At 49.6% G+C, this 70,691-nt stretch overlaps 5 protein-coding genes and 4 pseudogenes across 5 annotated transcripts; all 9 read left to right on the top strand.

The window, feature by feature from the left end:
- The first annotated feature begins 685 nt into the window (after nucleotides 1–685).
- Nucleotides 686–1,606, top strand: LOC131084573 (mas-related G-protein coupled receptor member H-like). The gene has a single exon (XM_058026145.1). It carries the CDS (start codon nucleotides 686–688, stop codon nucleotides 1,604–1,606), a length of 921 nt encoding a protein of 306 aa, XP_057882128.1.
- A 9,426-nt stretch (nucleotides 1,607–11,032) lies between these two features.
- Nucleotides 11,033–11,954, top strand: LOC131084931 (mas-related G-protein coupled receptor member H-like; annotated as a pseudogene).
- Nucleotides 11,955–15,667: 3,713 nt separating this feature from the next.
- Nucleotides 15,668–20,700, top strand: LOC131084930 (proto-oncogene Mas-like; annotated as a pseudogene).
- Nucleotides 20,701–24,149: 3,449 nt separating this feature from the next.
- On the top strand, nucleotides 24,150–25,143 carry LOC131084929 (uncharacterized). The gene is made up of 2 exons (XM_058026688.1): nucleotides 24,150–24,571; nucleotides 24,759–25,143. The coding sequence occupies exons 1-2, from the start codon at nucleotides 24,150–24,152 to the stop codon at nucleotides 25,141–25,143; spliced, it is 807 nt and encodes a 268-aa protein (XP_057882671.1).
- A 10,945-nt stretch (nucleotides 25,144–36,088) lies between these two features.
- On the top strand, nucleotides 36,089–36,992 carry LOC131084928 (mas-related G-protein coupled receptor member H-like). The gene is given in 2 exon segments (XM_058026686.1): nucleotides 36,089–36,649; nucleotides 36,651–36,992. Coding segments are annotated over 2 exon segments (903 nt in total).
- Nucleotides 36,993–42,260: 5,268 nt separating this feature from the next.
- On the top strand, nucleotides 42,261–43,180 carry LOC131084927 (mas-related G-protein coupled receptor member H-like; annotated as a pseudogene).
- Nucleotides 43,181–48,252: 5,072 nt separating this feature from the next.
- On the top strand, nucleotides 48,253–49,198 carry LOC131084572 (mas-related G-protein coupled receptor member H-like). The gene is given in 2 exon segments (XM_058026143.1): nucleotides 48,253–48,288; nucleotides 48,290–49,198. Coding segments are annotated over 2 exon segments (945 nt in total).
- A 3,948-nt stretch (nucleotides 49,199–53,146) lies between these two features.
- LOC131084571 (mas-related G-protein coupled receptor member H-like) lies at nucleotides 53,147–54,063 on the top strand. Its single transcript, XM_058026142.1, is given in 2 exon segments — nucleotides 53,147–53,255; nucleotides 53,258–54,063. Coding segments are annotated over 2 exon segments (915 nt in total).
- Nucleotides 54,064–59,543: 5,480 nt separating this feature from the next.
- On the top strand, nucleotides 59,544–64,065 carry LOC131084924 (mas-related G-protein coupled receptor member H-like; annotated as a pseudogene).
- The last annotated feature ends 6,626 nt before the right edge of the window (nucleotides 64,066–70,691 follow it).

Genomic DNA, 70,691 nt, shown 5'->3' with positions numbered 1-70,691 from the left:
GAAGAAATAGTGGAGCCATTTGCAAAGTCCTTCATGTGGACTTTTGACAAAAGCCAATTTCTTTGTGGCGAAGAAAAAAAAAATCAAGATAAATAACTCCGAGGGAGTGGAGCTCTGATGTAGCTGAAGTTGTAAAACAACTTCCACCTGCCCTATGACCCCATTGAGTCTTGGGGAGCAGCATGAGGACAGGGCACAGAGAGGAGCCAGCAGGACAGGAATGGGGAGCTCCTGGTGATCTGGGCACTTTCTCCTTCATGTCCCTGACCTGGCAGGAGCCGCTTTAGGACATGGATCCCAAAGGAGCAAGAGGGACCAGGAAGCACCGCTGATCTGCACAGACCCCTTTGCCTGCTGCTGCCCCACAGGGAACAGGTCAGTGGAATGTTTGCCTTCCTCCCTGCCCCACCTTCCTCTCCTGCAGCAGCTGCTCTGTTCCTGACACCCTCTCCTGGTGACTGCAGGGCCCTCCCCAGCTCCCCCCTCCTCTGTCCTGTACTTCCCTACTGCATCCCCTACAGAACAACCCGACACTCCAACCTCACTCCTCCCCACTGAATCCTTCTCACTGCAGGGAGCTGCTGAGGAGCCATATGGTCCATCCCTGGATTCTCCAAGCACTGACTGCCCATCCACTCTGACCACAGCCAGGGGCCACATCCCACTGCATGCCCAGCGTCCATCCATGGAGGTGAGCACCGTGTCCCCATCTGCTGCCTCACCCACTGAAGGAGATGATCTGTGTGAGACAGATGTCACCAGCGTGGCCATACACAGTGTGACACTGCTCATCTGCCTCTGTGGGCTGGCTGGGAATGGGGCTGTCATCGGCCTTCTCCGACTGAAATTTCATAAATCTCGCTTCTTTGTCCTGGCTGTCATTGACTTCCTCTTCCTCCTCTTTGCGCTCCCCTCCGCCCTCCTCCTCCTGGTGGAGGACGTGTCCTGCTCTCCTATCTTGCCCCGGCTGTACCTGAATTACCTTTTACAGCTCTCAGTGGTGTCCTGCTACTGGGTGCTATTCAGACTGATGCACAGCAGCAAAGTGTGGTATATGGACAAGCTCTGCTGCCTCTGCTGCCGCTGTGGCCTTCCCAAGCGCCTGGTGTGGGTCTTGGACAGTGTCCAGTACTGGGCCTTCTTTGCTCTCTTTGCTGTCATTCCTACAGTGAGATTCCTGTGCCCATCACACCAGCAGGAGCACTGCCGGGCAGCTCTCATCTCCGTGCACACCTTCACCCTGCTCCTCGTTGTTGCCACCCTGCTCATTTCCAGCACAGTTGATTTCATTAAGGCCAAGTGGGGCTCCCAGCAGCAGCAGCCCGAGAGGCGCGACATCGTTATCGTCATGATTGTGCTCCTCACTCTCCTCCTCAGCCTCTGCAATTTCCTTCAGCAGCTCGGTTACATTGCTGTGTCCTCACAAGTTGTTTTCCTACTCACCTGCATCCACAGCAGCATCAAACCCTTCATCTATTTCTTGGTGGGGAGGTGCTGCAGGCCCCGCTCCGTGGGGTCCCTCTGGCTCTCCCTCCAGAGAGTCTTTGAGGAGTCAAACGGAAAAACAGCCCACAGCGATGACCCTGCCATGGACACGGGGATCTGAGCCTGCTGATCCCTTCCACTGCACTACTGAAGGACCTCAGGAGAGCGGCTGAAGCTTTCCTTTAACCTCCTGATTAATCAATATCCACCGGACCACTCTCCCTTTATTGTTGTATTCCTGCAGGAGAAGGGAGCAGGGGCATTGCCTTGGGTGATTTTTGTGGGATGCTCTGCAGGGAGCACATTGCAGCATGGCTTTCCTCCTCCCTCCTGGATCCACATGGCTCCATGTGCAGCTGGGCTCAGTGCTGTTCCACAGCTCTATTCCCCATGCAATGACCCTCATGGCCTCGGCCCCAGGGAATGAACTCCATCTCCTTTGCCTCAGCAGATGAGTATCCATGGTTTTTCCAGGGAGCTATTGCCTGCAAAGAATGGGACACCTTAATCCCTAGGGACACACCCATCATGGAGTGGCAGTGATTTCCCAAATCCCTGCAGGGCTGGTGCCTCTGGATGGCAGGAGAGGTGTTGGGATCACAGGGAGCATCCTTCCCCTTCTGTCCAGCAGAGCCAGCCCTGCATTTCCAGCTGATGGGAAGGGACACCAGGTAGGGCTGCAGAGCTGGGGAGGGACAGCAACATTCCCTTATCCTTTCAGTGGGAATTTGTCACATTCTTCAATTCCAGAATTAAATCCCTGTGAGTAAAGTGCAGGGTCAATAGTGAACTCCAGTGATCCTTTGTGCCTCCTGTACCAGAAAGTAAACTGAATATGAAGAATATGAAAATTCCCATCACCGGATGATTGGACCATTGAATTGCACAGAGATTATGGGTTTATGCTGTTCTTCTGCAGAATGGGGCCTTCCATCCTCTGGTTCCCCAGCATCAGTGTCCAGGGAAGCCCTTGAGTGCCTCCATCCTGAACCTGGCCACCCTCAGGAAGAGCTGCACAGCCACTCTGCACAGCAGCTCCAGACACAGCCCAGCCTCTCCAGATCTTTGTCATTCTGTAACTACCCATAAATGAGAGTTGGATTTCTGGTTTCAGTTTGATTCCAGTGTGGTACAACTGACTGTAGGACACGGGGTTGTAGTTGTTATTATTGTTGAAGTTATTAAGCCTTGTGCTTGCCAGAAGGCCCTGAGGGAAAGGCAGAGCTGCAGGCTGGGCGGGTGGGAGGTGCCTGAGGGCTGAGAGGCAGTCAGGAGTGAGGGGAGAGTCAGATGGGAGTGAGATTGTGATTGGCTGGGGGAACACATGAACAGCATATGAGCAGGAAGCTGATTGGCTGGGGGAACATGCAGGCAGAGTATGAGCGGGAAGCTGATTGGATGGCAGGACATGTTCATAGCAGCAATGCAGCTGAGCCAGTCAATGGGTGCCCTCCTTCTGTTAAGTTCTTTTAGGCCTCAGTTTGGTTTCCATTATGTCAGGTTGAGATTAAAGGTATAAACAGCAGTCGATTTTTACAATGAAGCAATCTCCTTTGGATGTATAAGGGAGTCCGTGTCGCTTTGTTCCAAGTGCTACAAATGGCAGACCTGAATCGGGACCTACAAAGGCGGCACAGAATGTGCTGGCCAGTCCAGCAGCAGCTTCCACTAGGTCAAGGAGCCATCCGAGAAAATCTGGGAAAAGTATCCAGTGAAGGATCCGAGAGAAGTTCGGGAAGGAACTCAGGAATTTAAAATTGCGCCAACCTCTCCTAGGGGGTGAGTAGGCCTGTGGGAGAATGTATTGGAGTGGAATATCCCTGGAACAAAGTAGGAGCTTGGGCTAGGTAAAGCGGCTCCTACATCAGCAATCGATTAATATGGCTGATGTGAAACTAAGGACCTTGCTGGACTGGGTGTCTAATCAAGTTAAAGATTTTCCCTTTAGCGGGATTAGCAACCTGGCAAGCAATACAGCAGAGACTTTTTGATATCGCCAGGTACAGCAGTGCCAAAGCTTGCGGGCACCTCGCTACATGGGGGACAATCATGGCGGCCATTAAATGAAGTCACGCGAATGTCGGCCATTTTGCAGCTTTGGACATTAATTCCCCCAAACCCTCAGTGCCACTAGAACCCGTATATGACCCCAAGAATAATCCAAACCCTGCAGAATTGCCTTACCCTGAGATCAACCCAGGCCCTGGGGGATTGCCTTACCCTGATAAAAGTTCCTGCATGGTGGGACCCCTGTGCGCGGAACTCTCATCTCACAAGTGGGCAGTGGCTCACTTCCTGCCCTAGGTGGCCATGCAGCAGTCCAGCCCTGGCAAAAATGGAAGGAAGCTGCTTTGAGGAGGGTGATTTGGTGGTCCTTACAGCCTGCCCAGTAATAGATGAGCTGAAGCATCGGCCGGCACATCAGGAGCTAGACTATAAAGTAATTACAGAACTGAGGGCGCTAGTAAAAGAAAGCGGCATATCCTCCCATCACGCCCTAAGCCACCTACGATCTTTCAGGACCACGTACATCCTCACTCCCCATGAAAAGCATAATGGACAAGCATCATGAAAATGATCCTAACAGTGACTCAGTTTGCAGTCTGGCTCAGATTAGCAAGAGCTGTGTACAGCGCAGGCAGAAGCGCTGCAGGACAGAAATGCACCAGACCCTGTTGTGCAGCTGACCGGAGAGGGTCCCTCTGCAGTCTGTGCAGTGCAGGCAGGCCACTCGTGTGATGCATGTGATATCATTGCTTGCCTAGCCCTGCAGGCCCTGCGGCGACTCCCAGGGATGGGTATAGATTCTAACCTGTCTTTTGCTAAGACTTTACAGGCTCCAGCAGAGTTATTAATGCAGTTCCTGGACAGACTACAAGACGCGCTCTCCTGGTGGGTCAACAGTGATGAGGCCAGAGTTATCCTGTTGCAGCTGCTTGATTTTACAAATGCAAACAAAGATTGTAGAAATGCATTGCTCGCTGTTCATAACCCACATAGCAGATATGGTCAGAGCATACCAAAATGTGGGAACTGCTGCTGATAACACTAATTCTGTAGCAACGGCTTTAACTGCACATTTCGCATTCTGGACACGCGGGCAGGGGGCTGTTTTAAATGTGGTTCGATGGGTCATTTTAAAAAGGATTGCCCTCAACAAGGGGGTGGGATAAAAATACCATCTAAAGATTGTCCAGGTGTGGAAGGAGAAAGCATTGGGCTGTTGACTGCCACTCCCAGTACCCTGTGAATTGGAATGCTACACAGCCAGGAAACTTTCAACTGGGGGCCGGACCACGTGCCCCTGAGAATCAAAAACAATTCAAGAGAAGACTTTTAGCAAGTGAGCTCCTGCCTACAACTGCAGGCACTCCCAGGCTGGATCTTGCCTTCACGAGAATCCATAACTCTAATGACATCTTTGGTACATTTAGCTCCTACATTTAGGTCTGGGGACCCCTTGGTAATAACACTCATGCTTTGTTAATAGGACATTCCTCTGCCACCAGGTTGGGACTTTTTGTACTGCCTGAAATTATTAATTCAGATTATGAGGGCAAACTACAGATTATACTACGGGCCCCCACGCCACCCTGCTTTATACCTGCAGGTCAACGTATATCACACCTTATTCCCTTCCCCAACAAAACCCCTAGTGGCAAGGGCAAAAGTGCCACAGATAACTTCGACACCACAGGTCAGCCACAGATTTTCTGGACAAGCTCTATTACAACAGCTCAGCCAATTTTAATTAGCCCAATGTTAGATGGCAAAAGATTTAAAGGGGTTGTTGATAGGGGAGCTGATGTCTGTATCATTAAAACTAATGAATGGCCTAGTAATTGGCCCACAATCAGCTGTGCATCATCCCTGATTGGGGTGGGAGGGATGCAGTGCCCTAGACAGAGCACTCACCTTTGCCTTGTCCTTGGCTCTGATGGGCAAACTGCCTGGACTGCCCCATTCATTGCCTCTATACCATACATGTAATGGGGAAGAGATGTTCTGGGACAATTTGGAACAACCATACAAATAGACTCAACCTCACAGCAGGGCCTTTTCATAGGGCCCATTGATCAGCCGTTCCAAAATCAAGTACTGGACACATGTAAATTCACATGGCGGACTGAAGACCCTGTGTGGGTCAAACAATGGTCCCTAGGAAAGGAACAGATACTAAATTTAAAACAGCTTATGGAAGAACGCTTGTCCTTAGGCCATATCAATCCATCTTCTAGCCCCTGGCACACCCCTATGTTCTGTACACGTAAGCAAAATGGCAAGCCACAATTATTACAGGATCTATGGACAATAAATGCAATTGTTGAACCTATGGGGGCTCTGCAGCCTGGGCTTCCATCACCCACAATGATTCTCCTCAATTGGCCCTTACTAATTTTAGAGCTAAAAATCTGTTTCTTTACCATCCCTCTACATCCTGATGATGCACCTCAGTTTGCCTTTTCCATGCCTGCCTTAAACCACCCAGAACCAATGAAGAGATTTCACTGGACTGTACTGCCACAAGGCAGGTGTTGCCAAAGGGTAGTCGATCTTGCCCTACAGCCTGTTTGTCTTAAATTTCCTACTGCAACCATATATCATTATATGGATGACATTTTACTCGCAGCTCATGATCAATCCATTTTATGTTCTATTCAGGTAGCTGTCATGCAGGAAATTCAAAATGCAGGACTCATCGTGAGTCCCCATGGCATTATCTAGGATGGAGAATTACGCAACAGACCATCAGCCCTCATTCTTTAAGGCTTTGTGTTAAAGACACACTAACTTGAAATTAATTACAGAAACTGCTAGGTTCCTTAAATTGGTTGTGTCCTGGTTTTGGTTTGTCTACAGAGCTTTTACACCCTTTATTTGGCTTACTCAGAAGAAACCCCCAACTGTACTCACTTTGACAATTGACCCCAGAAGCTAAAACTGCCCTTGCACACTGTGCTCAAGCAATAGAAAACTGACGGAATTGGAGATGGGATCCTGACAAATCTGTGTACCTGCTATAACTCCTAGCAAATTTCAACCTTCAGCTGTTTTGTTTCAATGGTTTGTTAATGATAAAGACCCTTTGCAAGTGTTAGAATGGTTATGCTTGCCTTACACAGCAACAAAGACTGTGTGCACTGTTAATGATATGTTCTCAGTTAAGAAAGGTAGAGAGCAGGAACTAACTCTCCATGGCCAGGATCCACATCCCATCTACATACCTGCAAGGAAAGACAATGTGGCATGGCTGCTATCAGAGGACACCAGTTTTCAAACCATGCTTGCAAAATTTTTTTTGCAATTACCTATCCATTATCCCTCACATCATTTATGGACAGATATGGGAAACCTCCCCCTGTATGGAAAGCTGTCACCACAGCACTGACCCCTGTCAACGGACCAACTGTTTTTACAGAGGCATCCAGCAAAACACACAGAGCTGCAGTGATTTGGCATGGAGGTGACTCTGCCCAGTGGCATAAAAGGGTATTAATGTTAAAGGATGCCTCTCTGCAGATTTTAGAATTGGCTGCTATCAGATATACCTTTCACTTATTTTCACAGAACAACAAAACATCAGAACTAATTCTTCATATGCCGCCAATGTTGCATTCCATATAGAATCTTCTATTTAACACATGTAAATAACATCTTTTGTTGACAGAGTTAAGAACATGGTGAACTTTGATTAACAGCTGGCAGCATGATTTTTATGTGTTGCATTTTCATTCCCACTCAGGTTTATCTGGGCCTCTTGCAGAGGGTAACAACTATACCACACCATGATCCTTGTGCGTCCCTTCCAACTCTGGATATTTTATGTTCTATTTTAAGATGCCTCTCTTTCATGATGATTCCACTGGATGGTGACTCCCCTGTGTTGTCCCTGTTCCCTGGCTCTGGTACATCCTCAAAAGCCCTCTGGAAGGCAACACTAACACCTTCCCACCGGGCTGGCTCCAGCAGGCAGGGCTGGCTCCCTCCGTGCCAGGGGACAAAGTGCTCATGGGGACACCTCTGCTGCTTCTCCTGCCCTCACACAGCTGCAGGGGTGACAAACAGACACACCAGAGCAACGCTGCTGTGCCCCAAACGTGGCTTTTCCCATCTTTTCCCACCCACAGCTTCCATGTAGAGCAGCATAGGGAGGGGTGAGGGACAGGACAGATGGCAAGGAGGATGTGGGAGCCTGGTCCTGTGTGCCTGGCACAAAAGCCAGGGAGATACCTCCTTCCTGGCTGTGGACTGGACACAGCTGGAGCAGGAAAACAATTGGAGTAGGAGAGGATTGCCCATAGAGATACCAGAGAGCAAATGCCTTTGGAATGGATCTGAGCTGGACTCTCAGGTGTCAGTTGATATCACTGAGCTGCTGGATTCCTTCAGCAGGACACTCCTTTCAACATTCCCTCCCTTTTCCCACACTATTTATAGCTCTTAATTCCCTACAGACCTCAATTCTACCCCCAAAATCAATAACCAGGTTCCACCCAATGAGGGGGCCCTGATGAAGGTGGAAGAGAAGAGTCTGACCTGGTTTCCTCTGGCAGCCTGGAGAACTTGCCCGCAGTGCCCTGCCCTCAGCTGCCAGGCTCCAGCTGCTGTCCCTGGGCCGGGATCTGCAGGAGGTTCCCTGGAATGGTCCCTTGGGAAAGGGGAGCGCAGCCCGCGGGCTGAGCCCGAGCAGCGTCCGGCGCGGGCTCTGTCCCAGCTCCTGCCACAGCCCCTGCTCTCCGTGCTGCCTCGTGTTCTCCAGGGCTCTCACACACAGGCAGCAGCCTCAGAGCCTGCCACGGGCTCAGGGCTCTGCTCCTCAGCTGCTCTTCACTCTGCCCGGGAAATGAGCAATGGGAGAGAGCCTCAGCAACCACACCTGTGCCCAAAGCACTTGGGCTCCATCTCCGCTTGTATTATATTTTATAGCAACCTCAATCCTGAAATTTTATCTTTTGAACAGCCTGAACTTACCCTCTCTCGTTCTTGAGGTGGATCCTAAGGACTCCGCACTACAAATTTCCTGTTAAACTTCGGTTTCTGATTCAAATCTAGTTTTCCCCCTTGTATACTGCAATTTCAGAGGTTTTTCACCTTCACCATACAGTTTCCTAGAAGATTAATGCAATAATAAACTCTCTGTGCAAGCTGGAGCACTGGCACACAGCATGGGGATGATTTAGGATGTCAGCAATGGCATTTCTCCTGAGAAGAGGCAAATCCACGCTGCTGTCTTGGCTTTAATCCTTAGAAAGTTGCAGGTTTCATTTGAGTCCTCTTCCACAATCTCTTGGCAATCAGACAGCAGACTACAGTGAATTCAAGGAATTCCTAAAAAGCTGAGGTGAGATGATTCCTACCCAGGCTCACATGTGCCTCAGGGATCTGGGATGCTCCTCCTGGAAACTGCTGGCCCTGGGACCAGAACTGTCACCTCTGTTCCCTGCTGACACCGTGTTGGTGTCCCCAGCTATGGAATCTCACATCCCCTCACCAGCCCAATCCTTTCAAGGGCAAACACTTCATGATCCACGAGCTGATGGGGCTTCAGGACAGTTGGAGAGGGACTTTGGACAAGGGCATGGAGTGACAGGACAAGGGGGAATGGCTTCCCACTGACTGAGGGTGGGGTCCGATTGGATATTGGGAAGAAATCCTTCCCTGTGAGGGTGCTGAGGCCCTGGCACAGGCTGCCCAGAGGGATGGGGTCAGGTAAAAACAAACACAAGTGCACCCAAGTCTGAGGCTTGAGGAGGATAAGCCCCAATGAAGGGCTGGAAAGGGAATCACAGCAGCCCAAACCTGGTCTCTAATAGCTTTCATTGCATCATCAAGGGGATTGGCAGTAATCAGGGTGGGCTCTAAGTGCCAATGACCTGGCTGCAAGCAACTGAGTGCTGTCCTTCCCTTGGACTCTGTGAGCCTGGGGGACAATAACAAAAATGTGAATTCTTTTCTCAATTGTGCTCCTTTGGGCCCAGGGCAGGCTTTAGCAATGATTCTGGAGCTATTTCCAGAATGGGAGTTGTTTCTGACAAGCAAACAGATAATTCAACATCACTGCCAGCATTCCAGTGCCACCAGTAACACTCTGGAGCTGGAGGGATAATGATTCCTATGGGAAGAGAAACAAGAAATGGTAGGAAATCTTGGGAGGGAGAAGGCAGTTGGAGAAAGGGACGTCCTGCAGGGAAGGAGTGTTTCTAATCAGAAGAAAATGAGGAGCCATTTGCAAAATTCTTCACGTGGACTTTTGACAAAAGCCAATTACTTTGTAGCAAAGAAATAAAAATTCAAGATAAATAACTCCAAGGGAGTGGAGCTCTGACTTACCCAATGTTGTAAAACAAGTTCCACCTGCCCTGTGACCCCACCGAGCCTTGGGGAGCAGCACCACGAGAGGGAACAGGGAGAAACCAGGAGGGCGGGAATGGGGAGCTCCTGGTGACCTGGGCACTTTCTCCTTCATGTCCCTGACCTGGCAGGAGCCGCTTTAGGACATGGATCCCAAAGGAGCAAGAGGGACCAGGAAGCGCCGCTGATCTGCACAGAGCCCTTTGCCTGCTGCTGCCCCACAGGGAACAGGTCAGTGGAATGTTTGCCTTCCTCCCTACCCCACCTTCCTCTCCTGCAGCAGCTGCTCTGTTCCTGACACCCTCTCCTGGTGACCGCAGTGCCCTCCACAGCTCCTCTCTCTTCTCCTGTGCATCCCATCTGTATCCTAATACTGAAATGGGCCAGAACAAACTTTCTGACACAACGCAAAGCATGAGGAAGCAGGAATTCTCGACCTGCATAGGACACAGAGGGATCTGTTCTTGTGTTGTGTATATGGTGGGACTTTACAACTTGGTATTTATCCATTAGAACCACATGTAGGCATTAAAAAGTATTTCTTTTCTAATACAAAACCACCATTTTCTAGAACTCATTTCCATGCATCCAACTCATCCTGGAAGTCCTTTTATAATCCTGGAGGTATTTTAAGAGGGGTGTCTCTAGGGGTCATATTCAATGAATGCTGCCATATTAAAGGTGCCCTTGCCTTGAACTTTGGCCAAGCAGTGTTGTTTCTTGTTCCAGAATTGGCCCAATTACCACTGCAGGCCTCCTTATCTGCTTCTACACTGGCAGGTCCAGCCACATTTATCATCTCGTGTGCCAGTCTTTACATCCTTTTATTATTTGGCCACTTTACTTTTGGACAACTTCAGAAGAACTGAAAATGTTTATTCTTTACGTTATTTATCAGCCTCCTGCTAACCAGCCCAACCCTCCCACCTCCCTCTCCCACTCCACAATTCCCACTGCCCTCCTACCCTGAACATCTCACTCCTCCCCACTGAATCCTTCCCACTGCAGGGAGCTGCTGAGGAGCCACACGGTCCATCCCTGGATTCTCCAAGCACTGATTGCCCATCCATTCCGACCACAGCCAGGAGCCACATCCCACTGCCTGCCCAGCATCCATCCATGGATGGATGCACCGTGTCCCCATCTCCTGCCTCACCCACTGAAGGACACAGTGTGTGACACAGATGTCCCCAGCATGGCCATACACATTGTGACACTGCTCATCTGCCTCTGTGGGCTGGCTGGGAACGGGGCTGTGCTCTGGGTCCTCGGGTTCCGCATCCAGAGGGACACCATGAAACCCATCACTGCCTACATCCTTCACCTGGCCATCATCAACTTCCTCTTCCTCATCTTCATGGTCCCCTCCACTCTGCTCTTCCTGCAGGAGCATTTCTCCTGCTCCTCCATCATGCCCCCAGCATCCATACGCTTCCTTTTCCTCCTCTTCCCGATGTTCCACAGCGTAGGGCTGTACCGGCTGATGGCCATCAGCATCGAGAGGGGCAGGTCCATGCTCTGCCCACCTGGGCTCCTCTTCCACCTTCCCCAGTGCCTCTGATGGGTGGTGGTCAGTGCCGTGCTCTGGGCCCTTTCCATCACTGCCATCGCTGCCATTTCTGCGGTGAATTCCCTGTGCCAGTCACAGGAACACAAGCTCTGCTGCCGCGGGGCTCTCATCTCCTTGTACATTCCTCAACTTCCTCATCTTTACTCCATCCATGGTCATTTCCAGCACAATCCTCTTCATTCACTTCAAGGGCAGCTCCCAGCAGCAGCAATCCAAGAGGCTTGACATCATTGTCTTCCTGGCTGTGCTCCTCACTCTCCCCCTCAGTCTCTGGAATTTCCTGCAGCAGCTCGGCTACACCACTGTGTCCCCCCGGGTTGTTCTCCTGTTTGCCTGCATGCACAGCAGCATCAACCCCTTCATCTACATCTCAGTAACAAAGTGCTGGAGGCGCTGCTCCATGGGGTCCCTCAGGGAGTGCCTCCAGAAGGTGTTGGAGGAGCCAGAAGGGAGCACTGCCCCCAGTAATGATGCCACCATGGACAGGGGGTCTGAGCCTGTTGAACCCCTCAAGTGCCCCCATGCAGGACCATGGGGCAGTGACTGAAGTTTTCCTTGAGCCTGCAGATTATTAAACATCCATGCTATTACCCTCCTGCTCTATATTCCTGCAGGAAAAGGGAGCAGGGACATTTGACAAGGGCCATGTGTTAGGCATGCTCTGCACAGAGCACATTGGAGCATGATTGGAGCTTTGACCCTCCCTCACAGGTCCTGGAGCACTGTTCCCCAAAAGGATCCTTCCCAACACGGCTGTGACCCCAGAATTCCCCCTGGCACCTGGTTCCTTCATCCCACTGAGGTCTGATATCAATAAACAGCACCGTGAACCCTGAGCTGCCTTTGCCCCCTCTGCCAGCGCTTCCCGGCTTCCTCTGGCTGCTGCTGCCAGCCGGGAATGTGGCTGGAGGGAGGGGACAGAGAGCTAGTTAGGTAGGAATTCTGTGACTGTTTTGAAATTTAATAACAAATATGTTTATTTAGTCAAGGCATAATTGACTGTGGTTTTTTACCTGCTTTTGATTTAGATCTGTATTGGCTGAGTGTCAGTAGAAAACTCAATGGACCCATAGCCCTTCAAGATTTGAGTCAAGAGTTGGGGAACAAAATTAAATAAAGTATTTTTAATGATTTTCATATAAATAGAAATTAATTGGACATCATAGAATAAGAATGGTATCTTGAGAGAATTAGGATCTCAGAGGACAATACGTACCAGAAGACTTAGTTAATAAATTGCAAGAGATAAATTGCAATGGCAATAAGAGAGCTATTTCCTAGGCTTGTACACCTCAGAAAACTTAATTTGTAGGAAATGTCTAACCAGTACATAAAATTAATTAAAACATTGTTTAGCAGGAAAAACTCGCAGGTTATCTATTAAACTAAGAGAGAGGACATATTCTGGTAGGAATAAAAACAAACAAAACACCATTACCTTGACATAAAAAAACTGGGCGCAATATTGGGAGTATCTAGAAAAAAATCTTTCATATTACAGTATATAAAAATGCCGATAAAAATACTGTTTCTTTCAATCTGTCTATGGCAAATATATTTCCAATAGGTTCACAATTTTGACTCAAAATTTTTATTAGTCTAACACATTTTAGCTGTGATACTTAAACGTCTTGGTGTCAGAGGGGACACAGCCATGGCTTGTGCTCCCTGCAGCAACCATGATCCCCAGTGCCCAGAGCTGGGCTGGCACAGACAGGATGGCCAAGGGGCTCAGCATCCCCCACCCTGAGTGCTCTGTGAGTGTCACAGCAGAGATCTCCACTGAGATCATGAATTTTTAATTTTGTGAGCCAGGTGCAAAGGTCTTTCTGCCTTCAGAAATTCTTCCTCTCCACTGCCTTCAGCTGCTCCCTCAGCAGGCTCAGGTGGTGCAGCAGCAAGGAGAGGAGGAGGCCGTGATCCTTAGCACATCCACCCCCTTCCAGGAGCAGGGTGACACCTGTGTTTGTCACCATGGGCTCCACGGGGCATCACCCCCCTCCCTGGGGCTTCCCTGAGGCCACCAGCCCCACCACACCCCACACCTTCTCTCCAGCCCCACCACACCCCACACCTTCCCACCACATCTTCCCAGCAGCTCCATCATGTCCCACCCCTCCCACACCACCCTCCCATCCCACTCCCCATGCAGCCCACCCACCTCCCGTCCTTCCCATCCCTCCCAGCCCCGGGCCTGAGGCTCCACTCCCTCCCCACGGGCTGCTCACCCCAGCCTGCCCCGGAAGGCTCTGGGGCCGTCTTTCTCTTGGACATGCCCCTCCCCAGCTCCATCCCTGCTCTCCAGCCCCCCAACCTCCTCTGGACACAAACCAGAGGCACTACAGGGATGGCCCCACTGCTGTTCATTGGGCTGCAGTAGCATGGAATTGCCAGGAGGAGCAGAAACACTGCTGGGGCTCCTCAGTGGGGCAGGAGAGGAGCGGGGCTGTCTGGAGGGGAAGGCAGCCTGGGGGGAACTTCTAGAGGATGTCAGAGGGGGCATGATGCCTTAGGAGTTTAGCCTTTCTATTTTTCATATCCTGTAATGCATTAGTGCATTACTCTAAACTCCATGTAAAGTGTTAGTTAACTGTCTGCACATTTTGGTCAGACAAAACAATCCCTCTAGGCCTGAAATTCAAGGACACTCTACTGCCTCAGGCCCAGAAAAATATAGACAAAAGTGAGTTGGGGGAGGCAAAACTGGGCCTAAGTGACTTCATTACCTGAAGCTGTAATTGGAGGATTAACCCCTGATTTGTAAATGGACCACACTGATATCTGTCTGGAAAACTCATGACCATTGTCCATTTTGGGTGCAGCCCCTCTTGGAGGCTTGGAAAGCCCAAGGTGAACCTTTTGAAGGCCTTTCATCAAAGCCTCCTTTTATTCTCTTCACCTGCTCTGGCCTCTGTTCCAGGGAGCCAGCCCAAGGCATCAGGCAGACAGGGGCTGGAGGGGGCAGGAGGGCTCTGGGTGCCACCAATGCCAAATCTCCCACTGGAGAGCAGCAGAGCCCAACAGGCCACACCTGCAGCCAGGGAGAGGCCAGGGACTGGGAACCCATTGGCATGGCATGGCATGGCATGGCATGGCATGGCATGGCATGGCATGGCATGGCATGGCATGGCATGGCATGGCATGGCATGGCATGGGATGAGGAGTGGAGATGGACTTGGGTGTGATACCAAAATCAGCCAGAATAAACTTTCCAACACAATGAGAAGCATTAGGAAGCAGAGGACACACAGATGGATCTCTCCATATTTCTGTTTGGTGTGAGATTTTACAACAGGGGTTTTATCCATCATAACCAAACAGTCATTAAATTGTCTTTCCTATCTAATACATAAACATCACTTTCCTAGGACTCATTTCCATGCATCCACCTCCTTCTCCAAGTCCTCTCCTGATCCTGGAGGATCATTCAGAGGGATCTCTGCTGGTTGCATTCACTGAGTGCTCGGATATTAAAGGTCACCTTTCCTCTAACTTTTCCCTTGGCCATGCGCTCTTGCTTCTTGTTACACAACTTGCCCCAAAAACCACTGCAGGCCTCCAAATCTCTTTCTGCACTGGCTCCAGCCACGATTAACATCCTGTGTGATCCTGAGGAGCACATTGGAGCTGGTCTTTCCTCCTCCCTCCTGGGCCCTAGAACCCTATGGCCAGGAGGAGCAGGGACACTGCCGGGGGTCTCTGGTGGATCAGGGCACGATCGGCGCTGTTGGGGTTCTCGGGCTGGCTGTCTGTTCTCTGCCCCGAGATGCGTGGGATGGTTCTGCAGCAGCCCGCAGTCTGAAGAATGAGTCTGGACTCTTCACTTTTCAGTCTTCATGTTGTTAAATAATTCTTATCTACAAAATTTTCTTTCTGCCGAGCCAAGATCTGCTTGGCATGGCAGCCACCAGCACTCTGACCACCCCCGAGGCGCTGTCGTCTTTTTATACTACAAACTACATATATTTACTTTTAATTCCCAATACCTATCACCTATGTTAGACAGTGCATTTCTATTCTAAACCATCCCCAAGTGCACACATCATAGCAGAAAATGGAGAACAAGAAGAAGAAAGAAGACGCCCTGATTCTTCCATCTTGTCCCCATAACCTGCATGCCAAAAATCCCAAAATCTGCATTTTCACCCTGTGAATATTCTATTATTACACCATTCAAACCTGTGTGGCTTTCACATCCCCATGCCAAGCTGGCAATTCATTGCAAGGATCAAAATCAAGCCACCAGCTGTTCTGGGCAACATGCCCGGGTCTTCAAGCCCCCCGACGTGGTTCTCGGCAACTCTGGACATCCAGAGGGATGTGCTGAATTCCCACAGGGGTGAACAGGGGGCTCTGGGGATGGTCTGGGGTGTTGCAAGTGATTTGTAGGGGTCGGGAGAGACTTGGAGTGGGTTGAAGGGAGTCTGGATGCCTGCAATCCCAAATCTCCCCACTGGAGGAGAGCAGAGCCTGACAGGCCCCACTCAGAGTAAGGGAAATACCTCCATCTGGGAAACCTGTGGGATGTGATAGGATGGGGATGGGGATGGAGAGCAGGAATGAGGATGGGATCAGGATAGAAGGAGGAAGTAGCTCAATTGTGCTTCCTCAGCCCAGAGCATGTTTTTGCAATGATCTCAGAGCCCTTCCCAGAATAGGAGTTGTTTCTGACAAGCACCCAGCTGCCTCACCAGCACTGCCAGCACTGCCAGCACTGCCAGCAGCATTCCAGCACCACCAGCATCCCCCAGCTGCTGGAGAGACAATGATCCCTCAGGGGAGAGTAATGAGGAATGATAAAATCCTATCTAGAGAGGCAAAGCAGTTTGAGAATGGGACACTGCAGGGAAGGAGTGTTTGTCATCAGGAGAGAATAAGGAGACTATCACAAAAATCTTCATTTAGAGTTTCTGACAAAAGCCACTTGCGCTGTAGAAAAAAACAAAAAAAAATAAAAAAAACAAAAAAACCACACCCAACGGAAATAACTCAGAGGAACTGAATTTCTGAAGTAGGCAAAGTTGCAATTTTCGATTCCCCCACTCCCCCATGACTCCACCGAGCCCTGGGAAACAACGCCAGGACAGGGCACAGAGAGGAGCCATCAGGACAGGAATGGGGAGCTCCTGGTGACCTGGGCACTTTCTCCTTCATGTCCCTGACCTGCCAGGAGCCGCTTTAGGACATGGATCCCAAAAGAGCAAGAGGGACCAGGAAGCGCCGCTGATCTGCACAGAGCCCTTTGCCTGCTGCTGCCCCACAGGGAACAGGTCAGTGGAATGTTTGCCTTCCTCCCTACCCCACCTTCTTCTCCTGCAGCAGCTGCTCTGCTCCTGACACCCCCTCCCCGTGACCGCAGTGCCTTCCCCAGCTCCCCCCTCCTCTGCCCTGTGCATCCCGTCTTTATCTTGACAATGAAATCAGTTGAAATAAACTTTCTAACACAATGGGAAGCATTTGAAAGCAGGAATTCTTCACCAGCACAGAACACACAGAAGGATCTTTTTTTGATCCGTGTGTGGTGAGCCTTTATAACAGGGGTTTTGTCCTTTATAACCTCACAGGGTCATTAAAATATTTTTCTTATCAAATACATCAACATCACTTTCATAGGTCTCATTTCCGTTAGTACATATCCTTCTGAGAGTCCTCTCCTGATCCTGGAGTATCATTCAGAGGGGTCTCTGGTGGTTGCATTCAATGAGTGCTGAGATATTAAAGGTGCCCTTGCCTTGAACTTTTCCCTTGGCCATGCATTATTGGTTTTTGTTCCAGAATTTGCCCCAAAATGACTGCAGCCCTCCAAATCTGTTTGTGCACTGGCTCCAGCCATATTTAACCTCCTGTGTGATCCTGAGGAGCACATTGGAGCTGGGCTTTCCTCCTCCCCCTGGGCCCTAGAACACTATGGCCAGGAGGAGCAGGGACACTGCTGGGGGTCCCAGGTGCATCAGGGCAGGATGGGGGCTATTGGGGGTGAAAATGGGGCCCTGGGAATAATCTGGGGTGTTGCAGGCGGTTTCAGAGGGGTCCGGAGAGGTTCAGAGCAGGTTGGAGAGGGTCTGAATGCCGACAATCCCAAATCTCCCCACTGGAGGAGAGCAGAGCCTGACAGGCCACGCGCAGAGTGAGGAAACAGCTCCATCTGGGAAACCTGTGGGATGTGATAGGATGGGGTGAGGATGGTGAGCAGGATGAGGATGGGGATGGGGATGGGGAGCAGGGATGGGGATGGCATCAGGATAGGAGAAGGAAGCAGCTCAGCTGTGCTTCCTCGGGCCAGAGGATGTTTTTGCAATGATCTCAGAGCCCTTCCTGGAACAGGAGGTGTTTCTGACAAGCACCCAGCTGCCTCAGCAGCACTGCCAGCACTGCCAGCAGCATTCCAGTGGCACCAGCATCCCTCTGCTGCTGGAGGGACAATAACCCCTCAGGGAAGAGAAACGAGGAATGATACAAACCTATCTAGAGAGGGAAGGATGTTGGAGAATGGAACACTCCGCAGGGAAGGAGTGTTTCTCATCAGGAGACAAAGAGGAGCCAATCACAAAAATCTTCATTTAGAACTTCTGAGAAAAGCCACTTCCGCTATAGGAAAAAAAAAAAAAACCAAAAAAAAAAAACCCACACCCAACAGAAATAACTCAGAGGAGCTGAATTTCTGTGGTAGGCAAAGTTGCAATTTTCGATTCCCCCATTCCCCTCATGACTCCACCAAGCCCTGGGAAACAACGCCAGGAGAGAACACACAGAGAGGAGCGAGCAGGACAGGAATGGGGAGCTCCTGGTGACCTGGACACTTTCTCCTTCATGTCCCTGACCTGGCAGGAGCCACTTTAGGACATGGATCCCAAAGGAGCAAGAGGGATCAGGAAGCGCCGCTGATCTGCACAGACCCCTTTGCCTGCTGCTGCCCCACAGGGAACAGGTCAGTGGAATGTTTGCCTTCCTCCCTACCCCACCTTCCTCTCCTGCAGCAGCTGCTCTGTTCCTGACACCCTCTCCCAGTGACTGCAGGGCCCTCCTCAGCTCCTCTCTATTCTCCTGAGCATCCCATCTGTATCCTAATACTGAAATGGGCCAGAACAAACTTTCTAACACAATGCAAAGCATGAGGACGCAGGAATTCTTGACCTGCACAGGACACAGAGGGATCTCTCCTTGTCTTTTGTGTATGGTGAGACTTTACAACAAGCTATTAACCCATTAGAACCACAGGTAGGCATTAAAATTTTTTATTTTCTAATACACAAACACCATTTTCCTAGAACTTATTTCCATGCATCCACCTCCTCCTGCAAGTCCTTTTATGATTCTGGAGGTTTTTTAAGTGGTGTCTCTCTAGTGGTCACATTCAATGAATGCTGCCATATTAAAGGTACCCTTGCCTTGAACTTTTCCCTTGGCCATGCATTATTGTTTTTTGTTCCAGAATTTGCCCCAAAATGACTGCAGACCTCCTGATCTGTTTCTGCACTGCTTCCTGCCATGTTTGTCATCCTGTGTGCCAGCCTTTATATCCTGGGAGAAACAACCTCCCACTTTTTAAAATTTTTAAATATTTATTAAACCCTAACAAAAAAAATGCAACTAAAGGACTAAATAAGGAGAAGCAGGCCTGGGAGCTTCCCTCATGGCTGCCCACCACGTGGCTGGCTGATCTTCAAGATGGATGCTTCACCTTTGATACCCCAGGGGTTGCATCAGCTAAACCTGGCCCCTCCCAAAGTCTGTCAGTCAGCCCTTCTTTGTGTTTATTGCTGGAGCCTGCTTTCCTGCAGCTTGACTGGAGGGTCAGGTGTTCTCATGCTGCACCTCTTCCCCCCCAGCAACAAGCTTTTGTACAGTCCTTCTTTCTACCTCTTCTAGATGACTCAGGCTCTCTGATGGCAACAGTACAGAGGGGAGAGAAGGGGACTATGGAGAGAACAGGGGACATCTACACAACAGACTGCAATAACATAATGATGTATCAATAAAGCTTCTCTTAATATTCAGGCAGTATTCATCCCTTAACTGAGAGAGCCAATAATCTCATTATCCATTTATAACCCATCCTTTAAAATTTTGGCACTTTGCTTTTAAAGAAATTCAGAAGAATTGAAAATGTTTATTTTCTGTTATTTATCAGCCTCCTGCCAGACAGCTCAACCCTCCCAGCTCCTTCTCCCACTCCACATTTTCCACTGTCCTCCTCCCCTGCACATCTCACTCCTCCCCACTGAATCCTTCCCACTGCAGGGAGCTGCTCAGGAGCCACATGGTCCATCCCTGATTCTCCAAGCACTGACTGCCCATCCACTCTGACCACAGCCAGGGGCCACATCCCACTGCCTGCCCAGCGTCCATCCAGGGGATGAACATCATGTCCCCCCCTGACAACTAATCCACTGAAAGGCATGATCTGTGTGACACAGATGTCACCACCATGGCTACACACAGTGTGACACTGCTCATCTGCCTCTGTGGGCTGGCTGGGAATGGGGCTGTGCTCTGGCTCCTCGGGTTCCGCATCCACAGGGACACCTTGAAACCCATCACTGCCTACATCCTTGACCTGGCCATCATCAACTTCCTGTTCCTCATCTTCATGGTCCCCTCCACACTGCTCTTCCTGCAGGAGCATTTCTCCTGCTCCTCCATCATGCCCCCACCATCCATACTCTTCCTTTTCCTCCTCTGCCCAATGTTCCACAGCGTAGGGCTGTACCGGCTGACGGCATCAGCATCGAGAGGGGCAGGTCCATGCTCTGCCCACCTGGCCTCTTCTGCCACCTTCCCCAGGGCCTCTGATGGGTGGTGGTCAGTGCCGTGCTCTGAGCCCTTTCCATCACTGTCATCGCTGCCATTTCTGCGGTGAATTCCCTGTGCCAGTCACAGGAACACAAGCTCTGCTGGGGGACTATCATCTCCCTCTACATCCTCAGCTTCCTTGTCGTTGCCCCATCCGTGGTCATTTCCAGCACAATCCTCTTCATTCACTTCAAGGGCAGGTCGCAGCAGCAGCAATCCAAGAGCCTTGACATCATTGTCTTCCTGGCTGTGCTCCTCACTCTCCCCCTCAGTCTCTGGAATTTCCTGCAGCAGCTCGGCTACACCACTGTGTCCCCCCGGGTTGTTCTCCTGTTTGCCTGCATGCACAGCACATCAACCCCTTCATCTACATCTCAGTAACAAAGTGCTGGAGGCGCTGCTCCATGGGGTCCCTCAGGGAGTGCCTCCAGAAGGTGTTTGAGGAGCCAGAAGGGAGCAGTGCCCCCAGTGATGATGCCACCAAGGACAGGGGGGTCTGAGCCTGTTGTACCCTTCAAGTGCCCCCATGCAGGACCATGGGGCAGTAGCTGAAGGCTTCCTTGAGCCATCAGATTTCTAAATATTCATGGTATCACCCTCCTGCTCTGTATTCCTGCAGGGGAAGGGAGCAGAGACATTTGCCAAGGGCCATGTGTGAGGCATGCTGTGCACAGAGTACATTGGAGCATGGCTGTGCTCCTCCTTCCCAGGTCCTAGGGCACTGTTCCCCAAAAGGATCCTTCCCAACACGGCTGTGACCACAAAATTCCCCCTGGCACCTGGTTCCTGCATCCCACGGAGGTCTGATATCAATAAACAGCACTGTGAACCCTGAGCTGCCTTTGCCCCCTCTGCCCGCGCTTCCCGGCTTCCTCTGGCTGCTGCTGCCAGCCGGGAATGTGGCTGGAGGGAGGGGACACAGCGGTAGTTAGCCAGGAATTCTGTGACTGTTTTGAAATTTAATAATGAACTATATTTAATTAGTCAAGGCATATTTGACTGTGGCTTTTTAGCTGGTTTTGATTTAGATCTGTGTTGGCTGAGTGTCAGTAGAATAGTCAATCGACCTATAGCCCTTACAGAATTGAGTGAATAGTTGGAGAAAAAAATTAAATAAAGTATTTTTAATGATTTTCATATAAATAGAAATTAATTGGACATCATAGAATAAGAATGATATCTTGCGAGAATTAGGATTTCAGAGGACAATACGTACCAGAAGACTTAATTAATAAATTGTAAGAGATAAATTGCAATGGCAATAAGAGAGCCATTTCTGAGGCTTATAGACCTCAGAAAAGTTAATTTGCAGGAATTCTCTAACCAGGACATAAAATTAATTACAATATTGTTTAGCTGGAAAAATCTCGCAGATTATTATTAAACTAAGAGAGACAACATATTCTGGTAGGAATAAAAAAAAACAAAACACCCTTACCTTGATATAAAAAACTGGGGGCAATATTGGGAGTATCTATAAAAAATGTTTCATATTACAGTGTATGAAAATGCCGATAAAATTACTGTTTCTTTGAACCTGTCTATGGCAAATATATTTCCAATATGTTCAGAATTTTGACTCAAATTTTTTATTAGTCTAACACATTTTAGCTGTGATACTTAAATGTCTTTGTGTCAGAGGGGACACAGCCATGGCTTGTGCTCCCTGGAGCAACCATGATCCCCAGTGCCCAGAGCTGGGCTGGCACACACAGGATGGACAGGGGCTCAGCATTCCCCACCCCGAGTGCTCTGTGAATGTCATAGCAAAGATCTCCTCAAAGATCTTTAATTTTTAATTTTGTGAGCCAGGTGCAAAGGTGTCTCTGCCTTCAGAAATTCTTCCTATCCACTGTCTTCAGCTGCTCCCTCAGCAGGCTCAGGTGGTGCAGCAGCAAGGAGAGGAGGAGGCCGTGATCCTCAGCACAGCCATCCCCTTCCAGGAGCAGGGTGACACCTGTGTTTGTCACCATGGGCTCTACAGGGCATCACCCCCCTCCCTGGGGCTTCCCTGTGGCCACCAGCCCCACCACACCCCACACCTTCTCTCCAGCCCCACCACACCCCACACCTTCCCTCCAGCCCCACCACACCCCACACCTTCCCACCACATCTTCCCAGCAGCTCCATCATGTCCCACCCGTCCCACACCACCCTCCCATCCCACTCCCCATGCAGCCCACCCACCTCCCGTCCTTCCCATCCCTCCCAGCCCCGGGCCTCAGGCTCCAGTCCCTCCCCACGGGCTGCTCACCCCAGCCTGCCCTGTAGGGCTTTGGGGCCGTCTTTCTCTTGGAGATGCCCCTCCCCAGCTCCATCCCTGCTCTCCAGCCCCCCAGCCTCCTTTGGACACAAACAAGAGGCACTACAGGGATGGCCCCACTGCTGTTCATTGGGCTGCAGAAGCATGGAATTGCCAGGAGGAGCAGAAACACTGCTGGGGCTCCTGAGTGGGGCAGGAGAGGAGCGGGGCTGTCTGGAGGGGAAGGCAGCCTGGGGGGAATTTCTAGAGGATGTCAGAGGGGGCATGATGCCTTAGGAGTTTAACCTTTCTATTTTTCATATCATGTACTGCATTAGAGAATAACTCTAAACTTCATGTAAAGTGTTAGTTAACTGTCTGCACATTTTGGTCAGACAGAACAATCCCTCTAGGCCTGAAATTCAAGGACACTCTACTGCCTCAGGCCCAGAAAAGTACAGACAAAAGTGTGTTGTGGGAGGCAAAACTGGGCCTAAGTGACTTCATTACCTGAAGCTGTAATTGGAGGATTAACCCCTGATTTGGAAATGGACCAAACTTATATCTGTCTGAAAAACTCATGACCATTGTCCATTTTGGGTGCAGCCCCTCTCGGAGGCTTTGAGAGCCCAAGGTGAACCTTTTGAAGGCCTTTCATCAATGCCTCCTTTGATTCTCTTCACCTGCTCTGGCCTCTGTTCCAGGGAGCCAGCCCAAGGCATCGGGCAGACAGGGGCTGGAGGGGGCAGGAGGGCTCTGGGTGCCACCAATGCCAAATCTGCCACTGGAGAGCAGCAGAGCCCAACAGGCCACACCTGCAGCCAGGGACTGGGAACCTATCGGGATGGGATGGGATGGGATGGGATGGGATGGGATGGGATGGGATGGGATGGGGTGGCGTGGCGTGGCGTGGCGTGGCGTGGCGTGGCATGGATGAGGAGTGACACCAAAATCAGACAGAATAAAGTTCCTAACACCAACTAATCATTTTACCAGTGAAGTATTTGGCAGCAGGACACGCAGAAGGTTCTCTCGTTATTTCTCTGTGTGTTGGGAGACTTTACATCAGTGTTTTTATTCATTAAAACCATATGTAGACATTAAAAGTTTTTCTTATCTAAAGAACACCATAAACATAAACGTAAATACCATTTTCCTAGAACTCATTTCCATGTATCCACTTCCTACTGAGTGTCCTCTGATGGCTCTTGAGGTTCCTTCAGTGGGGTCTCTGGTGGTTGCATTCACTGAGTACTGAGATATTAAAGGTCACTCTGCCCTAAACTTTTCCTTTGGCCATGGGCTCTTGCTTCTTGTTACAGAATTTGCCCTAAAAATACTGTGGGCCTCCTTATCTGTTTCTACTCTGGCTCCAGCCACATTTATCACACAGGGTCCATATCTTTACATATTTATACCTATTTGCCCAGTTAGTCTTTAAGCAACTTCAGGAGAGTTGAAAATGTTCATTCTCTCTTCCTTATCAATCCCCTGCACACCAGCCCACCCCCCCTCCTCCTTCTCCCAGCCCACCATTCCCACTGCCCTCCTCCACTACACATCTCATTCCTCCCCACTGAATCCTTCCCACTGCAGGGAGCTGCTGAGGAGCCACATGGTCCATCGCTGGATTCTCGAAGCACTGACTGCCCATCCACTCTGACCACAGCCAGGGGACACATCCCACTGCCTGCCCAGCATCCATCCATGGAGGTGACCACCGTGTCCCCATCTCCTGCCTCACCCACTGAAGGAGCTGATCTGTGTGAGACAGATGTCAGCAGCGTGGCCATACACAGTGTGACCCTGCTCATCTGCCTCTGTGGGCTGGCTGGGAATGGGGCTGTCATCGGCCTTCTCCACCTGATAACCAAGAATAATGGCATCTTTAACCTGGCTCTTGTCGACTTCCTCTTCCTCCTCTTTGCGGTCCCCTCTGCCCTCCTCATCCTGGTGGAGGACGTGTCCTGCTCTCCTGTCTTGCCCTTGATGTACATGAACTTCGTTTTCCAGCTGTCAGTTTTCTCCTGCTACTGGACACTGTACCGGGTGACATGGGGCAACAGCGAGCGATATATACGGAACTTCTTCAAGCTCTGCTGCTGCTGTGACCCTCCTCTGCGCCTGAGGTGGGTGCTGGTCCATATCAGATACTGGGCCTTCTTTGCTGTCTTCACTGTCATTCCCTCGGTGACATTCCTGTGCCCATCACACCAGCAGGAGCACTGCCGGGCAGCTCTCATCTCCATGTACCTCATCATCCTGCTCCTCTTTGTTGTACCCATGCTCGTTTCCAGCACAGTTGATTTCATTCAGGCCAAGTGGGGCTCCCAGCAGCAGCAGCCCGAGAAGCGCGACATCGTTATCTTCGTCATTGGGCTCTTGGCTCTCATCCTCAGCCTCTGGAATATCATGCAGGAGCTCGGTCACATGGTTGTGCCCTTCCAGGTTGTTTTCCAGCTCGCCTGCATCCACAGCAGCATCAAACCCTTCATCTACTTCTTGGTGGGGAGGTGCTGGAGGCCCTGCTCCATGGGGTCCCTCCGGCTCTCCCTCCAGAGGGTCTTTGAGGGGCAGAAAAAAAAAAAAAAACCCAAAAGAAACCCAACTGCACGCAAAAATGATGCCCCGGGGATACTGGGTTGTGAGTCTGTTGAAGCCTCCTTCTCCTCTGTTGAGTGAACCCCAGGACAGTGACTGAGGGATTCCTTGGGTCACCTTATTAATCAATACCCACAGGATCACCCTCCCCGTGGTGTTGTATTCATGCAGGAGAAGGGAGCAGGGGCATTGCCTTGCGTGATTTTTGTGGGATGCTCTGCAGGGAGCACATTGCAGCATGGCTTTCCTGCTCCCTCCTGGATCCACATGGCTCCAAGCAGTGCAGCTGGGCTCAGTGCTGTTCCCCAGCTCTATTCCCCATGCAATGACCCCCATGGCCTCAGCCCCAGGGAATGAACTCCATCTCCTTTGGCTCAGCAGATGGGTTCCTTGGTGTTTCCAGGGAGCTCTTGCCTGCAAAGCATGGGACACCTTAATCCCTGGGGACACACCCAGCACGGGGTGGCAGTGATTTCCCAAATCCCTGCAGGGCTGGTGCCTCTGGATGGCAGGAGAGGGGTTGGGGTCACTGGGAGGAGCATCGTTCCTCTGCTGTCTGCTTCAAAAAAAAAAAGAAAAGAAAACGTTAAGCTTTCGAGTTTTTCTAACGTGAGTATTGTGTTCACGTTGAGAGTTGCAATGCTGATCTCTGACCATGGTGGGCAATCGAAGCCCAAAGTGCTGCACAAGCTCCGGGAAGGCGGGACGGAGGAGGAGCTGTGTTGGAAAGCGGAATGTGTCTGAATGTGGGGGATGGATTATAAAGAGTCTACAAATCCTGTTAGTATTTTGAGCAGTGTGCCTATGGCCGTGCCTCTGGCTGCGAGTGAGCACCGAGCGTTTTTACTTCTACCTTATTTTGTCCCTTGCTGTGAAAAATGCATGTATTTTATGATTGTCTTTTTGCAAATATTAAAATGAATATTATAAGTGTTGTGTTAGAAAGCAATGCTGTAATAATTTTCTTAAGTACTGTGTTAAATATAGTTTTAGGTTATAAAATTTGTTAAAATAGAAACTATGCTATGTAAGATGCTTTGTTTAAAAGAAAGGACTCGCAGTGAGATAGTAGCCACAGGACACCTAGATCTTTCAGAGAAAAAAAGTTTATTGCCTTCTTATCGCAAGAAACTAACTTCTTCCCACCTTGAAGGCACCATTAGGATTAGAGGGAAAAAGTTAATGAAGACTGGACGGAATCCTGTGTTTGAATGGAATTTATGCATCATGTATGAAGCGTATGAATATGCAATGGGCTATTGTTTTTAAGGGTTAATCCTTTGTTAACGGGTGTCCTTTTTCGGGCTCGTGATGCCCAGAAAAAGGTACCTGAACGTCCGTAATTCGTTGTTTTTATTGTCTCATATTGTCCTAACCATTTTATTATTATTAAACTTGTAAAAATTTTAAAACCTTGTAAAAAATAAAAAAATTTAAAAGTGATCGGCGTTTTTCACAATTTGGTAGCAGAGGATGGTTACTAACACATCGCTGCCGGTGCTTTAGGAGAGTCAGAGTGGGGAAGGCACGCCCTGCCCTCTTTGGCAGACTCGCTCTGCTTCCTCTGAAGTGACCGACAGACGCAGGTTACGATCTGTGGACAAAAGGAGGCAATAAAACAAAGAGAAGGGAAAAAGGCTCCCTACAACCGCAGTAATTGGCCCCCTAAGAGTAGTAGTGCGCACGAAGAACCCAGGAAGGAAAAAGGATTGGTAAGTATTTCTCGGGGGGGCAGGTACAGGGGATGAATGTGTGAGAATGAGAGGCAGGCTGGTTGTCCCAGACCTGCCAAGTGAGTGCGGGATCTCCCATGCTGCGTTTTCGACTTTTCGCGAGAAAAGCTGCCAGTAAAGAAACAAAGCGAGTGATAAGAGAGTGAAAGAATGCCCCGGGGTAACCGGGACTGGGTCTCAGGGAGGGGTTGGACCCCTCGGAGGTAGGGAGCAAGGTTTCCTAGCCCAATCCACTAGGAAACGGGACAGGAGGGGCCCCTAAAACCTGCTGGGTTGAGGGATTTATATTCCAAGAGCATCCAAGAGCAGGGTTGAGCAGAATTCTGTCGGAGTGAGGATATGCCCGAGAACACTCAGGGTGGGACAACACAGCTAGATTGAGGGATGAAAATTTGACCCAACAGCATCCAGGGTTGAACAACACAGCCAGATTGAGGGATATAAAAGTGGCCAAGAACATCCAGGGTTGGAGAACACAGCAAAACAAATTAAATGCTCAAGAGCATCTGTAGTTGCACCACACCGCTGGGTTGAGGGACAGAAAATGCCCAAGAGCATCTGGGGTTGGACAACACGGCTGGATTGAGGGAAAATTACCCGAGAGCATCAGGGGTTGGGCAACATGGCAGGATTGAGGGAAAAATTGCCCAAGAGCATTTGCGGTTGGATAACACAGCTGGGTTGAGGGATATCCAATAGCACCGGGACTGGCCAGGAACACCTAAACTTGAAATAGGTGATGTGAAAGTAAAAGGTACCTTATTGTTGTTTTGTGGTGTGTGAGAGTGACACACACACAGAGTCAGCCTCAGCTTCCCGGGCAGGTGGGAAGGGGGAGGCAGTGGAAAGAGGAGTGAGTGACCTGCACACCAGGCTGTAGCTCCCGGGTAGGTGGGGGCTTCTGGGCCGAAGAGGAGTGAGTGACCTGCAAACCAAGCTAGCATTCCCTGGGCGTGTGAGGGGCCGTAGCTGAAGAGTGTGGAAGACACGCAGACAGCCTCACAGGAGAACGGGCACCGGAGGCAGCCAGAGTCAGGCCCGGTGACACTGAGACCTGGAGGCAAACCCTAAGGCGAAAGAGGGGGCCACAAGGACCTGTGATTTTCTAGCAATAAGGATCCACTTTGTGTCTTGAGGATGTGAAGGAATGTGTGAAAGTGAATGAGAAATAAAAGTGAGTGAATGTAGACGAATGAAAGTATAGGTAATGTAGATTGTGCATTTTAAGCCTTACCATATCTCCTTGGAGGGAGGTAGATTGTATTGAAAAGCAGTGTGAGAAAAAGGGGGTTTTTTGGGTATAAGTAGTTGAAAGAAAAGTGGCATTTAAGTTGTTAGCAAAAAGCGAAAAACAGAAGCAAGAGACAAATAGATAGAATATTGAAAAATGAGACAGAAATCCAGTAAGGTGGATACAGGAAAAGAAAAGCAGGAAAAAATTACCAACAGAAATACCCCAAGATAGCACTTTGGGAGTTATGTTAACAAACAGAAATACAAATCCTTGCAAAATACAGGGTATGCAGAAGTTAATGAGAAAAAACATGCAAACTTGTGAATTATATACTTTAAAAGAGCATTAGAAAATTTAACACAAAAGAAAGGAGTTATATATTGATTCAAGGTATGCCTTTAGAGTAGTACATACATTAAGAAAAAATTTTAAAAGGGAGATTACTTAATTAAAGAAGAAAAAGATTCGTACATGAGAAACTTATTTTTGAGGTTTTAGAGGCATTAAAATTACCTAAGAGAGATAGCAATAGTACATACAAAAGGACACCAAAAGGTAAAGACCCAGAAATAAGAAGAAATAATTTGGCAGATCAGGAAGCTAAAGATGCAGCAGAAAATAGAGCTGAAAGAGTTAATATTAACTCCAAATGAAGAAAAATTGGAAATTCCAAAGTTTAGAGAAGCAAAAAAAGGGAATTAAAACAAGATAGGTGGCGAACAAGATAAATCGGGGAAATAGAAACATCTTGATGGAAGACAATTAGATAATAAAACCCTTCCTAGGGAATAGCAGAGGACATGTATCAAAAAGCCCGGTGGGATACTCAGGCTTTGTGTGACCATTTTTTTAAAAGAACTGTGGGTGCACTGAGACTTTAAGAGTAGAAAAACATGTTCCTGAAACGTGTATAATTTGCCAAAAGAGAAATAAAAGGGTGCTGAGAAAAACAATATGAGAAGGTCGCGAGTTAGCTCGTCGACCATTTCAAAGTATCCAAGCAAAAGTTTAGATTTTTTTAAACTCTGGATTTATTTGTAAAAACCGTTTAATCCAGAAGAGTATACCACATGCTGGGGAGGGGGGAGGCTGTAAGAAAATAACAGTTTTGAAAAGCATTAAAAGCAAAACGGGGAAAGTATAAAGCTGAGAACAAATCACCTCATCCATTCCCGCTCGTTCGTTCCCCCACCCGTTCGCAACACCCCTCCCAGCCCCTGTGCCGGCTACGGTACAGTCCGTCTGTCCCAGTCCGTCTGTCCCAGTCCGTGTGTCCCGGTCCGTCTGTCCCGGTCCGTCTGTCCCGGTCCGTCTCTCCCAGTCCGTCTGTCCCGGTCCGTCTGCCTCAGTCCGTCTGTCCCGGTCCGTGTGTCGCAGTCCGGCCGCCTGGCCCGCGGCCGCTCCGCAGTTCGTGCCGAGGCTGGGGGTCTGTCCTGCCGTGTGCACCGTGGTTACCGCGCTCACCGCACCGAGATGGGGGTCCCGTCTGTCCCGTCTGTCCCGTCTGTCCCGTCTGTCCCATCCCCGGCTGCCCCGGCTCTGTCGGCTCCCGCCGCCGCAGTCGGGGTCAGTCCCAGCTCTGTCTCTGCCGGATCAGCCACCGTGTGGGGGCATCCACGCTCCAGCTCGGCCTGCACCAGAACAGCCCTCGGGCCACCCCGGCTGCAGACCCCGCCTTTGGAGCACCCAGACCCTGAGCTGGGCCGATCCCCTCGGGCCATCCCGGGTGCAGACCCCGCCTTTGGGGCACCCACACCCTGAGCTGGGCCGATCCCCTCGGGCCATCCCGGGTGCAGACCCCGCCTTTGGAACATCCACACCTTGAGCTGGGCCGAGTCTCCCCGTCCTGCCCTGAGCTCCGTTCCCTTGGTAACCACAGCTCCGGCTGCTCAGGAGAACTCTCTATAGAAATCACCTTATCGAAACACTAAAAGTTCAGTTGAAAGAAAGCCCTCTCCAGATTCCTCCTAAAAATACGGGAGAAAGGCTATAGAAGATAAAAATCCAAAAAGAATGGGATAAAGGGATCGGTCTATTTCCATTAAGAGAGGTTCTCATAGGAGGGCACAGATCAGAGGTTTTAAATGCTCCTTTGACTTCGTCTGAGGTCTGAAATTTTAGGAAATAAATGAAAGTGATCCCATAGGCATAGCTGAACAATTAGACCAATTTTTAGGTCCAAACATTTATACTTGAGAAGAGATGTGGTTGGTAATGGAAATAATGTTTTTCTCAAGAAGAAAGGCAATTAATCAGAGCAACTGAAATAAAAGCTTAGGGAAAAGATAATCCACGGAGACCCCCAGAGAAGACAAAATGCCAACTGTATCTCCTGAGTGGGGTTAAAATAATGAGGAGGGTAGTAAATACATGAATAATTATTGTAATTACATAACCAAGAGAATAAATGAGACAGCATATCAAAGCAAAATGTGAAAACAAAAGGTTTTTGAGGGACAGCTTTTAGAGGGGAAAGAAGGAACTCCAACTAAATAGATAAACAAACTTGAGAGAATAAGGAAAATGGTCCTAGGTAAGCGGAAGATCTGGAAATCTTTAAAGAAATGGGCACATAAAAAAATAAGTCATAAGCTCTAATTTTTTTGGGGGGGACAAATACCATCTGTAGCCTGTGATAACTTTAAAAGTGGGTCCCCAAGAAGAAGAATTGGAATTTGTAATAGACACAGGGGCAGAGAGAACCTGCCTGTTAAATGTTCCAAAAGGTTATAGTGTGAGCAAACATATGGTGAAAGTAACAGGGCAAAAAGAGAAAGTTTTACATTTCTAGTCATTAAAGATGTGGTAATTGAGGGAAGAAACTAAAATTTAGATGGGAGATGTGTTATTGGTACCAGGGGCAGGTAGCAATTTATTGGCAAGAGTCTTACAAGTGCAATTAAGAATAGGAGTTATATCAGAAAACAGGAAAATGACAGCTAGAGTTTTGAAATTAGGCCAAGAAGATGAAGAAAAAAAAAATCAACAAAGAAGTTTAGGCTGGAGAAGGAAATAGGAGAGGATTAAATACCGACCCCATAAGGGTTACAATTGAGAGAGAAGAAAGAGAGAAGTTGAAGTAGAGAGGTAGTTAGGAAACTCTGAGATGTTAGAATGTGAAGTGATGACATGTTGGTGTTAGAAAAGAGTAGAAGTGTGCAACCTTCATTTTTTGTTCATGCAAAAAAGGAAGGTTTTTTGCATGAAAGGCAGAGAAATGTCTTAATACATGGTTGTTAAGAGGTTGTTCAATGCCACACTGCTGTCCAAAAAGGGGTTAGCAGAATGAGCCCTCCTTGGAGAGAAAAGAGGATAAGTTGACTAGAGGAATAAAAAGAATGTCAGGAGCACCTGGGGACGCCAAGTTTGGGGTTGCCAAGGTTGGGAGGTGTCTGAGCACTCCCTACGAGCGGCGGGGTCTCGGGCGCTGCGGCAGGGACCGATCCATGGAGGTGACCCGGGCGGTGCTGGCAGCACAGGACACAGGTCTGCGGCCAGGAGCGGGCTGGCTCCGGGGCGGAACTGCCGGGGGGGCTCCCAGACTGTCGGGGTGCCAAGTCCAGGATGGCAATGTCAGCCCGGTAAGTGGGCTGAGATAGAGAAGGAAAGAGAAAGAGAGAGAAGAGAGAGAGAGAGAAGGAAAGAGAAAGAGAGAGAAGAAGAGAGAGAGAGACAGAGAGAGGGCAAAAAGACCCAAGGCATATCCCCAGGGTCCCCATGCCTGTGGCTGCTCTCCCCTGCTCCGGCCCTGCAGCCAAGGGGCAGCACCGGGAAAGGGCCAAGAACAGCACTGACAGTAAGGCTGTGAAGAGAGGGGGAAGGGGCTAGCACTAAAAGATAAAATCAAAGCAGAGATTTCTCCAAACCTCACAAAGTAGTTTGTTTTTCTTAAGTAAGAAGTTTTTTGGTGTTTTTCTTTTATGTGTTTTGCTTGCTGTTATTGAGAAGGTTTTTTTTTCCTGAAGAAGAAGAGGCTGCTGTAGAGAAAGATTTTAGCTAAACCCAGAAAGTTTAGAAGAAAAGCAAATGGTAAAAGTTAATGCAGTATTATCTTTCCTCCATTACTATGCTATTAAGAAGTCCTTTCCAGGTACTACTGAAGCAACAATCAAAATCATGGAAAGAGAGTGAATTCATACCAGCAGAATCAAAGGACTTGTGAAGAAACCTGAAAAATGGACTATCACATTTAAACCGGGTGATACCGAACTGACTTTCCAATGGAGACTGAGTGGTAATAGTTTGGGAAAACCCAAATGATCCAAGAAATGTACAAAGAATAACACTGAATTAAGAAATAAGATAACACTTATAACACTAGTTTTGAGCACTACCTGAATAAAACATCTCCTTGGGGAGAGAATACCTCAGATAGAAGGATCAAGAATGTTTTTGTATTCTGACCTTAGCCTGAGAATTGTACAGGGGAGAAGGGGAATTGCCATTTCCATTGGTAAACTTTATTTGATTCATTCCAATACTGGACGTGCTAGCTGAGTTATAAGTAAATGCTTAAATTGTGAGAGTAATTAGTATTGTGGTTCACAAAATTTATGCTCTTATTGCAAAAAGTGTTAAAGTAATAACTTTGTTTTGTGGATGGGAATTATTAGTGCCTGTTGAATGAGAGATACGTGAAGAACAGTAAGAGACCACGGTTAAAGGGTGTCAAAAACAATTTGCCTGGAAATTAGTTAAGAGAAAGTAACAAGGAAATAGAGGGTAAGACCAGATTGGCCTCTGTATTCGTCACCGAGAAGATCAAATACACCTGCTGTGGGTTGCAACCTCACAGGCATGGGAGGTGGGAGTATAAGCCATACTGGACCTCTGTTATTCCTATTTCTGGCACTCATTTGTTGTCTTTTCCCTTTCGTGGCACCAGCAAGATCGTGTCACAAATGCTACAAAAAGCATCACATGGCAAGACACCAAAGTTCCTCTTTTATTACACACACCCATGTCAACAGCCACTGTTATAACCCATCCAAATTAGGAACCTGTAGGCAAAACGGAGTAAATTATTGGATTACAAGTAACTTAAGAAAATGTGGTAATAGATTTAGAACTGAATGTCCAAAAGGAGAGAGATGGATTTGTTTTAAATTTAATCTTGAAGATACGGTTCAAGATTTGGTAAAAAACCAAATAATAAACGAAAAGGTAAAACCAGCACAGCAATCTAAATCTCTATTGACTCCAAATTATCTGTTGAATCATATTACAAGACTCCAAACAGTTATAGAAATTATATCAAATAAGGCTGCCCAGGCATTAGAGTTAATATTAAGCCAGGCTAAGCCAAACAAAAACTGTAGGGTATTAGAATAAGTTGGCTTTAGACTATTTATTGGCCAAAGAAGGGGGTGTTTGTGGAAAGTTCAATATATCAGATTGTTGAAAATTGATGACCACAGAAAAGTCATTCTAGCAAAAGAAATCAAAGAAGATAAAAGTATACATGCATATAATAACCCAGGTACCAGTCCAAAAATTAGAAAACAATGTTAAAATCTAGCTGGTGGGGTAATGTATCGAAGAAATTAAGATCTTTCATTTTGTGTTACAACTGTTTCTATATTTCTTCCTTGTGTAATCCGCTGTTTTATTTTGCCAGCATAGTCCAGAAGATGCAAATAGATAAGAAATATTGCTCAAGCCAAATGATTTACAAAGAATAAGAGTGGGGATTGTGAAAAATGGAGGTATTTTATGATTGGCTTTTCACAAATATTAAAATGAATATTATATGTGTTATGTTAGAAAGTAATGCTGTATTAATTCTCTTAAGTACTGTGTTAAATATAGTTTTAGGTTATGAAAATTGTTAAAATAGAAACTATGCTATGTAAGATGCTTTGTTAAAAAGAAAGGACTTGCAGTGGGATAACAGCCAGAGGACACCTAAATCTTTCAGACAAAGGGAATTTATTGCCTTCTTATCAGAAGAAACAAATTTCTTCCCCCCTCGAAGGCTTTATTAGGATTAGAAGGAAGAAGCTGACACTGACCAGATGGAATCCTGTGTTTGAATGGAATTTATGCATCATATATGAAGTGTATGAATATGCAATTGTTCTTAAGGGTTAATCCTTTGTTAAGGGGTGTCCTTTTTCAGACTCTGATGCCCAGAAAAAGGTACCCGGACGTCCGTAACTCTTTGTTTTTATTCTCTCATATTGTCCTAATTCAATTTGTCCAAATTGTTATTACTCTAATTGTGTTACTATTCTTTTTAACTAATTTATTACTATTAAGTTTTGAAAATTTTAAAAACAAGTGATTTGCGTTTTTCACAAGTACACAGACATTAACGAGTGGTTCTTAGCTAATACATAAATATCACTTTCCTAGGGCTCATTTCCATGCATTCACCTCTTTGAAGTCCTCTCCTGGCCCCGGAAGATCATTCAAAGGGGTCTCTCGTGGTCACAATCATTGAGTGCAGAGATATTAAAGGTGACCTTGCCTTGAACTTTTCAATTGACCATGTGATCCTGCTTCTTGTTACAGAACTTGCCCCAAAACCACTACAGGCCTGCAAATCTGTTTCTGCACTGGTTCCAGGCACATTTATCATCCTGTGTGATCCTGAGGAGCACATTGGAGCTGGGCTTTCCTCCTCCCTCCTGGGTCCTAGAACCCTGTGGCCAAGAGGAGCAGGGCACTGCCGGGGTACCTGGTGGAGCGGAGTAGCAGTGCAGCAGTCAGGGGAAAAAATCAGCCCTGGGTGGGTTCTGGAGTGTCAGAGCAGGCTGGAGGGGTCAGGAGAGGGTCAGAGGGGGCTGGAGGGGGTCTGGATGCTGGCAAAGGCAGAGGAGAGCAGAGCCTGACAGGCCACGCTCAGAGTGGGGGAGCGGCTCCATCTGGGAAAGCTGTGGGATGTGACAGGATGGGGTGAGGATGGAGAGTGGGATGGGAATGGGGTGCAGAGATTGAGATAGGATAGGATAGGATAGGATAGGATAGGATAGGATAGGATAGGATAGGATAGGATAGGATAGGATAGGATAGGATAGGATAGGATAGGATAGGATAGGATAGGATAGGATAGGATAGGATAGGATAGGATAGGATAGGATAGGATAGGATAGGGAGCAGTTCAGCTCTGCTTCCTTCCACCCAGGGGAGGCTTTGGCAATGATCCCAGAGCTCCTCCCTAAATAGGAGTTACTTCTGACAAGCACCCAGCTGACTCATCAGCACTGCCAGCACTGCCAGCATTCCAGTGCCACCAGCACCACCAACATCCCTCTGCTGCTGGAGGGACAGTGACCCCGCAGGAAAGAGAAGCAAGGAATAGTAGAAACCTATAAAGAGAGGGAAGGCAGTTGGAGAATGGGACATTCTGCAGGACAGGAATGTTTCTCAGCAGAAGGAAATGAGGAGCCATTTGCAAAATATTTCATTTTGTGCTTTTCACAAAAGCTACTTCCTCTGTAGCAGATAAAAACCAAGACAAAAACACTGAGGAAGTGAGGTTCTGAAATACCAAAAGCTGCAATTTCCAACTCCCCTTTGACTCCACTGACGTCTGGGGAGCAACACCAGGACAGAACACACAGAGAGGAGCCAGCAGGACGGGAATGGGGAGCTCCTGGTGACCTGGGCACTTTCTCCTTCATGTCTCTGACCTGGCAGGAGCCGCTTTAGGACATGGATCCCAAAGGAGCAAGAGGGACCAGGAAGCGCCGCTGATCTGCACAGAGCCCTTTGCCTGCTGCTGCCCCACAGGGAACAGGTCAGTGGAATGTTTGCCTTCCTCCCTACCCCACCTTCCTCTCCTGCAGCAGCTGCTCTGTTCCTGCCACCCTCTCCTGGTGACTCCAGGGCCCTCCCCAGCTCCGCCCTCCTCTGCCCAGTGCCTGAAAAGCCCAACCCTCCCACCTCCCTCTCCACCCCACAATTTCCACTGCCCTCCTCCCCTGCACATCTCACTCCTCCCCACTGAACCCTTCCCACTGCAGGGAGCTGCTGAGGAGCCACATGGTCCATCCCTGGATTCTCCAAGCACTGACTGCCCATCCACTCTGACCACAGCCAGGGGCCACATCCCACCGCCTGCCCAGCGTCCATCCATGGAGGTGAGCACCGAGTCCCCAACTCCTGCCTCACCCTCTGGAGGAGATGATCTGTGTGAGACGGATGTCACAGTGGCTACCCACAGTGCTACACTGCCCATCTGCCTCTGTGGGCTGGCTGGGAACAGGGATGTCATCAGCCTGTTAAGCCACAACTATGGTGTCTTTGACCTGGCTGTCACTGACTTCCTCTTCCTCCTCTTTGTTGTCCCCTCCACCCTCCTCATCCTGGTGGAGGACGTAGCCTGCTCTCCTATCATGACCCTGCTGTACCTGAGTTTCCTTTTCCACATGTCAGTGGTCTCCTACTACTGGGGGCTCTTCTGGCTGATAGCTGGCAGCAATGTGCAGTATGTGTACAAGCTCTGCTGGCTCTGCTGCCGTTGGAAGCTACCTGAGCACCTGAGGTGTGTGGTGGCAAGTGTCCAATACTGGGCCTTCTTTGCTCTCTTTGCTGTCATTCCTGCAGTGACATTCCTGTGCCCATCACATGGGCAAGAGCGCTGTCGGGCAGCTCTCATCTCCATGTATGTCATCATCCTGCCCCTTTTTGTTGCAACCCATGGTCATTTCCAGCACAGTTGATTTCAATAAGGCCAAGTGGGGCTCCCAGCAGAAGCAGCCCAAGAGGCGCGACATTGTTACCTTCCTCATTGTGCTCTTCATGTTCCTCCTCAGCATCTGGAATTGCCTGCAGTACCTCGGCTACACCATTGTGTCCTCCCAGGCTGTTTTCCTGCTCGCCTGCATCCACAGCACCATCAAACCCTTCATCTACTTCCTGGTGGGGAGGTGCTGGAGGCCCTGCTCTGTGGGGTCCCTCCGGCTCTCCCTCCAGAGGGTCTTTGAGGAGACAGACACATCCCACAGCCATGATCCTGCCATGCACATAGTGCTCTGAGTCTGTTTAATCTCTCTGCTGCACTGCTGAGGGACTCTGGGACTGTGGCTGAGGGACTGCTTAACTCACATGATGAATAAATATCTAAAGTGTCACCCTCCCTGTGCATCACCCACCCCCTTTCCAGCGAGAGGAGTAGCGGATTTGTCTTTACAAACAAGCTGTGTGTCTGCTGGTAGATACAACTAGCACTGGGAGATAAAAGAAACAATGGGAAGTATTCTACTGATTGATGAATGGAAAAAGATATTTCCATTTACAAATAAACTATAGGTTTGCAGATAAATGAAATTAGACATTGAAAGATGAAAGAAAGAATGGGGAAGCAAAATGCCTAAATTCTGTAAGAATTAAAAATTTAAGAGAGGGTTATTATACATTAGAGGGAAAGTTTGGTATCTGTGTATTGGGCAGTCTGTACCTCTCAGGTAGCTCAACCAATGTGGAAAGAGAGAAGGGAAATGCAGCCAGAAAATTGGAATAAACAGGGAGGCTGTGCCCTCCAAAAATTTGAGAGATCCTGGGGAAATGCCCCATGGCCTCACCCTTTATTCAAATATGGTCAAAGGCCTCCTCAGTCTCCTTTTTAAACCTCTGATATTTTGGATGAATTTTCCTAAAACCAGGCTGCACTGGGATCTCAGAAAGGCTCCTTAGGCCTCAGCCTTGAGGAGCAGCCCCTGGGCTCAGCTCCTGTGGCGCTGATCAGAAACACCCTCTGCTCCCAGCAACTGCTGCTGTCCAACCACTTCCTGGGCTTTTATCAACAGCCTTGGAAATTCTTGTACTGCCCTGGATGCCACAGCATCCCTGCTCTCCCACTGTCCCAGGAAGCTGCCGGCCCCAAGTGTGGCCAGGCTGAGCCATTGCTGTGAGTGCCGCCCATGCCTTGGGGCCCTGTGAGCAGCGGCCCCAAAGGAGAGCCTTGGAGCTCTGCTGGGCCCAGCAGCGCTGAGCAGAAGCTCCCTGGCACTGGGGCCTCTCCCAGCTGGGATCTCTCCCGGCTGCTGCCCTGGGCTGATCCCCGAACGCCGACGGCTCCTGGGCCCATCCCGCCAGGGCTCCAGGCCCAGCCCTTGGCCCAGGGAGGAGATGCAAAGGGATCCGCAGGGAGCATTTCACTGCCTGCCAGGGCAATTGCTCACAGGCACCTTGCACTCACTCTGCCTGCCTGGCTGGCTGTGTGCACACACGTCTGCATCTGCTGGGGCAAATGTGGCAGAAATGCTGCTCTCTCAGCTGTGTTAGTACCTGAGACAACTCACTGGGGCAGGTCTGCAAGGAACTATAAGACATAGGTTAAATGCAGTTTAGAGATGTTCCTCTGTAAAATGGCTAACTTTAAGCTATAACTCAAATACTGCTAAATTTGAGTGCTGTAAATCTTTTAGGCTCTATTCCTTTTTATCCTTACTCTCCTTTTTACCCCTACCCTGTGTCCTTTTCTCACATGCCCTTCAACACACACAGAGGCATAGTGCTTTGGTGTGCTGGTGCTTATTATTAAACCTTTTTACTGATTTTACTGGTTTTTACTGATTTCCTTGCTGGTGGTTTTGTGCCTTTAGAAATTCTTCCTCTGCCCTGGCTTTGGCCTCTCCCTCAGCAGGCTCAGATTGTGCAGCTCCAAGGGGAGGAGCAGTCTGTGCTACTCAGCACAGCCACCCCCTTCCAGGAGCAGGGTGACATCTGTGTTTGTCACCGTTGTCTCCACGGGGCATCAACCCCCTCCCTGTGGCTTCTCTGAGGTCTCTCAGCTGGGGCTGTTCAGCCTGGAGAAGGGAAGGCTTCAGGGAGACCTTAGAGCCCCTTCCAGGGCCTAAAGAGGCTCCAAGAACTGGAGAGGTGCATTGGAGAAAGGCCTGAAGTGACAGGACAAGGCAGAATGGCTTCCCACTGCCAGAGAACAGGGATAGGGGGAATATTGGGAAGAAATACTTCCCTGTCAGGATGGAGAGGCTCTGGCACAGGTTCCCAGAGATGCTCTGGCCTCCCCATCCCTGGAGGTGTTCCAGGCCAGGCTGGGTGGGGTTTGAAGCAGCCTGGTCTAGTGGAAGGTGTCCCTGCTTGCAAAGGGTGAGATCAGGAAGAAACAACCACAAGTATTCCCAAGCCTGAGGAGGAGGAGGATGAGCTCTGGTGAAGGGCTGGAAGGAGCACCCCAGCACCCCAACATCTGGTCTCCAATAACTTTTATTGCATCATCAGGGGTACTGTCAGCAAGAAATGTGGGCTCTGATGCTGATAACCTGCTGCAGGCCTGTCGTGGTTTGGCAATGGCCAAACGCCAGGCACCTGTGAAATCCGTTCACTCACCTTCTCCTGCTCTCAGCTGGGCAGAGGAGAGGGAAACAATAATTAACAAAGGGCTCATGAGTTGAGATAAGATTTGGGAGAAAAAACACTGTATGCAAAAAAAAGATTCAAATTTTCCGGTATCTAGTAAATTATTAACAGATTCAGAAAATGAGAAGTAATGAGAAGTAAAATTTAACTTTAAATCACCTTTCTTTCCCCCAGCCTCTCCATCTTTCCCATTGACAGTGCAGGGAGACAGGGCATGGAAAACCTTCACCAGCATTGAAGCACTGCCAATAAAACATTGTTTACCTAGAAAAAACCTGGGTTTTCAATTAAGCAAAGATAGACAGCAAATTCTGGTAGGAATTAAAACACCGATATCATAATATAATTTATTGTTAGCCCTTTGGGTAGTATCGGTAAAATCTTGGACATTATAGTGTATAAAAATGCCTGATAATTGTTGTTTCTTTGAACCTATCTATGGCAAATAAATTTCCAATATGTTCACAATTTTGACTCCAAATTTTTATTAGTCTAACATGCTTTTGCTGTTAGACTTAAACTACTTGGTTTCAGAGGGGACACAGCCATGGCTTGTGCTCCCTGGAGCAACCATGATCCCCAGTGCCCAGAGCTGGGCTGGCACAGACACGATGGCCCAGGGGCTCAGCATTCCCCACCCCGAGTGCTCTGTGAGTGTCACAGCAGAGATCTCCCACGAGATATTTAATTCTTAATTTTGTGAGCCAGGTGTAAAGATTTCTCTGCCTTCAGAAATTCTTCCTCTCCACTGCCTTCAGCTACTCCCTCAGCAGGCTCAGGTGGTGCAGCAGCAAGGAGAGGAGGAGGCCGTGATCCTCAGCACAGCCACTCCCTTCCAGGAGCAGGGTGACACCTGTGTTTGTCACCATGGGCTCCACGGGGCATCACCCCCCTCCCTGGGGCTTCCCTGAGGCCACCAGCCCCACCACACCCCACACCTTCTCTCCAGCCCCACCACATCCCACACCTTCCCACCACATCTTCCCAGCAGCTCCATCATGTCCCACCCCTCCCACACCACCCTCCCATCCCACTCCCCATGCAGCCCACCCACCTCCCGTCCTTCCCATCCCTCCCAGCCCCGGGTCTCAGGCTCCACTCCCTCCCCACGGGCTGCTCACCCCAGCCTGCCCCGGAAGGCTTTGGGGCCGTCTTTCTCTTGGACATGCCCCTCCCCAGCTCCATCCCTGCTCTCCAGCCCCCCAACCTCCTCTGGACACAAGCAAGAGGCACTACAGGGATGGCTCCACTGCTGTTCATTGGGCTGCAGTAGCATGGAATTGCCAGGAGGAGCAGAAACACTGCTGGGGCTCCTGAGTGGGGCAGGAGAGGAGCGGGGCTGTCTGGAGGGGAAGGCAGCCTGGCGGGAATTCCTAGAGGATGTCAGAGGGGGCATGATGCCTTAGGATTTTAGCATTTCTATTTTTCATATCCCGTACTGCATTAGTGCATTACTCTAAACTCCATGGAAAGTGTTAGTTAACTGTCTGCACATTTTGGTCAGACAAAACAAATCCTCTAGGCCTGAAATTCAAGGACACTCTACTGCCTCAGGCCCAGAAAAGTACAGACAAAAGTGAATTGGGGTAGGGCAAACTGGGGTTAAATGACTTCATTACCTGAAGCTGTAATTGGAGGATTAACCCCTGAATAGACCAAATATATGTGAATAGACCAAACTTATATCTGTCTAAAAACTCATGACCATTGTCCATTTTGGGTGCAGCCCCTCTCGGAGGACTTGAGAGCCCAGGGTGAACCTTTTGAAGGCCTTTCATCAAAGCCTCCTTTTATTCTCTTCACCTGCTCTGGCCTCTGTTCCAGGGAGCCAGCCCAAGGCATCAGGCAGACAGGGGCTGGAGGGGGCAGGAGGGCTCTGGGTGCCACCAATGCCAAATCTCCCACTGGAGAGCAGCAGAGCCCAACAGGCCACCCCTGCAGCCAGGGAGAGGCCGGGGAATGGGAACCCATCAGGATGGGATGGCATGGGATGGGGTGGGATGGGATGGGATGGGATGGGATGGGATGGGATGGGATGGGGTGGGGTGGAGTGGCGTGGCGTGGCGTGGCATGGCATGGCATGGCATGGCATGGCATGGCATGGCATGGCATGGCATGGCATGGCATGGCATGGCATGGCATGGATGAGGAGTGACACCAAAATCAGACAGAATAAAGTTCTTAACACCAACTAGTCATTTTACCAATGAACTATTATGCAGCAGGACATGCAGAAGTTTCTCTCATTATTTCTGTGTGTGTTGTGAGACTTTACATCAGTTTTTTAATTCATTATAACCATACATAGACATTAAAAGTTTTTCTTATCTAAAGAACACCATAAACATAAACGTAAATACCATTTTCCTAGAACTCATTTCCATGCATCCACTTCCTACTCAGTGTCCTCTGATGGCCCCTGTGGTTCAATCAGAGGGGTCTCTGGTGGTTGCTTTTACCGAGTGCTGAGATATTAAAGGTGACCCTGCCCTAAACTTTTCCTTTGGCCATGGGCTCTTGCTTCTTGTTACAGAACTTGCCCTAAAAATACTGTGGACCTCCTTATGTGTTTCTGCTCTGGCTCCAGCCACATTTATCACCAGGGTCCACATCTTTACATATTCTTATCTGTTGGCCCAGTTAGTCTTTAAGCAACTTCAGGGGAGTTGAAAATGCTTATGCTTATCTCTTCCTTATCAATCCCCTGCACACACAGCAAACGCCCCCTCCTCCTTCTCCCACCCCACCATTTCCACTGCCTGCCTCCCCTGCACATCTCAACTCTTCCCCACTGAATCCTTCCCACTGCAGGGAGCTGCTGAGGAGCCACATGGTCCATCCCTGGATTCTCCAAGCACTGACTGCCCATCCACTCTGACCACAGCCAGGGGCCACATCCCACTGCCTGCTCAGCGTCCATCCATGGAGGTGAGCACCATGTCCCTATCTCCTGCCTCACCCACTGAAGGAGATGATCTGTGTGAGACAGATGTCACCAGCGTGGCCATACACAGTGTGACACTGCTCATCTGCCTCTGTGGGCTGTTTGGGAACGGGACTGGCATCGGCCTCCTCAGCCTGAAAACCAACAACTCTGGCATCTTTATCCTGGCTCTAACTGACTTCCTCTTCCTCCTCTTTGCGCTCCCCTCTGCCCTCCTCATCCTGGTGCAGGACGTGTCCTGCTCTCCTGTCTTGCCCTTGATGTACATGAATTTCATTTTCCAGCTCTCAGTTTTCTCCTGCTACTGGGCACTGTATCGGGTGACGTTGGGCAACAACGTGCGATATATACGGAACTTCTCCAAGCTCTGCTGCCGCTGTGACCCTCCTCTGCGCCTGCTGTGGGTGCTGGTCCATATCAGATACTGAGCCTTCTTTGCTGCCTTCACTGTCATGCCCTCGGTGACATTCCGTGCCCATCACACCAGCAGGAGCACTGCCAGGCAGCTCTCATCTCCATGTACACCATCATCCTGCTCCTCATTGCTGCACCCATGCTTGTTTCCAGCACAGGCAACTTTATTAGGACCAAGTGGGGCTCCCAGCAACAGCAGCCCGAGAGGCGCGACATCGTTATCTTCGTCATTGGGCTCTTGGCTCTCATCCTCAGCATCTGGAATTTCCTGCAGGAGCTCGGTTACATGGTTGTGCCCTCCCAGGTTGTTTTCCTGCTCACCTGCATCCACAGCAGCATCAAACCCTTCATCTACTTCTTGTTGGGGAGGTGCCAGAGGCCCTGCTCCATGGAGTCCCTCCGGCTCTCCCTCCAGAGGGTCTTTGAGGAGCAGAAAATAAAAACTGCACACAAAAATGATGCCACCAGGGACATGGAGCTGTGAGTCTGTTGATGCCTTCACCTGCTCTGCTGAGTGCCCCCAGGACAGTGACTGAGGGATTCCTTGGGTCACCTTAATAATCAATACCCACAGGATCATCCTCCCTGTTGCTGTATTCCTGCAGGAGAAGGGAGCAGGGGCATTGGCTTGGTTGATTTTTTGGGATGCTCTGCAGGGAACACATTGGAGCATGGCTTTCCTCCTCCCTCCTGGATCCACATGGCTCCAAGCAGTGCAGCTGGGCTCAGTGCTGTTCCCCAGCTCTATTCCCCATGCAATGACCCTCATGGCCTCGGCCCCAGGGAATGAACTCCATCTCCTTTGGCTCAGCAGATGAGTTCCATGGTGTTTCCAGGGAGCTTTTGCCTGCAAAGAATGGGACACCTTAATCCCTGGGGACACACCCAGCACAGGGTGGCAGTGATTTCCCAAATCCCTGCAGGGCTGGTGCTTCTGGATGGCAGGAGAGGGGTTGGGATCACAGGGAGCATCCTTCCCCTTCTGTCTTTTTTTCTTCTTCTTCTTCTTTTTTCTTTTTTTTCTTTTTTTTTTTTTTTTTTTTCCTTTTCTTTTTAAATTTGGAGTTTTTCTAATACGAGTACTGTGTTCATGTTGAGAGTTGTAATGCTGATCTCTGACCATTGTGGGCAGTCGAAGCCCGATGCGCGGCACAAGCTCCGGGAAGGCGGGACGGAGGAGGAGCTGTGTTGGAAAAGCAGAATGTGCCTGAATGCCGGGGTTGGATTACCGGGGGGTTGGCTTACCAAAAGGGTACAAAGCCTGTTTCTGTTCTGGGCAGTGTGCCTCTGGACCTTATTTTGTCCGGTACTGTAGTTTAATAAACTTTTTAAATTTTTAAGAAGTGGGGCACCGTTTCGCACAACAAAGAAAAAAACCACTTGATTTGTAGAGAAAATGAAAAAAAAACAAGATAAATAACTCAGAGGCTGTGGAGCAATGACGGAGCAAAATTTGAAAACCATTTCCGACTGCCCAATGACTGCACCGAGCCCTGGGAAACAACACCAGGACAGGACACAGAGAGGAGCCAGAAGGACGGGAATGGGGAGCTCCTGGTGACCTGGGCACTTTCTCCTTCATGTCCCTGACCTGGCAGGAGCCGCTTTAGGACATGGATCCCAAAGGAGCAAGAGGGACCAGGAAGCGCCGCTGATCTGCACAGAGCCCTTTGCCTGCTGCTGCCCCACAGGGAACAGGTCAGTGGAATGTTTGCCTTCCTCCCTACCCCACCTTCCTCTCCTGCAGCAGCTGCTCTGTTCCTGCCATTCTCTCTCGGTGACTGCTGTGACCTCCCCAGCTCCTCTCTCTCCTCTGCCCTGTGCATCCTGTCTGTATCTTGACACAGAAATCAGCTGAAATAAACTTTCTAACACAATGGGAAGCAGCATTATAAAGCAGGAATTCCTTACCTGCACAGAAGGATCTCTCCCTGATCTGTGTGCGGTGAGACTTTACAACAGGGGTTTTTTCCATCATAACCACACAGTCATTAAAGTGTGTTTATTATCTAATACATACATAACACTTTCCTAGAACTCATTTCCAGACATAGGAACAGCGGAAAGAGCCAGTGGGGTGTAACAGCTTTCATGAAAGCTTCTTGTGTCTCCCTAACTTAGAGGATGCTCCCCAGGGCCTCCACAACTCCCAGTTTTTATATTATTAAGAAAGCTTCTCTGAAGGATTAACTGAATTATCACAAAATGACAAAAACAATCAAAACTGCGCATAAGACAATTTTCAAAATGCAAACTATTCTGAGTTCTCAATGTCCAAACAGATTTCCTGGAGTGTCTCAGAGCTGGCAGGAGGAATGCAGGGTTTTCTTAGTACGGTTTATCAGGAAACTGAGTCAGGAGAAGGTTCCTTCGGCAGGGACTGGTTCTCTGCTACGTGTGATAGCGTTGCTGGCTGTAATTGGCTCTGTACGAGGCAGTGTAGGTGCTGGTGTGCCTGCTGGAAACTCCAAATAGAAATCATTAACTTTTCAGAAAAAGATGGTTACTTTAGGGGAGCTTTCCTTTCTTTCCCTCCCAATTTCCCTCTCTCTGGTATTACTAAGGAACTCTGGGGGAAGGGATTGGTTACGGGAAGGTATGGAAAGGGGGCAAAGGTGGTAATAATTTGTGGGAACATAAAAAAGGGGTAATAGGACAATGGAAAGGAAAAGGGAGAGTTGGGAGGGGGGCAGGGTGGCCACTGGACTTTACTAGCAGGGAGGAATTGAGGAAGGGTATTAGAAGTGGGACTCATTGGACTGGAAGGTTCTTTCATTATCAATCTGGACTTTTGGATGCTGGACACCTCATTGGTGTTCTGTGCTCTTCTTCCTTTTAGGGTATTGCTGGGACTTGATGGTTGTTGGTTTGGGGTTCTATTTCCTTGGTAGGTGTGTGGAGGACTTCTATGGTGTGGATAATATTTTGCAGGTTTGCAGTCTGGTGCATGTTTACTACCTTGCACTGGAACTCCACCAGGTCCTGTCACATTGGCTGCTTGGGGGCCTTTTCTTCCTTGTATTATATTCCACAATTCATCCATTTCCTGGACTGTGGAGGTATTTCACAGGGTTATTCTTTGCAGCAGTCTGATGAACAAACACATCATCTTTGTCATCACTCCGGGTGATGAAACCGTATCTGTTTTTTACACTGAACCATTTTACTGTCCCCAAAATGTTCATGGCAAGGACTTTTTACCTTTGCCAGTGGGTTTGTGTTTGTGTTGCTGGTGCTGGATGTGGTGCTGGATGTGCTGCCATGTGAAGTTTGTCCCACTGCCAGTACCGGTGGCTGTGCTGGAGCTCGGCCCCCTCCCGGGTCTGTCTCAGATGGTGCCCAGGGGCGCTGCCAGCATGGGGCTCTCAGGGCAGCCACGGTGGGCAGGGGGTGGTGGTTTCACTGAGCCACTCGCTGCTTTTTCCCTGATGGGCCCTGATCTTATCTTTGTACTGCCCCGAGAGCAGGGTCAGCCCCCCAGGCCCCGAGAGAGTAAAACCTGGACTACCCTCCATGTGTGTGGGTGGGGGGAACTCCGAACATCTCACCTCACAGCAGAATTAAACATCTGTGGATGCTGTGCAAAGGCCCTTTTTGCTTCTTTGCACTTCACTAGTAGCAATGCAGGGTGCTACAAATGGTGCCCCACATTGGGTGACAGCTGATGCCAGCCACTGGAGCCTTTAGCTTGCTCTCTCAGGAGACCTGCAGCCATGCCAAGGTGTATGGAACAGCTCCAGGATGAATTCATCAGGAGCTGAACCTCAGAGCTGCGGCTCTACAGCGGGATTAACTCTACCAGCTTCAGGGTTTAAAGTAAAAGAGTCAAAGGATGCTCCCGGCCTGGTCTCCCAATAGTCCTTTAAAGCAGAGATTCGGAAGGGAAAGAGGGAGAGAGCAGCTCTCTAGTGGTTTATAGCAGGCCAAAAACAGTGGGCAGGTACAAACAGCCAGCCAAGGGGATAACCTCAGGGGAGGAGCAAGGGGAGAGGTTTACATCAGGCGTAGATACATCTTAGGGGGAAACCAACTTGGAACATAGCGAGGGATATGGAAGCAACCATTATCAGAGAACCTGGATTATGAAACTGAAGGCTGGGGTAACCTCAGTGATTGTGTTCACTGAGTGCTGAGATATTAAAGGTGACCTTGCCTTGATCTTTTCCTTTGGCCTTCTTGTTACAACACTTGCCCTGACACCATTGCAGGCCTCCTTATCTGTTTCTACAATGGTTCCAGGCACATTTATCATCCTGTGTGATCCTGCAGAGCACACTGGAGCTGGGCTTCCCTCCTCCCTCCTGGGTCCTAGAACACTATGGCCAAGAGGAGCAGGGACTCTGCTGGAGTCCCTGGTGGAACAGGGGAGGAGAAGGACTGTCAGGGAAAAACGTCACCCTGGGTGGGTTCTGGGGTGTCAGAGCAGGCTGGAGGGGTCAGGAGAGGGTCAGAAGAGGTTGGAAGGGTCTGGATGCTGGCAAAGCCAGAGGAGAGCAGAGCCTGAGAGGCCACGCTCAGAGTGGGGGAGCGGCTCCATCTGGGAAAGCTGTGGGATGTGATAGGATGGGGTGAGGATGGAGAGCGGGGTGGGAATGGGATGAGGAGAGGAGAGGAGAGGAGAGGAGAGGAGAGGAGAGGAGAGGAGAGGAGAGGAGAGGAGAGGAGAGGAGAGGAGAGGAGAGGAGAGGAGAGGAGAGGAGAGGAGAGGAGAGGAGAGGAGAGGAGAGGAGAGGAGAGGAGAGGAGAGGAGAGGAGAGGAGAGGAGAGGAGAGGAGAGGAGAGGAGAGGAGAGGAGAGGAGAGGAGAGGAGAGGAGAGGAGAGGAGAGGAGAGGAGAGGAGAGGAGAGGAGCTCAGATCGGCTTTCTCAGGCCATAGGAAGGCTTTGGCAATGATCCCAGAGTTCTTCCTGGAACAGGAGTTACTTCTGAGAAATACCCAGCTGCCTCACCAGCACTGCCAGTATTCCAGAGCCACCAGCACCAACACCATCCTTCTGCTGCTGTAGGAACAGTGTCCCCGCAGGGAAGAGAAACAAGAAATGGTACAATTCTCTCAGGAGAGAGAAGGCAGTAGGAGAAAGGGACAGTCTGCAGGGAAGGAATGTTTCTCATCAGGAGGAACCAGGGAGGCATTTGCAAAATGTTTCATTTGGAGCTTTTGACAAAAGTAACTTCCTCGGTATGAAAAAAAACCCCACGACCAAAAACTCAGACAAGTGACATTCTGACGTAGCCAAAGATGCAGTTTCCAACACTACCCATGACTCCGTGGAGCCCTGGTGAGCAACACCAGGGCAGGGCACAGAGAGGAGCCAGAGGGACAGGAATAGGGAGCTCCTGGTGATCTGGGCACTTTCTCCTTCATGTCCCTGACCTGGCAGGAGCCGCTTTAGGACATGGATGCTGCACATCTCACTCCTCCCCACTGAATCCTTCCCACTGCAGGGAGCTGCTGAGGAGCCACATGGTCCATCCCTGGATTCTCCAAGCACTCACTGCCCATCCACTCTGACCACAGCCAGGGGCCACATCCCACTGCCTGCCCAGCGTCCATCCATGGAGGTGACCACCGTGTCCCCCCCACACCAACTAATCCACTGAAGGAGATGATCTGTGTGGGACAGATGTCACTGATGTGGCCATACACAGTGTGACACTGCTCATCTGCCTCTGTGGGCTGGCTGGGAACGGGGCTGTCATCTGGGTCCTCGGGTTCCGCATCAAGAGGGACACCATGAAACCCATCACTGCCTACATCCTAGACCTGGCCCTCATCAACTTCCTCTTCCTCATCTTCATGGTCCCCTCCACTCTGCTCTTCCTGCAGGAGGATTTCTCCTGCTCCTCCATCATGGCCCCTGCATACATAAACTTCTTTTTCCTCGTCTTCCGGATGTTCTACAGCGTAGGGCTGTACCGGCTGACGGCCATCAGCATCGAGAGGGGCAGGTCCATGCTCTGCCCACCTGGGCTCTTCTGCCACCTTCCCCAGGACCTCTCATGGGTGGTGGTCAGTGCCATGCTCTGGGCCCTTTCCATCACTGCCATCGCTGCCATTTCTGCAGTGAATTCCCTGTGCCAGTCACAGGAACACAAGCTCTGCCAGGGAGCTCTCATCTCCCTGTACATCCTCAGCTTCCTCGTCTTTGCTCCATCCATGGTCATTTCCAGCACAATCCTCTTCATTCACTTCAAGGGTAGCTCCCAGCAGCAGCAATCCAAGAGCCTTGACATCATTGTCTTCCTGGCTGTGCTCCTCACTCTCCCCCTCAGTCTCTGGAATTTCCTGCAGCAGCTCAGCTACACCACTGTGTCCCCCCCAGTTGTTCTCCTGTTTGCCTGCATGCACAGCAGCATCAACCCCTTCATCTACATCTCAGTAACAAAGTGCTGGAGGCACTGCTCCATGGGGTCCCTCAGGGAGTGCCTCCAGAAGGTGTTGGAGGAGCCAGAAGGGAGCAGTGCCCCCAGTAAAGATGCCACCATGGACACAGGGGTCTGAGCCTGTTGAACCCTTCAAGTGCCCCCATGCAGGACCATGGGGCAGTGACTTAGGATCACCCTCCCACCCTTATTCCTGCACAGCAGGAGCAGTGAAAAGGGCCATGTGGGAGGTATGTTCTGCACAGAGCACACTGGAGCATGGATTTGCTCCTCCCTCACAGGTCTTAGGGCACTGTTCCCCAAATGGATCCTTCCCGACATGGCTGTGACACCAAAATTCCCCCTGGCACCTGGTTCCTGCATCCCACTGAGGTCTGACATCAATAAACAGCACTGTGAACCCTGAGCTGCCTTTGCCACCTCTGCCAGCGCTTCCCGGCTTCCTCTGGCTGCTGCTGCCACCCGGGAATGTGGCTGGAGGAAGGGGACAGAGAGGTGGTTAGCCAGGAATTCTGTGACTGTTTAGAAATTTCTGTAATTAATTATGTTTAATTAGTCAGGCATATTTGACTGTAGATTTTAGCTGGTTTTGATTTAGATCTGTGTTGACTTAGTGTCAGTAGAAAACTCAATCAACCCATAACCTTTAGTTAACTTAATCAATTGTTGGAGAAGAAAACTCAATGAAGTTTTTTAATGGTTATCATATAACTAGAAATTAATTGGATGCCAAAGAATAAGAAGGATATCTAGAGTGAACTAGGCATTTGGAAGCCCATTCACACCAGAGGGCTTGATTAATAAATTGCAAGAGATAAATTGCAATGCCTATAAGGGAGCCATTTCCTAAACTTGTACACCTCAGAAAACATAATCAGTGGCAACTGTCTAACCAAGACATCAAATTTAATAAGACATTGTTTAGCTGGAAAAAACCTGGGTTATGCATTAAACTAAGACAAGCTATTCTGGTAGTAATTAAAAGAAACAAAACATCTATACCTTGGGGTAAGAAACTGGGAGCACTTTTGGATGTACCTATTAAAAAATCTTGGATATTGTCTGGAATTGACCCGATAATATTGGCTTTCGCATTTTTGTATTAGCCTATGCATGTTGTTACTGATTATAAGTATTTAGAAATTGTATCAAATATAATTCTTTTTAGCTGCATGTAAGTATAATATAATCTATCATCTTTTGTATGCGCTGTATTGCTCACAGAAATAGTAGTTTAATGAATATAACATGTATGTATCACTTATGGAAATAATAGTGTGATGAATGTATTGTGTTACAGACCTCAGCAAAACATAAGATGTGAAAAATGCTTTTGTGTAACTAAAAACAGTGTAAGGCATCCACTGACCAACCTCTCCAAGTGAGAACCATGACTCAAACCGGAGTGTGAAAAACGCAGGCAAAGGAGTTCCCGAAACATCAGAAAGTTCGCAAGACTGTTTGAATAATGCATGAAACACATGAATATGCATGCATTTCAGCAATGTAACAGTATAAAAACAACATTGTCTGTATACACAACCCTCTCCCTCTCTCCCTATTATTTGGCTGTTGGCCAGGAGCAGCAGAGCGCTGGAAATAGTGTCCTTTTTTATCCTGTTACTATAATTATTATTAAACATTTAAAACTCTAAACAGTGATTCTGTTTCTCACAATAGTGTATAAAAATGCCTGACAATTGTTTCTTTGGACATATCTTTGGCAAATAAATTTCCAATACATTCACAATTTTGACTCAAAATTTATATTAGTCTAACATGCTTTTGCTGTTAGACTTCAACGTCTTGGTGTCAGAGGGGACACAGCCATGGCTTGTGCTCCCTGCAGCAACCATGATCCCCAGTGCCCAGAGCTGGGCTGGCACAGACAGGATGGCCCAGGGGCTCAGCATTCCCCACCCCGAGGGCTCTGTGTCACAGAAAAGATCGCCCCAGGGATCTTTAATTACTATTTTTGTGAGCCAGGAGCAGAGGTGCATTTGCCGTCAGAAATTCTTCCTCTCCACTGCCTTCAGCTGATCCCTCAGCAGGCTCAGGTGGTGCAGCAGGAAGGAGAGGAGGAGGCCGTGATCCTCAGCACAGCCACCCCTTCCAGGAGCAGGGTGACACCTGTGTTTGTCACCATGGGCTCCACGGGGCATCACCCCCCACCCTGGGGCTTCCCTGAGGCCACCAGCCCCACCACACCCCACACCTTCTCTCCAGCCCCACCACACCCCACACCTTCCCACCACATCTTCCCAGCAGCTCCATCATGTCCCACCCCTCCCACACCACCCTCCCATCCCACTCCCCATGCAGCCCACCCACCTCCCGTCCTTCCCATCCCTCCCAGTCCCGGGCCTCAGGCTCCAGTCCCTCCCCACGGGCTGCTCACCCCAGCCTGCCCCGGAAGGCTTTGGGGCCGTCTTTCTCTTGGAGATGCCCCTCCCCAGCTCCATCCCTGCTCTCCAGCCCCCCAACCTCCTCTGGACACAAACAAGAGGCACTACAGGGATGGCTCCACTGCTGTTCATTGGGCTGCAGAAGCATGGAATTGCCAGGAGGAGCAGAAACACTGCTGGGGCTCCTGAGTGGGGCAGGAGAGGAGCGGGGCTGTCTGGAGGGGAAGGCAGCCTGGCGGGAATTTCTAGAGGATGTCAGAGGGGGGCATGATGCCTTAAGATTTTAGCATTTCTATTTTTCATATCCTGTACTGCATTAGTGGATTACTCTAAACTCCATGGAAAGTGTTAGTTAACTGTCTGCACATTTTGGTCAGACAAAACAATCCCTCTAGGCCTGAAATTCAAGGACACTCTACTGCCTCAGGCCCAGAAAAGTACAGACAAAAGTGAGTTGTGGGAGGCAAAACTGGGGCTAAGTGACATCATTACCTGAAGCTGTCATTGGAGGATTAACCCCAGATTTGTAAATGGACCACACATATATCTGTCTGGAAAACTCATGGCCATTGTCCATTTTGGGTGCAGCCCCTCTTAGAGGCTTTGAAAGCCCAAGGTGAACCTTTGGAAGGCCTTTCATCAAAGCCTCCTTTTATTCTCTTCACCTGCTCTGGCCTCTGTTCCAGGGAGCCAGCCCAAGGCATCAGGCAGACAGGGGCTGGAGGGGGCAGGAGGGCTCTGGGTGCCACCAATGCCAAATCTGCCACTGGAGAGCAGCAGAGCCCAACAGGCCACACCTGCAGCCAGGGAGAGGCCAGGGAATGGGAACCCATCGGGATGGCATGGCATGGGATGGGATGGGATGGGATGGGATGGGATGGGATGGGATGGGATGGGATGGGATGGGATGGATCTGGAGTGATATCAAAATCAGACAGAATAAAGTTCCTAACATCAACAAATGGTGTTACCAAGGGAATTATTGGGCAGCAGGACACACAGAAGGATCTCTCCTTATTTCTGTTTGTGTTATGAGACTTCACAACATCCTTTTTATTCATTATAACCATACATTAAAAGTTTTTCTTATCTAGAACATAAACATTATTTTCCTAGAACTCATTTCCATGCAAACTCTTCCTTCTGGAAGTCCTTTTATGATCCTGGAGGTTCTTTCAGAGGGGCTTCTTGTGGTTGTATTCCCTAATTGCTGAGACATTAAAGGTGACCATGTCTTGAACTTTTTCTTCAGCCATGGACTGTTGCTTCGTGTTACAGAACTTTCTCTAAAAATACTGCGGACTCCTTATCTGTTTCTGCACTGGCTCCAGCCACGTTTATCACTGGGGTCCACATCCTTACGTATTTTTATCTTTTTCCCCAGTTAGTCTTTAAGCAAGTCCAAAAGAGTTGAAAATGTTGTTCTCTGTTATTTCTCGATCCCTGGCACACCAGCCCAACCCTCCCACATCTCTCTCCCACCACAGCATTTCCACTTCCCTCCTCCCCTACACATCTCACTCCTCCCCACTGAACACTTTTCACTGAAGGGAGCTGCTGAGGAGCCACATGGTCCATCCCTGCATTCTCCAAGCACTGACTGCCCATCCTCTCTGACCACAGCCAGGGGCCACATCCCACTGCCTGCCCAGCGTCCATCCATGGAGGTGACCACCGTGTCCTCATCTCCTGCCTCACCCACTGAAGGAGATGATCTGTGTGAGACAGATGTCACCACTGTGGCCATACACAGTGTGACCCTGCTCATCTGCTCTGTGGGCTGTCTGGGAATGGGGCTGTCATTGGCCTCCTCAGCCTGAAAACGAGGAACTCTGGCATCTTTGGCTTCGCTGTCATTGACTTCCTCTACTTCCTCTTTGCGGTCCCCTCTGCCCTCCTCCTGCTGGTGGAGGACGTGTCCTGCTCTCCTATTCTGCCCCTGACGTACCTGAGTGTCCTTTTCATTATATCAGCGATCTCCTACTACATAGGGCTGTTGTGGCTGATAGTCAACAGCACAATGCTGTATATGTGCAAGATCTGCTGGCTCTGCTGCCGCAGGGAGCTTCCCGAGTGCCCGAGGCTGGGGCAGATCAGTGTCCATAAGTGCGCCTTCGGTCTTCTCATCATTGTCATTTTCATGGTAACATCCCTGTGCCCACTATTGCAGGAGCACTGCTGTGTTCCTCTCATCTCCATGTACACCATCGTGCTGCTCCTCTTTGTTGCACCTGTGGTCATTTCTGGCACAATTGATTTCATTAAGGCCAAGTGGGGCTCCCAGCAGCAGCAACCCAAGAGGCGCGACATCGTTACCTTTCTCATGGCACTGTTCCTTCTCTTCCTCAGCCTGTGCAATTTCCTGCAGCAGCTCGGTTATATGGATGTGCCCTCTCAGGTTGTTTTCCTCCTCGCCTGCATCAACAGCACCATCAAACCCTTTATCTACTTCTTGGTGGGGAGGTGCTGGAGGCCCTGCTCCATGGGGTCCCTCCGGCTCTCCCTCCAGAGGGTCTTTGAGGAGCTGCGAGAAAACACTGCCCACCACAATGATCCTGCCATGGACACAGTGCTCTGAGCCTGCTGATCCCTTCCACTGATCTGCTGAATAACCTCAGCACAGAGGCTGAGAGTTTGCTTGAACCTCCTGATTCATCACTATCCACAGGATCACCCTGCCTTTATTAGTGTATTCCTGCAGGAGAATGGAGCAGGGGCATTGCCTTGGGTGATTTTTGTGGGATGCTCTGCAGGGAGCACATTGCACCATGGCTTTCCTCCTCCCTCCTGGATCCACATGGCTCCAAGCAGTGCAGCTGGGCTCAGTGCTGCTCCCCACCTCTATTCCCCATGCAATGACCCTCATGGCCTCAGCCCCAGGGAATGAACTCCATCTCCTTTGGCTCAGCAGATGAGTTCCATGGTGTTTCCAGGGAGCTCTTGCCTGCAAAGAATGGGACACCTTAATCCCTGGGGACACACCCAGCACTACAGGGTGGCAGTGATTTCCCAAATCGCTGCAGGGCTGGTGCCTCTGGATGGCAGGAGAGGGGCTGGGATCACAGGGAGCATCCTTCCCCTTCTGTCCAGCAGAGCCAGCCCTGCATTCCCAGCTGATGGGAAGGGACACCCGGTAGGGCTGCAGAGCTGGGGAGGGACAGCAACATTCCCTTATCCTTTCAGTGGGAATTTGTTACATTCTTCAATTCCAGAAATAAATCCTTCTGAATATCAAAGAGCAGGATCAAAGTTGAACTCCATTCAACCCTTGTGCAGGTGACCAAAAAGAGCTTTAAACATGGAAATTCTCATCTGTCCTAGATTGACTATATGATGCTTTTATCCCCAATCATCTTGTTCTGTTCGTGCTGAAAAATTGTTTTGCACCTTTAAGACTAGTTTCAGAGAGAGAGTGGGGGAAGAGAAGAAGCTGCAGTTTGTTTTCAGACACTGCACATCCTCCTCCACATTCCTGCTCATGGACTGTGCTGTCTCCAGAGGGACAGACAGTCGAACAGAACTCTCCTTTGCTTTTAGTTAGTTTTAGCTAGCTGAGGAAAAGAAATTCCCTGGACTGTGGGATTTTTTGCTTTTTCTTTGGACCTGTTCAAATCTACCCGGGACTGAACACCCAGCAGAGCACTGGGAGCTCACACCTGTGGCCCACCAGGCCGGGCCTGGGCCAGGGAATTTACAGCACCAGAAGGACTGATAAGGGACTGAGTGAGCCAAACTACACTCCACAACAAAGACTTCCTGAATTTGTCAACGCTTCAGAACATCAAGAGATTTTATTGTTGAATATTGTTTCCATTTCTTGTGCTTGTGAATACTTTCCTTGTTAAATAAACAGTTTTTTCACTTTTCTCTCAGGAAATCTTTTCCTGAACCAGCGGGGGGTGAGGGGTGAACTGCTTGAATTTGTTTTCTAGAAAGATCCCATTTGAAGGTTTCCTCCGAAATTTACACCTCCCAAACCATTCCATGAGACATCCTCATAACATCAAGCATCCAGTCAGGCAGGAGTTCCCCTGCTGCACACAGCACCAGCCTGACAGAGCTCAAGGAGCATTTGCACAATGCTCTCAGGCACAGGCTGGGATTGTTCGGATGTCCTGTGCAGGGCCAGGAGCTCAACTCCATGCTCGTTGTGGCTCCCTTGCAACTCTGGATATTTTATGGTTCTATTTTATGCTGAGTATCTTTCATGATGATTCCACCTGATGATGATTCCACTGTATTGTCTCTATGCCCTGACTCTGGCACAAAAGCCTCAAAAGCCCTCTGGAAGGCAACACTACCAGAGGGGGGGAATTCCTTTGCACAGCTCCCAACCAGGAAGTCAGTCAGAGGGTGGGCACTGCTGTTGGCCCAGGAGCCAGAGCACAGCCCCATTCCCACCATCCCACACAGGCACAGCAGCAGCAGCAGCAGCAGCAGGACAGGCACTTTGCTCCACTGCCTGTTGTCACACTGGCTCCAGTTGTCGTGGCTCTCCTCATTCCAGCTCCCCTGGGATGCCTTCCCACCGGGCTGGCTCCAGCAGGCAGGGCTGGCTCCCTCCGTGCCAGGGGACAAAGTGCTCATGGTGACACCTCTGCTGCTTCTCCTGCCCTCACACAGCTGCAGGGGTGACAAACAGACACACCAGAGCAACGCTGCTGTCCCCCAAATGTGGCTTTTCCATCTTTTCCCACCCACAGCTTCCATGTGGAGCAGCACAGGGAGGGGTGAGGGACAGGACAGATGGCAAGGAGGATGTGGGAGCCTGGTCCTGTGTGCCTGGCACAAAGCCAGGGAGATACCTCCTTCCTGGCTGTGGAAATGACAGAGCTGGAGCAGGAAAACAATTGGAGAAGGAGAGGATTGCCCATGGAATTACCAGAGAGCAAATGGCTTTGGGATGGATCTGAGCTGGACTCTCAGGTGTCAGTTGATATCACTGAGCTGCTGGATTCCTTCAGTGGGACTCCTGTTTCAATATTCCCTCCCTTTTCCGACAGTGTTTATAGCTCTTAATTCCCTACAGACCTCAGTTCTACCCCCAAAATCAATCACCAGGTTCCACCCAATGAGGGGGCCCTGATGAAGGTGGAAGAGAAGAGTCTGACCTGGTTTCCTCTGGCAGCCTGGAGAACTTGCCTGCAGTGCCCTGCCCTCAGCTGCCAGGCTCCAGCTGCTGTCCCTGGGCCGGGATCTGCAGGAGGTTCCCTGGAATGGTCCCTTGGGAAAGGGGAGCGCAGCCCGCGGGCTGAGCCCGAGCAGCGTCCGGCACGGGCTCTGTCCCAGCTCCTGCCACAGCCCCTGCTCTCCGTGCTGCCTCGTGTTCTCCAGGGCTCTCACACACAGGCAGCTGCCTCAGAGCCTGCCACGGGCTCAGGGCTCTGCTCCTCAGCTGCTCTTCACTCTGCCCGGGAAATGAGCAACGGGAGAGAGCCTCAGCAACCACACCTGTGCCCAAAGCACTTGGGCTCCATCTCAGCTGCATCTTTCATTTTTAAAACAATCCCAATTCCAAAATCTTGTCTCTTCAACAGCCTGGACTTGCTCCACTCATTGCAGAGGTGGATCCTTAGACCCTGCACTATAAAACGCCCTGTTAAACTTTCCTTTCTGATTCAAATCTAGTTTTCCCATGTGTGTTCCACAATTTCTCCTGTACTTCATCTTCACCACACAGTTTGCCAGAGGACCCATATATTAACCAATTCTCTGTGTGAGCTGGAGCACTGGCACACAGCAGAGGGATGATTTAGGATGTCTTCTGAGGAGAGACAAATCCATGATGCTCTCTTGGCTTTAATCTTATAAAGTTGCAGGTTTCATCTTTGTCATCCTCTACACTCCCTTTGCAGTCAGGCAGCAGCCTACAGTAAATTCCAAAGTTTTCCTAGAAAACTGAGGTGAGATGATTCCCACCCTGGCTGAAATGTGCCTCAGGGATCTGGGGTGTTCCTCCTGGAAACTGCTGGCCCTAGGACCAGAACTGTCACCTCTCTTCCCTGCTGACACCGTGTTTGTGTCCCCAGCTATGGAATCTCACATCCCCTCACCAGCCCAGTCCTTTCAAGGGCAAACACTTCATGATCCAGGAGGTGATGGGGCTCCGGACAGTTGGAGTGGCATTTTGGACAAGGGCTTGGAGTGACAGAACAAGGGGGAATGGCTTCTCAGTGACAGAGGATATTGGGAAGAAATCCTTCCCTGTGAGAGTGCTGAAGGCTCTGGCACAGGCTGCCCTGTGAGGCTGTGGCTGTCCCTGGATCCCTGGAAATGTCCAAGGCCAGGCTGGATTTTGTTTGAGGCAATCTGGGATAGTGGAATGTGTCCCTGCTGGCAGATGGACAGTCTGGGATCAGACAACCACAGAAACAACCCCAAGTGTTCCCAGGACTGAGGAGGAGCAGGAGCGGCTCTGGTGAAGGGCTGGCAGGGAGTTCACAGCACCCTGGTCCCTGATAGCTTTCACTGCATCATCAAGGGGATTGGCAGTAATTGGGTGGGCTCCAAGTGCTGATAGCCTGGCTGCAAGCAACTGAGTGCTGTCCTTCCCTTGGGCTGTGTGAGACTGGGGTAGGATGACAAAAATGGGAATTCTTCTCTCTGTTTTGCTTCCTTGGGCGCAGGGGAGGTTTTGGCAACGGTTCTGGAGCTCTTCCCAAAATGGGAGCAGTTTCTGAGAAGCAGTCAGATGCTTCACCAGCACTGCCAGCAGCATTCCAGTGCCACCAGCACTACCAGCATCCCTCTGCTGCTGGAGAGAAAATGAGCCCTCAGGGAAGAGAAACAAGGAATGGTAGAGAGAAGGCAGTTAGAGTATGTGACATTCTGCAGGGAAAAAATGTTTCTAAATAGAAGAAACCGAGGAGCCATTTGTAGAATTCTTCTGGTGGACTTGTGACAAAAGTCACTTCCTTTGTGGCAAAGAAAAAAAAATTCAAGATAAATAACTCGGAGGCAATGGAGCTCTGATGCTGCTGAATTTGTAAAACAACTTCCACCTGCCCTATGACCCCACTGAGCCTTGGGGAGCAGCACCAGGACAAGGCCCAGAGAGGAGACAGTGGGGCAGGAATGGGGAGCTCCTGGTGAGCTGGGCACTTTCTCCTTCATGTCCCTGACCTGGCAGGAGCCGCTTTAGGACACGGATCCCAAAGGAGCAAGAGGGACCAGGAAGCGCCACTGATCTGCACAGAGCCCTTTGCCTGCTGCTGCCCCACAGGGAACAGGTCAGTGGAATGTTTGCCTTCCTCCCTACCCCACCTTCCTCTCCTGCAGCAGCTGCTCTGTTCCTGACACCCTCTCCCAGTGACTGCAGGGCCCTGCCCAGCTACCCCTCTCCTCTGCCTTGAGCTTCCCTTCCACATCCCCTGCTGAACTGCCCAATCCTCCCATCTCACTCCTCCTCACTGAATCCTTCCCACTGCAGGGAGCTGCTCACGAGCCACATGGTCCATCCCTGGATTCTCCAAGCACTGACTGCCCATCCACTCTGACCACAGCCAGGGCCACATCCCACTGCCTGCCCAGCGTCCATCCATGGAGGTGAGCACCGTGTCCCCCCCTGCCATCTCACCCACTGAAGGAGATGATCTGTGTGAGACAGATGTCACTGATGTGGCCATACACAGTGTGACAGTGCTCATCTGAGGAGCCAGAGCACAGCCCTGTTCCCAGCCTGAAAACCCATAACTCTGGCATCTTCAAGCTGCCTGTTGCCGACTTCCTCTTCCTTCTCCTCACCGTCCTCTCTGCCCTCCTCTTCCTGGTGGAGGATGTGTCCTGCTCTCCTATTCTGCCCTTGCTGTACCTGCGTTTCCTTTTCCAGCTCTCAGTGGTCTCCTACGGCTGGAGGCTGTTCTGGCTCAGGCCTGCTGGCACTGTGCTCTACATGTACCAGATCTTCCAGCACTGCCACTGGGACCATTCCGAGAGAATGTGGCTGGTGATGGGAAGTGTCAGTCCTGGGCCTTCTTTGCTCTCTTCACTGTCATTCCCTCCATGATATTCTTTTGTCACTCACAAGAGCAGGAGCACTGCAGGGCACCTCTCATCTCCATGTACACCATCATCCTGTTCCTCTTGGCTGCACCCGTTGCCATTTCTGACACAATTGACTTCATGAAGGCCAAGTTGGGCTCCCAGCAGCAGCAGCAGCAGCAACCCAAGAGGCACGACATGGTTCTCCACCTCACTGCACTGTCAACACTCCGCCTCAGCTTCTGCCATTTCCTGCAGCAGCTTGGGTACATCAATGTGCTCTCCCAGGCTGTTTTCCTGTTCACCTGTACCAAGAGCAGCCTCAAACACCCCCTTCATCTACTTCTGGGCAGGGAGCTCCTGGAGAGCCTTTTCCACAGTGAGCTACTGGAGGCATTGTACAGTGAGGTCACTCCAGCTTTCCCTCCAGAGGGTCTTTGAGGAGCAGAAAGAAAGAACAGCTCACATCACTGAGTCCCCAGAGACACGGGGATGTGAGCCTGTGGATGCCTTCCGCTACTCTGCTGAAGGACCTCGGCCAGAGGCTAAGAGTTTCCTTGATATTAACCAGGAATTCCTGATGAATAAATATCCACGGGATAAGCCTTGCTGTGGTGGTGTATTCCTGCAGGAGAAGGGAGCAGGAGCATTGCCTTGGGTGATTTGTGTGGGATGCTCTGCAGGGAGCACATTGGAGCATGGCTTTCCTCCTCCCTCCTGCATCCACATGGCTCCAAGCAGTGCAGCTGGGCTCAGTGCTGTTCCCCAGCTCTATTCCCCATGGAATGACCCTCATGGCCTCGGCCCCAGGGAATGAACTCCATCTCCTTTGGCTCAGCAGATGAATTCCATGGTGTTTTCAGGGAGCTCTTGCCTGCACTGTAACACATTTAATCCCTGGGGACACACCCAGCACAGGGTGGCAGTGATTTCCCAAATCGCTGCAGGGCTGGTGCCTCTGGATGGCAGGAGAGGGGTTGGGATCACATGGAACATCCTTCCCCTTCTGTTTTTTTTTTTTATTATTTCTCTTTAAGCTTTGCAGTTCTTCTAATACGAGTACTATGTTCATGTCAAAAGTTGTAATGCTGATCTCTGACCGTGGTGGGGAGCCGAAGCCCGAAGTGCTGCACAAGCTTCAGGAAGGCGGGAGGGAGGAAGAGCTTTGTTGGATGAGCGGAATATGTCTGAATGCGGGGGATGGATTACAAAGTGGGTACAAAACCTGTTACTATTTTGGGCAGTGTGCCTCTGGCTGCGAGTGAGCATTAAGTGCTTTTCATTATACTTTATTTGGTCTCTTGCTGTATTTTAATAAATTTCTAAAAAATTTAAGTGATGCGTCGTTTCTCACAAAAAACAAAAACACCACTTGATTTTTAGGGGAAAATGAAAACAATCAAGATCAATAACTCAGAGGCTGTGGAACTCCAAGCAAGCCGAAGTTGTAAAACCAGAATGACCCAGGCACTGAGACTTATGAAACAGCAGCAGGTCATGGCACGGAGAGCAGCCGGCTGAATGGGGAGCTCCTGGTGACGTGGGCACTTTCTCCTTCATGTCCCTGACCTGGTAGGAGCCGCTTTAGGACATGGATCCCAAAGGAGCAAGAGGGACCAGGAAGCGCCGCTGATCTGCACAGAGCCCTTTGCCTGCTGCTGCCCCACAGGGAACAGGTCAGTGGAATGTTTGCCTTCCTCCCTACCCCACCTTCCTCTCCTGCAGCAGCTGCTCTGTTCCTGACACCCTCTCTCGGTGACCGCAGGGCCCTATCCAGCTCCCCCCTCCTCTGCCCTGTGCATCCCCTCTGTATCTTGACATGGAATCGGCTGAAATAAACTCTCTAACACAATGAGAACCATTTGGAAGCAGAAATTCCATATCTGCACAGAAGGATCTCTCTCTGATCTTTGTGTGGTGAGACTTCACAACAGGGGTTTTATCCATCATAACCACGCAGAGCCATTACAGTGTCTTTCGCATCTAATACATAAACATCACTTTCCTAGGACCCCTTTGCAGGTATCGACGTCCTTCTCTAAGTACTCTCCTGATCCTGGAGGTTCATTCAGAGGGGTCTCTGGTGGTCATATTCACTGAGTGCTGAGATATTAAAGGTGACCTTGCCTTTAACTTTTCCTTTGGCCACATGCTCTTGCTTCTTGTTACAGAACTTACCTCAAAACCACTGCAAGCCTCCTTATCAGTTTCAGCATTGGCTCCAGGCACATTTATCATCCTGTGTGATTCTGAGGAGCACCTTGGAGCTGGGATTTCCCCCTCCCTCCTGACTCCTAGAACCCTATGGCCAGAAGGAGCAGGACACTGCCGGGGCTCCCTATTGGAGCAGGGCAGGATCAGGGCTGTTGGGTGGAAAAGGAAACCCTGGGGACAATGTGGGGTGTTGCAGGCAGTTTTGGAGGCGTTAGGAGAGGCTTGGAGCGGGTTGGAGGGGGTCTGGATGCAAACAATCCGAAATCTCCCCACTGGAGGAGAGCAGAGCCTGACAGGCGACGCTCAGAGTGGGGGTAACAGCTCCATCTGGGAAAGCTGTGGGATGTGACAGGATGGGGTGAGGATGTCGAGCAGGGTAGGGATGGGGATGGCGATGGGGAGCAGAGATGAGGATGGGATCGGGATAGGAGGAGGAAGCAGCTCAAATGTGCGTCCTCAGCCCAGAGCATGTTTTTGCAATGATCTCCGAGCCCTTCCTGGAACAGGAGTTGTTTCTGAGAAGCACCCAGCTGCCTCACCAGCACTGCCATCACTGGCAGCATTATGGTGCAACCAGCACCACCAGCATCCCTCTGCTGCTGGAGGGACAGTGACCCCTCAGGGAAGACAAAGGAGGAATGGTAGAAACTTATTTAGAGAGGGCAGGCAGTTGCAGAATGGGACACTCTGCAGGGAAGAAGTGTTACTCATCAGGAGGGAAAGAGGAACCAATAACAAAAAAATTCATTTAGAGCTTCTGAGAAAAGCCACTTCCTCTGAAGAAAAGAAAAAGAAAGAAACAAAAAACCACACGCTAGATAATTAACTCAGAGGAAATGAATTTCTGAAGCAGGTAAAGTTACAATTTTTAACTTCCTCACTCCCGTGTGATTCAACCAAGCCTTGGGGAGCAACACCAGCAAAGGGCACAGGGAGGAGACAAAAGGACGGGAGTGGAGAGCTCCTGGTGACCTGGGCACTTTCTCCTTCATGTCCCTGACCTGGCAGGAGCCGCTTTAGGACATGGATCCCAAAGGAGCAAGAGGGACCAGGAAGCGCCGCTGATCTGCACAGAGCCCTTTGCCTGCTGCTGCCCCACAGGGAACAGGTCAGTGGAATGTTTGCCTTCCTCCCTACCCCACCTTCCTCTCCTGCAGCAGCTGCTCTGTTCCTGACACCCTCTCCCGGTGACTGCAGGGCCCTCCCCAGATCATCCATCCTCTGCTCTGCACTTCCCTTCCCCATCCCCTGCTAACCAGCCCAATACTCCCACCTCCCTCTCGCACCCCACATTTTCCACCACCCTTCTCCACTGCACATCTCACTTCTCCCCACTGAATCCTTCCCACTGCAGGGAGCTACTGAGGAGCCACATGGTCCATCCCTGCATTCTCCAAGCACTGACTGCCAATCCACTCTCACCACAGCCAGGGGCCACATCCCACTGCCTGCCCAGCATCCATCCATGGAGGTGACCACCGTGTCCCCCCATGTCATCTCACCCACTGAAGGAGATGATCTGTGTGAGACAGATGTCTCCAGCATGGCCATAATCATTTTCACACTGCTCATCTGCCTCTGTGGCCTGGCTGGGAACGGGGCTGTCATCTGGGTCCTTGGGTTCCACATCCAGAGGGACACCATGAAACCCATCACTGCCTACATCCTTGACCTGGCCATCATCAACTTCCTCTTCCTCACCTTCATGGTCCCTCCACTCTGCTCTTCCTGCCGGAGCATTTCTCCTGCTCCTCCATCATGCCCCCACCATCCATACGCTTCCTTTTCCTCCTCTTCCGGATGTTCTACAGCGTAGGGCTGTACTGGCTGACAACATCAGCATTGAGAGGGGCAGGTCCATGCTCTGCCCACCTGGGCTCTTCTGCCACCTTCCCCAGGACCTCTCATGGGTGGTGGTCAATGCCGTGCTCTGGGCCCTTTCCATCACTGCCATCGCTGCCATTTCTGCGGTGAATTCCCTGTGCCAGTCACAGGAACACAAGCTCTGCTGCCGCGGGGCTCTCATCTCCCTGTACATCCTCAGCTTCCTCGTCTTTGCTCCATCCATGGTCATTTCCAGCACAATCCTCTTCATTCACTTCAAGGGTAGCTCCCAGCAGCAGCAATCCAAGAGGCTGGACATCATTGTCTTCCTCGCTGTGCTCCTCACTCTCCCCCTCAGTCTCTGGAATTTCCTGCAGCAGCTCGGCTACACCACTGTGTCCCCCAGGTTGTTCTCCTGTTTGCCTGCATGCACAGCAGCATCAACCCCTTCATCTACATCTCAGTAACAAAGTGCTGGAGGCGCTGCTCCGTGGCGTCCCTCAGGGAGCGCCTCCAGAAGGTGTTTGAGGAGCCAGAAGGGAGCAGTTACACGTGCGTCTGAGCCTGTTGAACCCCAACTGCCCCGATGCAGGACCATGGGCCAGTGACTTAGGATCACCTATTCCCACGGGGAGCAGCCATGGGATGGGATGGGATGGGATGGGATGGGATGGGATGGGATGGGATGCCATGCCATGCCATGCCATGCCATGCCATGCCATGCCATGCCATGCCATGCCATGCCATGCCATGCCATGCCATGCCAATTGGGTAGAGATGATGCTGGGAAGTGATACCACAAGGGGCTGAAATAAGCTTTCATACACAATGGAAATAATTAGGAAATTTGAATTCTTTACCACCATAGCATACACAGATCTCCCCTTGTTCTGCATATGGCAAGAGTTTACAACATGGGTTTTATCCATCATAACCCCACACAGCCATTAAAGTGTGTTTCTTATCGAATACATAAACATCACTTTCCTAGAACTCTTTTCCATGAATTCACCTTCCTCTCAAAGTCTTTCATTGTCATGGAGGATCATTGAGAGGGATCTCTGGTGGTCGCATTCACTGAGTGCTGAGATATTAAAGGTGACCTTGCCTTGAACTTTTCCTTTGGCCATGTGCTCTTGCTTCTTGTTACAGAACCTGCCCCAAGACCCCTGCAGGCCTCCACATCTAATTCTGTACTGGCTCCAGCCACATTTACCATTCTGTATTCTACTGAGTAGCACATTGGAGCTGGGCTTTCCTCCTCTCTTCTGGGTCCTAGAACCCTATGGCCAGGAGGAGCAGGGACACTGATGGGGATCCCAGGTGGAACAGGGGACGGGCTGTCAGGGGAAAAAAAATCAGCCCTGGGTGGGTTCTGAGGTGTCAGAGCAGGCTGGAGGGGTCAGTAGAGTATCAGAGGGGATAGAGGGGGTCTGGATGGTGGCAAAGCCAGAGGAGAGCAGAGCCTGACAGGCCACGCTCAGAGTGGGGGAGCGGCTCCATCTGGGAAACCTGTGGGATGTGATAGGATGGGGTGAGGATGGAGAGTGGGGTGGGAATGGGGTGCAGAGATTGGGATAGGATAGGATAGGATAGGATAGGATAGGATAGGATAGGATAGGATAGGATAGGATAGGATAGGATAGGATAGGATAGGATAGGATAGGGACGAGCTCAGCTCTGGGAGGCTTTGGCAATGATCCCAGAGCTCCTCTCGTAATTGGAGTTACTGCTGAGAAACACCCACCTGACTCACCAGCACTGTCTTCACTGCCAGCATTCCAGTGCCCCAAGCACCACCAGCATCCCTCTGCTGATGGAGGGACTGTGACACCTCAGGGAAGAGAAATGAGGTATGGTAGAAACCAGTCAGGAGAGGGAAGACAGTTGGAGAATGGGACATTTTGCAGGGAAAGAATGTTTCTAATCAGGAGGACCCTTTTGCAAAATATATCATTTGGAGCTTTTCACAAAAGCCACTTCCTCTGTATCAAAAAAGCCAAGGATAAATATCTCAAAGAAAGTGACATTCTGACATAGTGAAAGCTGCAATTTCCAACTCCCCTTTGACGCCATCAAGCCCTGCACAGCAACCAGGACTGGCCAAAGAGTGGAGCCAAAAGGACGGGAGTGGGGAGCTCCTGGTGACCTGGGCACATTCTCCTTCATGTCCCTGACCTGACAGGAGCCGCTTTAGGACATGGATCCCAAAGGAGCAAGAGGGACCAGGAAGCGCCGCTGATCTGCACAGAGCCCTTTGCCTGCTGCTGCCCCACAGGGAACAGGTCAGTGGAATGTTTGCCTTCCTCCCTACCCCACCTTCCTCTCCTGCAGCAGCTGCTCTGTTCCTGACACCCTCTCCTGGTGACCGCAGGGTCCTCCCCAGGTCATCCATCATCTGCCCTGAGCTTTGCTTCTGCATCCCTTGCTGAACAGCTCAACCCTCCCACCTCCCTCTCCCAATCCACAATTTCCACTGCCATCCTTCCCTGCACACCTCACTCCTCCCCACTGAATCCTTCCCACTGCAGGGAGCTGCTCAGGAGCCACATGGTCCATCCCTGGATTCTGCAAGCACTGACTGCCCATCCACTCTGACCACAGCCAGGGGCCACATCCCACTGCCTGCCCAGCGTCCATCCATGGAGGTGACCACCGTGTCCCCATCTCCTGCCTCACTCACTGAAGGAGATGATCTGTGTGAAACAGATGTCACCACCGTGGCCACCCACAGTATGACACTGCTCATCTGCCTCTGTGGGCTGGCTGGGAACGGGGCTGTCATCAGCCTCCTCAGCCTTAGGGGTGATAACTTTTTCATCCGTGGCATGGCTGTCACCGACTTTCTCTTCCTTCTCCTCACAGTCCCCTCTGCTCTCATCCTCCTGGTAGAGGATGTGTCCTGCTCTCTTATCTTGCCCCTGCTGTACCTGCATTTCCTTTTCCGGCTCTCTTTGTTCTCCTGCTACTGGGTATGTTGCCCGATTGATAAATGACACAAAACTCGGATAAGTTTTGTGGGTGCTTTATTAAGGGCCCGGGGAGCTTGGGGGACTCACGTCCCTAAAACCCGAGCCCCCAAATTCACCTATGGGTGCTTCCCTCTTATACATGCGATTCACAACAAAGTCTCCAAGAAACAGTTCCCCGTTCCCCTTGCCTAGTCACAGACTCCTTGTGATACATTCCTTGGTTCACAAACAAGATCATTAATCTTCTGCTCATCTTATTCTAAGAGCATTGTATGCTGCCTCTAGACAGGTTAGCATTCTTACTTTCCTGCACTAGTTTAAATATTTATTAAATCCCTAAGACTACCTGCTAGGTTACACACAAAACCCAACACACTTTCAACGGCTACAAAACTACTTTTTAACAAACCAGTTCGCACAACTCACTATAATTAAACATTTTGCTAAATTTCATTTCTTTTCCAACATTTCCCCCCTTTTGAGCATCCTTCAGTCCTGCTGCAAGGATGCTCAGTCAACAGTATTGACAGTAACATCTTCATAACGAGGTGGGGAGTGTTCTTCATTCTGCCGCCCGCGGGTCATCGCCTTCAGCAACCGGAGAGATCGCCTCTTTTCCTTTTCGATCACACCTAAGAGGCATCTATATACAATCCATATAGTCACTAAAAATACTAAAAACATTAGTACAGACTGTATAGCAGACGTAATCCAGCCAGACAGGTGAAGCCCCAAAGAATCAAATACTGCTCCTATCCAGTTATGCTGTGCTTCCTTTTCAATTTCCTTGGTTTTTGTTTCCACTTCTGCCAGTTGAGAAATATCTTTCTCAACTTCAAGTGTAACATTTGGAATGTGTACACAGCAATGATCTATTCTCCTACTCAGGTAACCACAAACTCCATGCTCTTTTAACAGTAGCAAATCCAATGCCATTCTATTTTGTAGGGTCATTCTTGATGTAGCTTGCAATTGCAAATTTAGATCTTTAAATCCCTTCTTAGTAGCTGCTGCCAACCTTTCTGTCTGTCCTAACAAATTGTTGACCATTTCCCTGTTTCGATATGTCGCTACCGGAGGGAATAATGACTCTAATATCCATCCAAATTGTACTCCTGAGCCAGGTTCATGCCACTGCTCCTCTAGGGATTCTTCCCTCTTTCTGAGTCCTTTCCTTTGGATCAATCTATTCTGTTTCCAGTATGGACCCAATGTGGGAACCCCTAGGGTGATTTGTGTTACTGATCCATCTAGAGGTAAATGTGTGGTCCACTGTCCATGTCCCAACACCCAGACTAGATTTCCAGGGCTATGCACAGTAGTATATCTGCAATCTATAGGTCCATCCATGGACTCTCTGCTAACTGTGTGATCATACCCCCTACACTCGCATTCCCACTTTAATGCCATTTTCACTGGTACCAATCCGATTCGGTCTTCCGGTGTATCACATGTAAAAACCTCAGTACAATTCCAATCCTCTTTTTGCGGTCTGAACTCTCGGGAAGATGTAGACGTGATAAGGGCCCTATAATGTGACTGATTCTTTACTCCTGACCATTGAATGCACCATTGTACTTCCCCAAGGTAATTATAGTGTTCCAAAACACTAGGTCCCCATAATGTCTTCCAACTATTCCAGGTGTCAAAATTCTGTGTGACATTCTGACAACTCATCTCATTTCGTTGGGATTTCGTTCTTATTCGTACTGTATTGCACGGCTCATCTATTGGGGTTGCAATTAAACACCTCCTGGTATTTTGAATCCAACCATAATGATTGGATTTCTTTTCACATTCCTCTCTAGTCATAGCCCGAGTGGTCATACACAAATCCCTCCATACATCTACTGGTTTGGGAACTGACTGGCAGGACCATGAAACATTCTTGAATGTTTCAGGCATTTTGGTTACTGGTATTCCCCAGGGAATTGGTTCACCTGCAGCCTGTGGTAATGGCAGGCAAGCTGTTATTTTAGTCACATTCTGCATGATCCCAAAATCTCTGATTAATCCTACCACTAAGTTTTCCTGCTCAGTATTTCGTTCTATTGTATCATTAACTTCCCGTCTACTCCTTCTACTGTGTCTCTGTAAGGATAACATCATTCTGTCATGCCTCCACCATGCATTTCCTATTCTAGGATTAGTGACACTCGACCACCCACAACCTTTGCCTTCCTTCCCCCACCAATTGGTCCCGTCCTCTATTCTGTCCCAGGTCAGTTTCCTATTTTGCTTCCACCATTTGACCCAAAGGTTCCTTTGATATCTTGATCTTACTAGGAAGGAACAATTTGTTCTGAGGGGTGGGCCATCCCACATGTCCACTGCCATTGATACTGGATTAACCTTTATGTTTTCAGCACGATCCCCTGTCCATGGCAAAACCCTCATACTCACTCTTTTGTAATCAAAACTATCCCGTATTTTGAACAAACATGTATATTCTCCCGTATCGTTTGTGGTTACCTTGGTAAGATTCAGTACCGTGTTTCCTTGTTGTTTATCCTGATCCCAACTGACTCCTATCTTGCCTGGGCTTCTTTCAGCCCCCCGTTGCCATATTGCAATAACTTCACCGGCCTCAACTTTCTGGCTGTCAAATATAACACAAGTTAATTGAACATCCATCCCTTCCATGACTGTAACTTTTGTTTCTTCAACCTGTACTAGAGTAGACCCTTGAACGGGTACTAGTCCCATGATCACTAGCAGTAATATAATTAAGAAGGCGCTTTGCGCGGAAGATCATCCAGGTTGGAGACACTATCTGGGTTTCCCATTGGAATGGTGCCTTCTTTACCCTGGTGTAATGGATCCAATCATCCATCCCCTGGACCTTCACCGCTGTGTAGGTCGTCATCATCACCTGGTGGGGTCCACTCCATGATTCCTGTAGCGGATCCATGATCCACTTCTTGACGTACACCTGGTTCCCCGGCTGGATGTCATGGACAGAATTCTCCAGCGTGAGCGGTCTATTCCACTGTAACGTATTTCTTAAAGAATTCAAGATCTTATTAAGTGACATAACATACTCTGCAATCGCCTGGTCCCCACTCACATGTACCTCCCCTTTTAATACAGTTGCATGATATGGTTTGCCATATAATATCTCATATGGACTTACGCCTACCTTTTCCCTTGGTTTAATTCGAATCCTGAGTAGGGCCAAAGGCAAAGCTTGAGGCCAGTGCAGTTTAGCTTCCTGGCAAATCTTTTCGATTTGTCCTTTCAGGGTTTGATTCATCCTTTCCACCTGCCCACTAGACTGAGATCTCCAGGGGGTTTGCAAATTCCAGGTTATATCTAACATTCGTGCTAATTCCTGCACTACCCCAGCTATAAAATGTGGACCCCTATCTGATGACAATCCTAAAGGTACTCCAAATCTTGGTATTATTTCTTTTAACAAGGTTTTTATCACCTCCTTAGCCTGATTAGTTCTACATGGAAAAGCTTCCGGCCACCCTGAGAACGTACATATGTACACTATCAAGTATCTGTATCCCTGTGCCCTAGGCAATTCAGAAAAATCAACTTGCCAGTAATCTCCTGGTTGTGGCCCGACTTGCAACTTTCCCATTTGTATTTGTCTCCTAACTACTGGATTATTTTTCAAACATACCGGGCACATTGCATTAACTCTTTTTGCCATTGTTAACATCTGATTAGAGATTATCTCATTCTTCAAAAATTTTACCAATATTCTACCCCCCAATGATATTTATTATGTTCTGATTCCAAAATAAATTTCATTATGTGGGTAGGTACCACTATTTGTCCCATTGGTGTAACGTACCACCCAAGTTGATTCCTCTGTGCCCCTAGCAAGTTTATTAGTTTTCCATCTTCCATTGAATATTTGGGCTCCTGATTCAGGTATGGGGTAGCCGGATTTGTTCTTACCGGTACCAATGCCATTTGAGTCCATACTTCCCGTGCTACTTGGCGTGCTGTAACATCAGCAAATTGATTTCCTCTGTAAACGTCTCCTTCCGCAGTCTGATGTCCTCTAACATGCTTTGGGACTGTGTACCGCATCGGGTAGCTGTAGCACTTCTTCCCGGTGCTTGATGTTGGTTCCCTGCGAATTCAAAAGCCCCCTTTCCTTCCATAACGCTCCATGTACATGAACCACACCAAAGGCATATTTAGAATCTGTCCAGATATTAACCCTTTTGTCCTTGCTCAAATACAGGGCTCTGGTGAG

Source organism: Melospiza georgiana, chromosome 6 (genome assembly GCF_028018845.1).
Source record: "Melospiza georgiana isolate bMelGeo1 chromosome 6, bMelGeo1.pri, whole genome shotgun sequence".
NCBI classification, from domain to species: Eukaryota; Metazoa; Chordata; class Aves; order Passeriformes; family Passerellidae; genus Melospiza; species Melospiza georgiana.
This window is presented reverse-complemented; position numbering and strand designations above follow the sequence as displayed.

Excerpts from the sequence above, each read along its gene's own strand:
- LOC131084573 (XM_058026145.1), top strand. The coding sequence starts at position 686 with ATGGAGGTGAGCACCGTGTCCCCATCTGCTGCCTCACCCACTGAAGGA.
- LOC131084929 (XM_058026688.1), top strand. The coding sequence starts at position 24,150 with ATGGAGGTGACCACCGTGTCCCCATCTCCTGCCTCACCCACTGAAGGA. Across the intron at positions 24,572-24,758 it reads GACCCTCCTCTGCGCCTGAG|GCCAAGTGGGGCTCCCAGCA; the intron begins GTGGGTGCTGGT and ends GATTTCATTCAG.